This window comes from Drosophila miranda, chromosome 4 (assembly GCF_003369915.1).
Source record: "Drosophila miranda strain MSH22 chromosome 4, D.miranda_PacBio2.1, whole genome shotgun sequence".
NCBI classification, from domain to species: domain Eukaryota; kingdom Metazoa; phylum Arthropoda; class Insecta; order Diptera; family Drosophilidae; genus Drosophila; species Drosophila miranda.
This window is the reverse complement of record NC_046677.1, coordinates 6,496,748-6,562,931: the sequence shown is the minus strand read 5'-3', so window position 1 is coordinate 6,562,931 and position 66,184 is coordinate 6,496,748. Positions and strand designations below refer to the sequence as shown.

Sequence of the window (66,184 nt, the reverse complement as noted above, 5' to 3'; positions counted from 1 at the left end):
TGCTGTTACTATAAGCCTCAATGTTTTCTCTAAAGTTTGAAGTTTAGATCTTGGTGTCTTATGGACACAAGAAAAGTTAACGAACTTTGCGGCAATGAACAGTGATTCGGCCTCAGACTGTTTGTAGCTTTGCCAAGTCCTCCGAGACCTCCGCACAGCTCTTCAAGGATCTCTTTTTCTTCCGACAACCTCCATTTGGCAACTTCCCCTCGTCGGGCAAACATCGCTTGCGCCGGGAAAGGTTGGAGCGTTTATTAGTCTCGCAGTATCCATCGACCAATTCGTAACCTGGCTCACAATCATCGAACGCAAACCTTGACACTACTGCGACATCTCGGCACGCGTTACAAAACTTTATTTGCGGCGCCTTGCACCTTAGTTTCTTACGACCAAACACCAGGACCGCGAGGCAGGCCACCTGCAGCAGAACCAACCTTATGTTCATCGTGCGATTGAGTGGGGAATGATGGGTTCAAGTTCTGATCAACATTAACATGGTTCCCGCCTCATTGGCTATGGATAATACCGGGACATTTCAATTTGTTCCCCACAAACAATGCACTGTTACTGGTGGAAAAGCAAGGAATATGGAGATATATATGGTATGTTTCGTGCTGTGACTTTAAATGTGTTTCATTTCAGTTTAGTTCTTTGGGTTCTTAGTATAATTCTCCAGTTTTCCACTTGCCTTATGACACTCGACTTTTCGGACGCGTCTCCCACAGCGGAACAGAATGTTGGCCAGCGGCAGGCAATGAATCTTCAAAGACAGACCCCGCTCAACCCAAAAGGGTGACGGGGCGCGACAGACAAAGGCCAGGCAACTGTGTGGCAAAAGGACCAAGTGCCACATATATTTTCACTTATAGCTGGTTGAAAATTGGCTTGGCTGGGCCTAGGCCTCGCCTCTGCCTGGGCATAGTTCTCGATTCAGCAATGGAGGCCAGCGCAATTACTGAAGTGGATAATTCGAGTTTGACGCTGGCGAGGGCTCTTTAAAGAGTGTGACTGAATAAATATTTAAGCTAGTTTATCGAACGGAAAGAAACTTTCTTTGATTATTCAAGTGGCAAATATTTTGGTCCGTGTCAGAGGATAATTACATAAATACAGGCATATTAAATCTATTGCGATAGTCAGCCTTTGGACATGCATTCATCCATGCAAAGTAAATAATTAAAAAATTATTTTATTCATTTCACTTCACAGCAAAATAGCAGCAATTAATTTACAACATTTTTTGTATACAATTGCCTGCATTCCATACTCAAAAAGGACCTTCATAAATATTACTAAAGAGCGTCTAAGACACAATTTTAATTAAAAATGTATTCACAAAGTGACACAATTATTTGGGCCATAAAACTTAGCAACAAAACAAAAAGGACACCCCTGAAAGCCCTACAGAAAGCCTGTCTTAATCCCCTATAGAGGAATTATTAATTCACAGAATAATTACAAATTCTTTTGGCTTTCTTCGTGGGGCTGTCCTTTTTATTTCCTGAAGAAAAAAATGCAAAACAAATTTTTGGAAATTGTATAGCAGTGGCTTTATTCACGACCCTGCAAAACGAACTATACTATTCATTTAATATTTGCTTAAAGTAGATGGTTTTATTCTTAATATTATCACCAGACATTTTCTGTGAAAACTTCATGAATATCAACTAGAACTAATACATTGACTCCGAAATTGATTCGAACCGTAAGCAGTGGATCCATACGCATAGAATCTAGCATTTTTGGCCACAAGTTCAGGGTCTTTTCCAGGGCTTGCCCCAATCAACAGTCCTTTCGAAGGACTGAAAGCTTTTTCGGTCGGTGCCGACCTGAAGGAAGAAACGCCCATTAAGACCCGAGTAGAGCAGCCACAGAGTACAATATATCCGCATATATCGACTAAGTATACGTATATATTCTCAGACGAGAGGGCCTGCATGCTTCTTTTGGCCCTTTAGCACACGGCGATTGTGGGGCATGGCATAGCAAAGTTTGCTCCAGAAGAGTGGATCGCCCCACTTGAGATAGGTGTTGAGCTTCAGGTAGGCCCTCAGCTCGCTGTCAATGCCGTTCATGTTCTCCAGTTCCCTGTAGAGGATGATGATGATGCGCTTGCGCTTGTCCTGCAGTGTGGCCTGATAGGCAATGCGGAACTCCATGCGGGCCCACACCGAGTCGATGAAGTGCTGCGACAGGATGATGATCACCCTCTTGGAGTCGTCGACGGTGCGCACGATCTGCTCCGGAATGCAGTCACCCACCAGCCAGTCGCGATCGTGCAGACATATGCGGAAGGGATGCGGGCCACACTCAAGCTTGGGCAGGAGTTTGCTGATCAGCTCCTCGTCCTTGTGCGAGTACGAAATGAACGCGTCGTAGGTCTTGTCCTTGTCCAGCTCCTCTTCAGAGACCCACCACAGGCACAGGTTGTTGTTGTACAGCCAGATCTTCAGTTCCATCTGGAACATAAGGTAGAACACGCTGATCAGGCAGACCACAATCACCAGGCCGCCCACAATGCAGCTGATGAGCAGGACATACGACGGGCACAGGTCGAAGGCCTCCATTTGCTGGAGAGCCTTGTTCTGACGACTGCACTGCAGCTCAGCAATGTCGTCCACCCGCTGGGGACTGGTCCTGATAAAGAACAGCAGCGGCAGGGCATCGCAGTCGCAGATTAGGGGATTACCCGACAGCGAAATGGTCATTGAATTGTTCTCCTCCTGCAGAAACGTGATGAACTCCTCGCTGACCACACTTATTTGGTTTCGGCGCACATCCAAGCTGCTCAGGTTGACGGGAAGCTGCGCCCCCGAGCCCAGACTGGTAATCAGATTGTCGGCCAGCAGAAGGGCACTGACATTGGCATAGCCAGTGTGCTGGCTGACCGTCGCGGGCAGCTGGGTCAGGCTGTTGTTTCCCACCTTCACCACCGTGCTGACGAGCGTTGTGTGGGGCAGCGCGGGCAGCTCCTCCAGGCTGGCTCCTCTGCAGTCGACGATCAGCTTGCACGAGTTCCTCTGCACCCAGCAGATGCAGCGCTGGTCGCACTGCCAGTCCTCCGACTTGTACTGGCACGTCTCGTCGTTGGTGCAGATTATGGCCTCGTAGCTCATCATCAGAGTGGCCCCGTAGAACTGGGTGTTCGACATGTCGATGAAGTTCAGGCTTCGCACTTCTTGAAACACGGTCGGCGCCAGGGCAGTCAGGGAGTTCTTGTTCAAGCTTAATATATTCAGCGAAGTGAGTGGGGTAAATATCGTGCTGGGGGTGGAGGAGATTACGGAAGGATTAGTACTTCTATCTACCAAACACTTTGCCTGGATCTGTGCGTGCTGCTCTCTCTAGGCATATATAGCTTTCCTGTTTCCTGCTTCTAACTCTTTGAGTGATCGAATTTATGACCTATACTTATGACACATACTATTCGTGTGCGTAGCTCTATGTCTACTCATGGCAGCCACAAGTACAATCTAAATATTTTTCTACAGCCACAACTTTCTAAAGTACCGAAAAAAGTTTTTAAATAAAATACTTAACGTAGCATCGATGGAACTCTGATAACACCCTCTGACTGTCTTGGGAGACACGGAATACTCGTTGAGCTATCGCTCCGCCGTAGCTGATAAGAGATAGCAGCAGCCCCAGCCGGAGCCCGAGCGATAGGGCGCCGCTGCCGAGACCCTGTTGTTTGATTAATTGCTCTGTCTTGAGTTGAACCCTATCGGCGAGAGGGCCATCTTTTAATCAGCATAGCACAGCACGCGCAGGCGACAAATGAGGCAAAACAAGAGAGCAGAGTAGAGCACACACCTTGATAAGTTGGTGAGTCTATTTTTGGATAGATCCAGAATGGTTAGGTTGCCCAGGCCGTAGAAGACCTGCTCGGACAGCCTGTTCAGCCCGTTGCAGGATAGATCTAGTGTTTTCAGGTTCCCCTGATCTCGGAACATTCCGCCGGGCAGCCTTTCGAGGTCCTCGTTGCCGTTGATTCTGATCAGGCGCAACATTTCGCTGCCCTTGAACATGCTCTTGTTGACATGCCCAGTGGCCTGGGACAAGCGCACCTCCACCAGTTGCTTCATGGAGCTGAAGAGATGCGGCTGCAGCTCGTCGTTGCGATCCCGTTGCGGACCCGTCAGCTGCAGACTGAGGTTCCGCAGCTGCTGGAGCTCTCGCATCAGAGGCTGCTCGAACTGCACCACGCTGGGACTCTCGATGATCAGCTTCTCCAGGCTGCCCGTGACCGAGGAGAGCAGTTTGCCCGGCAAAACCTGCACATTCACGGAGAGCTCCAGTTCTGTGAGACTGTCGAAGGCCTGGAATATTGACTCCTGCAGCTGCTTGACATCACTGACAAACTTTAGCTTCTTCAGCCCGGGAACTGAGCCGAAATACCATGTTGAGATGTTCGCCGGAGGGGCTGTGCTATCATGCTGATCGGTCACGTCGAAGACGTCTTTGGTCACCACCGTCTCCGAGGTGCGGTCCCGGAAGCGCATGGTCTCCACTGACTCCACTCCCAGGCCGTCGAGCAGGTCGTCGACAAAGGTCGCGGGCCAGAAGTTGTACGCGTCGAACTCGATCTTGACCAGCTCGGTTATGTTGAAGCGCGGCAGCCAGGTCAGCCCGTCGACGGCGTAGTAGCTGACGTAGATGGAGGGCCCCAGCTCGGACATCTCCAGCAGCAGGGCGTACTCGTCGGGGCAGTGGAAGCGCACCACATTCGCCTCCGCCGCACAGCTACAGGGCGGGTCCACCTGCTGGCAGAACGTCGGCAGCGGTATGATTTGGCCAACAGTCACTCTCACCGAAACGGCCCAGAAGAGCCACACGACCATCACATTGCCGAACATGTCTTGAGCACTTTGCACCACTGTTTATTGGCATTTATTATAGATAATTATTGCGGTGTATTATTCTTGTTATGCGACGCGACAAGGCGACGAGGCGACGGAGCGACGGAGCGACGGAGCGATGGGTGAACACGGCCACGATTCGGCTATGACTAAATCACAGCTGTTTGGGCACCAGTCAGCCCAGGTGATAACAGGCCAATTGGCTTGGTCCGAAGTTGTTCTCTTTTTTTTTACCCCTTATCACACCGTTTCGTATCGGAGTCGAGAAGGAAGCCGCCATATGAAACCGCAGCCAATGCCAGTGCAAACATCAAACTAGGGATGGCAGTTGCCTCAAGTTTCTGCGTGATTTATATCTTAACAATGGAACACTCAGAACTTGGCTTTGAATCAGAAACGAGTCGTACTGGGGTCTCGCCGAGCCTCGTAAACAAAATTAAACATTTAGTTCCGACTTTATTACAATGAAATCAAATGGAAAGGCACAACAAATTTCCCATCTCTAATCGAATGTTCACAGATTTATTGCACACCTTAACTGCTTAAGCAGCAAATCGATGATTTATTTGAATATAACCATCCTAATTTGACAATAATCCCGGTCTCAGAGACACATCACTTTCCCGATAACGGGCACGGAACTCATTAAAAATTTGTCTAGCCCAAATTGTCATAAAGGTAATGGTCGTTTTGTGTTTTTCGGCAAACTTATAGAGTCATAGCTGTTCGTTTCTCTTTTTGTGAGTTCGTAGAGAATTTTATCAAAGAAAGCGGTGACTTTCAAGTACTTGCCCAGCTATAAATGGCTCGCATGAGTCAATGGCCAAATGCCATTGACAGAACTGTACGAAAAAAGTGTGGCAGACTTTGGGGGAGTCGGCAGAAGTCCCCTGCGGCCCCAGCAAACATTCAGAGTGAAACAGGCGACACCGTACAGAGCAGTAAGTGCATTGCAATGAAAGACATTTTAATTTTCTTTAAAGTATTGTGGTATTTAAATGTTGGTCGGGCAGTATTCTCTACTCTCCATTTAAAATTAAATTATTTTTACTCAAATTTCAATTTGCAATTCTCTTAAGCGCCAAAACTCTTTAAACTTTGAAATAAACAAATTGTAGATATTATTGTGGGAAATTTCATAGATATTCAATGAAGGGGCAAACAATAGTTAGGGCTGAGCCGCACCTCCAACAGTCACGCATTGGCCTCCCCTCCGATCGCACACCTACAGTGGGACCTCTGGTGGACAGCTGTGCGGCCACCCACGCCTCAGTCTCAGGCACCAGACGCGCCACGCATACTTGAAAATAAATAAGCCCTTGTCAATCACTCGAACGGGAGGCGGGGCTCCTGTGTCGGCCGTGAGGCCGCCAAGGACATTCGGTTACTGTGGACTCTGGCTCATTGTCGGGCCGTCAAAGCTGCCACGTCAAAGTTGCTCATAATTTACGGCACGTTGGCGGCTCAAACTCAATTAAACAAACAGTTTTGCACTTCGTTCTGGGCCATTGGGCGAAACTTTTGAGCAATGCAGCATCGCCACGTGTGTCCTCACCCAAAGTGACCTTTTGGGGCTGGCTGGCTAAATGTGAAAAGGCAAACACAATTACACGCCCAATTACACAGATGCGAAGCTGCAAAGGACCAAGGCCCCCTCATCATCAGTAGATATAAACGCACACGCACTGTCGCTGGCATTACGCCTAGGCACGGGGCCCTACACCTTTTGTGCATATACATATACCACCCCTCTCCACCCTCGGAGCCCCCAAGCATCAGAGGCAGAAATGCCAAAAGTGGTTCTCCTGATGAACTGGAACGTCCAAATGGTTTTTAGGACTTGCTTAGGAGCTTTTTACTGAATTGGACCACAAAAAATATCTAAAAATGGAGTACATTTTCAGCTTGGAATTAAACGTTTTCATTTGTACGGACTTGTAGGCATTTACTATTGAAATTATAATCCCCAGCTAGAACTAGTTCCCTGAACCGATACTTCCCCGAAATGCACTCATATTGAATTCGTTTTATCTCGTCGTGGCCACTGGCCACGAGCTGTGGACATGCGGGCTATCTATGCATGTGCATCTGTGGAGCTGGCCATCATCCAAACACCAATCTGGATGCTGCTAAATGCCAGCGGGGAAACAATAGAGCGTCCGACCTTTGACTTTTGACTTGCGGCCTCCCGGTCAGCGAAACACTGGACAGACCCCGTTCTGCAAATTGCACTGAATTGCACAGACGGGTTGATGGAAACATCAATCAGAAAGAGCTGGGTTCAAGCAGCTGTTAAAAGGTCATTTCCCATAAGCGTCAACACTAAATTAACGCAAAACACAGACCGACACTCATAGAAGCAGGATTCGGAATTGTCTGTCAACTGTCAGCTAATGCGATTGTGCCCCAACCCATTTGACATTCGGCCAATTGCATGCCAGCCGAAGAGGAAATGCATTTTGAGTAGCACATTGAAAATTAAATCAAAATATATATATAGAGAAATGACAACGGATAAGCTTTGTGGATAAACATCAGCAGCCACCAGCCACGAGCATCCCAGATGTGTCCTCCGTGCCGTTGCAGTTGTCCAACGCAACCGCAAATACATTTTGCTCTATCCTGCCAAAGCAATTTTTGGCCGAGTGGCTTTCGGCGCTGCCTCTGCTGTCTCTGTCTCTGTCTCAGACCAAATCAAATCTACTCCGACAAAAATCGAGAGAATGCCATGGAATAAAAATAGTGAACAAGATCAAGTTTAAGCAACAAATCAATAAACTTTTGTGTTTTGTTAGCAGATTGCCAGCTGAGGGGCACCCCACCCCCACTTGGCTCCTCATCGAAATGTGCAACGTTGCGTATACGAAATCTGGGCAAATTTGTGAAGGAACAAGTACAATTTGTTTTCCTACTAGGGTTTTAGAGCACAGCATGGAAAGGCACACAGCACTACACGAAATGCACTTAAGTCGGGCTTCTGGGTGAGCGGTCGCAAGGAAATAGGAAATAGAAAATGGAAAATGCAAAAGGGAATCGCTTAAAGTGGAAACGAATTCTCGGTACTTTGTCGAAAATTTGTCAAGATTCACAGAGCTTCCAGTCTGCCAAATATTCCCATGGCATAAACACGACTTTGCGTAGAAGAATTTTCTTTTTCTCTGCCATGGGGGAGCACTTAATATTCCATTGTGTTATCCTTTAATATGCATGCTCGTTCGAACGTATGTAGGTGGCCCTCTTGGTCCTCTTGTAATCGTCCAAGCACAGGCCACTTTGGAAAATTAACATTTAAATTCATTTTGCATTCCATTTAAAACTCGTTTTCAGCTTTAACGTAATTATTATGTGACATATATTGTATTTCAAACTGCACTGCAAACCAATTTTTAAGGCTAAGCCAGCCTTGGCTATCATCGGTGACATCTCATTTCTCATTGTGTCCCAGGCCTGTATATTGAGCATACGCCATGCCACGTCTCCCTCTGCCTCTGCCACAATGCCCCACATGATGCCCGTCCTTTTGGGGCCACCCACTGCTTTCCTCCCTACCCGCCCGTGCTTGCGCCACATTAAATGGCAAAATTGTCAAAATGCCGCAACAAATGGCGACCGTGGCACGTCCGGTTATTGTTGCTGTTGTTGCTTCTTGTTTTTCCCGACATTTTCTTTATTTTTTGAAGGCTGATGGCTCTTTGTTGTAGGTGTTTGCTCCCGGGCACTGGGGAAATGGAGGGATTTGGTGGCACAGTGCTTCTGGAGAATGGTTGGAGATGGAGGTGGAGCCGGAGCCGGAGCAACTGCATCCATGTGTGTAGCCGTCGTCCGATTGTCGTTCCAGTTTCTTGCCTTGGGTGCTGTTGTTCCCATTGCAAACCCATTGTCGTGTGCAACAGCAGAAAATGTCGTCAACATTTCTTGCGGCCAGCCACATGTGCTGTCCTTTGTCTCAGTCCTCTATTTCCCGCTTCTATCTTTTGGTCGAGCTCTGGCGAGGATTGCACTTTGTAATTCGTGCGCTACATTAAACGATTCTGTGGCTTTTGGACAAATTTCAGACCGATTGCAATCGCTGTGGTAATTTGGGGCCTGCAATTATCGTATTTAGTTTAACCCATGCCTCGACTTATAGCAAGCCTATCCTAATGATTCTCTCTTCAGCAACTCTAAGGGAATTATATTCGGTGGCCTGTATACCTGTACCCCAAGGACATCCGTATGGATACACACATGTGAATGAAAGTTCGTCGAAATTAAACAGCAGCTGAAGCAATGTCTCTTTCCCCTTCCGGCTCTGTCCCTCACTGGAATCCGACTTCGCTTTTTCCGTATATTATTCGGATGCAGCAGCGCAAGTGTTCGAATGCAACGGGGCATGAAGCAACTACGACAAAATAGAGAAAAATCCAACTACAACAGCAGCAGCAGCAGCAGGAAGTAGGGGCAGCAACAAATTCGACAGCAAACAGCGCGAAAAGAAAAGCTGAACAAAAAACGCGAACGAAAGAGAAAAACTACGAAATGCCAGGGCAACAAAGTTGCAAGTTGAGTTCAGCAAACAGCGCGCAGCATGCTGGCTCTATACTATATACCAGTTCGTGTGCATGTATGTATATGTATCTAAATCCTAGTACTAGTATCTGCAGCGGCAGCTGCAACTGCAACTGTGTAGAGGCTGTCCTCCTCTACCTGTGGCGCACTGAAGGATGGATCCAGAGAGGCAGAGGGAAACTTTTTCAAGTGCTGTTGAGTCGGTCCTCTCTATCTCCCTCTCTCTCTATCTCTTTCTCGTTCTTGCTCTGCCGATTCTCTTAGGATTTTCCTCTTTTTGGGGCCAAGTTTAAACAACTGCAAGGGACAAGCTGTCGTCCAGCGGATGTGTAGGGTAAACTTTTTACTTAAAATTCGACAGGCAAAAAATAATAATAATAATATTGTGCTTAAGCATCGGACCTCCGTCTCCTTCAGCCGAGTGCAGCGAGTCCGCCAAGTTCGAGACGGAAACTCTTGCCAGATGCCGGGGACAATGGTCAATGGCAGCAAATTAATGCTTTTCGGGCGAACTTTACACACAGCGACAGTACTTGTACAGATAGTTATGGGGCGTGTGGGGGGGGGATAACTATCTTTGGCGCTTATAGTTAGAGATACAATCCTTCTGATTCTGAAAAGACTACTCGTATCTGCTCAGCATACATGTGTCTAGAGATATGTTCTCTGTTTGGCCACATTCCAGTCCGGGAGATCTGCATCCGCCCCACTGTGCAGCATTCGCATGGAGTTGCCTTGGCTAGATTACTTTTTGCAGGTTGCCCAAAACAACTGCAGCGCATAAATTTTTCAAGAGCACACGAACCTTTCAGTCATCTGCATCTTGCCACTTTTATTTGCATAAGCCCCGCTAGTTGCACGAAATACGGTGCGTGCCCCGACCTGCCTTTCACTCATTTTGCATTCCACATTTGGCGTGCGCTCAAGTGAAAGGTAAACATACAATAAATTATAAGCGCCCACACAGAGTCCCACTCACACTCGCTGCATGCCACATGCCACGTGCCACGCGGCCTCTGTGCAGGTTGCTGTTGCCACTGCGGTGCTAGTGGAAATTAATGAGACGTGAGGAAAAGGTGAGCTCCGCACAAATGCTTCAAGTTACGCAGTTTAGCAGCTGCATCATTCGATTCAGCGAGCTGCAACATTGCAACATTATCATTGCGAAAATTTCACATTCGACTGGGCCACGGATGGGGGCCCAGGGAATTGCCTATCTGGGTGAGTTTTACTGCAGGTAGACAATTTTGGGAATTCGCAGGAGCACGAGAGAAAAGGAAAGCAAAGAAAAGTGATTTCAGCAACTTGGAAAAGTCTTTTCTGTTCGCTTTGGATGGGGATTTCAACTAATGACTTCGTGTGGGGATTTATCATCATTCGAATAACCCCATCACATATTCTCCTTGAGCTTTAAGGACCTCTTTTGTGTATAGGTATATACTGCATACCCGTATTCTCGTATGTGCATATACATATATCCAGAAGATTCGCCCAATTATTACCGGCTTAACACACATTCCCATCATTTTCTCATTTCATTTAATTTCCTTGCGGCAGGCGAACTTTTTCGCCAATAAATAAAAGCAAAAACTTTGCACAACTCTTCCAATATGGCAAAAGATACCAACCAAAAGCTAATCAACGTCAGCTTAATCATTCTCACAATAATCATCATCAGCAGCAGCAGCAGCAGCAGACACCAGCAGCAGCAACTCCAAATGCAATTAGCTGCGACAACGTGAAACTTTGCAGCTTATATTTGCCCCACCACTCCCCGCAACCCAGTCCCCACCCCACTGAACCGCTCACACACTCGACTGCCTAATTAGGAACTTTTTCGCATAGACAGAGGCGGGTAGAAGTCGCTCCGTACTTTGTTATATAATGGCGAGAAGTGCCGGCGGAATGAATACTTTCAGCAGCCATCAGCTGTATCTCGTGTGTCATGTCATCACGGCAGGAAGCAGCCCAACAGATCGACGGCCCAACAGCCCAACAGCCCAACAGCAACATGAACCTCCTCTGGATGAACCAGTTCTGTCGAGAGTGCGGAAACTGCAGCCTCGATTATGTCATTCGAGTGTCGTCCCATAACCACAGAGGCGTGCCCCACACTCTCCCCCAGATGCCACACCACGCTCCATATTTGTTATATCGCCATAATGCATGTCTTATCTGTGGCATCGACAACATCGGCCGCAGCGACATGCAACAGTTATGTGCGTGTGTTTTTGTAAATGTTTGCTCGTTTACTAAGTGGCAGAGTAAGTAGGGTTGTGTTCAAATATTTTCAAATTTTACATCTTCATTAACCAAGCCAACAGGAAGGGCGCACACAACTTGGTAATCAGCAGGACTTGCGCCTGCCATGAGAGGCACTTTGGGGAAAGGTTTCCGGACGTGTACTCGCACCAACATAAGATTTCTTTTCATCCGAATATTTGCAATTCAGAGAATCCTTAATGTAATCACCACGATCCCTCTCACTTTTGCCATAATTGGTTCTACATTTTGGGGTTTAATTCTGTTTGTTATTTTGAAATTAATTTGAAATATATATTATAAATATATACTATTATATTATGGTAAGGGCATGATGCTAATATTTATTTATTGAGATTTAATTGGAGTTGAAAGGGTTCTCAAAAGAAGTTCATTCTCGATCCCTTTTTCTGCAATTTTCTATGTGGTCTATGGTTGTACGGAATAAAGTCTTATGTGAAAACGTAAAAAGCAACACGAAAATATTGTCAATTAATTAAAAGTTCCTGCTGCTCATGCCACTGCCTGGTAGACTATAGTATTAGATAATAATATTAAATGAGAGATGAGCGATTGAAATAGATAGTCTCATGAATGGGGAAAATATACTGATTAAGATCCTTGAGATTATGGTTTTAAATATTAAAGCTTACATATCAATTGTCTACAAAATTAAAGTAATCCAAGAAATAATAGGGAGTAATTCTAAGAATTCTAGGGGCCAATTTTTTTAAATTTCGGAAGAAGTGAATCCATCGTCCTTGCCATTTGCATAAGATGAATAAAGAATATTATCACCACTTTTTGTTAAGCTTTTGTGAAAATCTACTATTCCATTTTGGTGACTTTATCGTAAATCGCATTCAAGCTGAATCCTTTCGATCCATTGTGCAATCAATATTGACTGGCAAAAGCAAGTGGCTCTCAAATTTTGGCCAAATTAATACGATTTTATTGCCGCCATTGTCTAGTGCCGCTGCAGGGTGTGACGCCATCCAACTGGAGGCCATTTGGAGCCCCTTTCTGCGCTGGCAGCGCCTGAGGACATAAATTTGTGTATGTACTCGGAGTAGTTGCGTATACGCAATGCCATTAAATTAAGCCTGACATCGTTATTATGACTACAAACAAATATCAATTAAATTTGAATAAAAATGCAATACACATAAATCCAGTTCGGTGGGAGAGAGTGTTTATGGGTGCATGGATACAAGCCAACCCAGCCAGCACCCAGCGGATATAAAGATGCATGGAGTGCCAAATGATGCGCAACCACTTATGGCTTCTGCCTGCAGCCGCCTTTCGCCGCTCGTCCCGCACTTACTGGCACGCATCCTGGCATCCTGTCACGCATTATAAGTTTATTATGTGCTTTTTGGCCCTCGCTGCACTTGGTTTTGCCTCCGAACCAGACCGGAGCCTCTCGCTCTGGTTATCCATCTGGCAGTGGCCCTCGCTCTGGTTCTCCCTGGGACTCCCTGGGACTCCCGGTTGCGTAATTTCCCATTCGCTTTTATGCTGGAACGAATGTGCATAATTTGTCGGCATAAATCTTCGACGAGCACTGGACGAGTTGGGGTCTCATTTCGGTTCGTTGCGGCTAGGCGATTGGCTGCCATGGCCGTTAATTTGTGGCCTAATTGAGCGAGTCGCAGGCGGAATCCGTTCGGCCACGTATCGAAGTAGTGGCCGAGTACTTGTGGTGATAATACAAAATATATATGTATTAATTTGTCGAGCCAAAATAATGAAAGTGTACCAAGTCATCAGATCGCAGTTTCTGAATTTTAAAAAAATATTTTGCGTTACACTGCAAATTCCAAGTATGAGGATGTGATCTACTCATCCAGTCCTACTGCCCAATTTCTTTCCCGTGCAAAAGACTGTCGCACAATGTAATTCAAAAACCGGAGAACCACCTAAGAATACTTATATCCATTTACAGTTCTAAAAACAACCAGCGAACGTCAGTAGTGAATAAAACAGGAAGTGGATCGCAAATTTAGTACAAATTAATTTATAAATATTAACCGGGCTGAAGCGATGTAAAACATAAACTGCAGAAATCGCGTCAGCCAACAGCAAACATTTATTGGTATTTTTACTTTCTCAAAACATTACAAAATAGTTGTCTTCTAAGGTAATTTCATAGATACATATGTACTGTATAGAATACAGTATTTAATTAAAGTGAAGCCATAACTATAGCTAGTGTGAAGCTATTTCTTCATCAAATATGGCATTCGTGTCACGTTTTTTATTTCTAAACAGAATTTGATCAAAATTGTAAGACTATATTTTATGCAATCTTTCTCAAATTTATATCATTTAAATGCAAATTCTTCACATTCTTGGACCAAGGCCAGGTGGCATTCAGCAACTCACATGATTTCCAAATTGGTCTTGGCGGAGAAATCCCCCAGAGCAAGCCCGTGTCTAGATCCTGTCAGAGCCAGAAGTGGAGTCTGGCCTTCAAATGTCAACCCAAACTAAAGCACCGTGTGCAACAGTTCAAGCAAGAGCAAAAGCAGGTGGCTCCGGCTAAAAGGGTGAAAGCCAAAACAAAACTTTGTGTTTTGGCTAATTCCGGGGGCAAGCACGCATGCACTTGCCGCCCCGCCCCGCCCATGGACTGCCAGTCGGATCAGAGCGGGGCCGGAATCGGGGGGCGTGGACACGAGCCGGGGAGCACAACATTTCGTAATTGAAGCGCAAGTTTTTGATGCCATGATAAGTTCAAATGCAGCCTCGTCCTCCCTCAACGCTTTGCATGACTGCCGCACAATGCCATACATGAGGCGATTAGGAAGGGTTGGATGGATGGCTGGGTGGATGGTTGGGTTGTGGGGTGATTGGGTGGCTGGTCGGCTGGGTGGGCGCTGTAAGACGCCAACGCGTCCTTGAGCGTACTTTGCTGCCACTTGCCTTCTATTTGTAATTTTAACGAGCTTGCTTTCGCTTTCGCTCTTGCCTTTGCCTTTGCCTTTGCTTTTGTTTCTGTCTCTGTTTCTGATGATGTTTCTGCTGCTGTTTTGCCTAGTACCGAGTGCCGAGCACTTGTGCAACAATATTTGCAGCAAGCTGCTCAAAGGCCCTGCCACTATATTCTCCTGCTATTTGTGTTCACTTTTTTAGTCATCCATTTTCCTTTCAAATGTTTCTTAGGGGCGAGCGTGTCTCAAAAGAAAATGAGTTTTCTTTGCCATTTCCCGACTGTCGCGCTGTGCATTTGGGAAAGATTTGATACATGCAAGCCATATATCCCTCCTTCCATGCCACCCTCGGCAATTTCCGGCGGAAGCGCGAACAAACTTTTGCAGGTATTTAAGTGGCCTCTCCTTTGCCGAGCTGCGAGACAAGAACTCGTCTTGCCCTATCCAACCCACTCTAGAAGTCGACTCCTCGGCTCCTCGGCCTTTCGCCATTCTTCAATGTGCACACTTCCGTTTCCGGTCTAGGGCATCGACAAAAAAAAAACTGCAACCCCCACAACTGCTTGAGTCGAGCTAGCTCTGAGTTCTGAACTTCAATTAATTTACATTGAATTGAGGTTTTTAAGAACCTTGTCTTCTCTCTCACTTCGTCAGCTCGGACCTGGTGCTACGATGGTGCCGTCGTATTGCATAATCGCCTATTGGAATCCACCACAAGATATTAAAGATAGTCTCAGATAATAACTAAAACAACATTCTGTCCGTAAACATCCGATTGAAAATGTTAAACCCGTGCGTTAATCTTATTCTATGTATATGTTCAGTTCATAGTTTTCTTTGTTAATTCAAGGTTTTTACTCTTTTTCTTGAACTGTTTTTGAGAATATAGGTCGCCAAGGTCGACTTTGTGGTAAATCAAAGATACTTGGAGTTCTTAAGAAAACGTAGCCAGAAGGACCAGCTCCTCTGTAAAAGTACCTACATATACAGTGTATGTACAGTGCCTTTGCCTGCTCCTACTGTACGTATGTCCTACGATTCGAGTATATGCCAAAACATACTTAAGCAGAGACCGCTATAGTGATTTGCATATGTCTCTCCGCTGTGGGGCCCTGGCATGAAATACGAGTTCGTATTTACTTCAACAGCAAATTGCTTTTAGTGGCTCTGGCTCGGACTTGGACGCGCCTAACAAATTATGTAAGCGTTCCCGCTGTCGCTGCTGTACGGTATGGGGAGCGTGGTGGTGGTCTGTGATTTATTAACATCTAACGTCTGGGTCTGGGACCTACCAAAAAGAAAAGAGAAGAGCCAACCGCAAGTCACCTGCCAGCACAAAAGCCAATTTTAATTAAGGGAAACATTTCAAGTGATGTGAAAATGAAAGTGCAGGAAGAGTGCAATGAAAAAAAAAGGAGCACAAACTAGGCGAATGGAAAATGTGTCATGGAAATGCGGAAAATGCCCTTTGCCGTGAGAAAAGTGAAAGCAGAAAAGTCCACGCCCCCTCCGACACGGTCAAATGGCGAGCTCTGAAGGCAGACCCCTGACGAATGCAATGGGGGCGAGTGGGGTGTAGGGTAGGGTGTAGGTGTAGAAGAACCCCTTACCTGTCCTCAACTTTAAGGCCAAAATGAAATTTGCATGCATATTTTTGGTCGGCTAAGCGGAAACAGCAACAGAAATTATATTGGTTGTGATTCTACAAACCGCTAACGCCTCCAAAGCACCGACAACTTTTTATGGAATGCATGGGTCAAATACAGTCAATCAATACAGATAATACTACTCACTGAGTTGATAGCTTGAGATCACACCGTAGCTGTAAAAGCGTTTCTTATCATGACTGTGCTATCAGTTTCAGGAATGAAACAGATGCACATACGCATGCACATTTTTAATTGGTATTTTTACATGAGCATCGAACCCAGTTCACTCAGTTTGCTTTCGAATCGACTGTGCGAGAGTCAAGTGAAACATGAGGAGCTCGGCTTTCTTGGTCATCGTCTATGGGCTTTTGTTGCAAGGAGAATCCTCCCTCGCCAGTGGAGACCAAGAAATACATGTCACGCGGGAAGTTAGCCTCGGGGATCAGTGCAATGGATATTGTTTCTCAGTGTTAAAGCCCTTCCTGGATTATTTCACCCAACTGAAAGAAGCAACCAATGCCAACAATGAAATGAGAGACAAAATAAACTCATTGGAGGTCACCATCAGCAATTTGCAGAGCCAGCTCCTAAAAAACAATATCGAAAAAATCAAGGACAAAGACAACCAAATCAAGGACAAAGACAACCAAATCAAGGGCCTCAGAGAGCAGATGGATCTGGTTTCTGGAGTGCTGGCCGAAAAGAACGATCAGCTATCGAAAATCAACCAAACGGCGGAGAACATTCCCGAAACGTGTGGCAGTGGCACCCCAAATGGCATTTTCCAGATAAAGGTCAGGGGAATAGAGCCGTTCCAAGTGCCCTGCGTATCGGATTCCTCTGGATGGGCTCTCATCCAGAGAAGAGTGAACAGCAACGAGAACTTCAATCGGAGCTGGGCAGACTACAAAATGGGTTTCGGAGACCTCCGGGAGAACTTCTTTCTGGGACTGGAAAAAATCCATCGAATGACCCTGCTCCAGCCTCACGAGCTGTACATCCAACTCAAAGATGTTAAGGGAAGTACCAGATATGCTCGCTACGACGATTTCAAAATAGGAAGCGAAGCGGAAGCCTACGAACTGAAATCGCTGGGAAAATATTCAGGAACAGCCGGAGATTCCTTAACTCAACGTGAACTGAACATGAAGTTTTCCACTTTGGACCGGGATAATGACGCTAACGAGGAAAGCAATTGCGCGAAAAAGTTTGGAGGTGGTTGGTGGTTTTCTGCTTGCGCACAAAGGTACTCACTTTATTACGAATTAAACGCTATTAATTATTCTAAACTTATAATGTGATTTTTTTATCAATACAGTCATCTCAATGGAAACTATTATAAAGATGGTACAAGTGAAGTGCATGACGGCATTGTTTGGGGTACTTGGAAAGACTATGATTTCTCGATCTCGCTTACATTTTCTCAAATGATGATAAGGCCAAAAACGCTATAGAATGTACATATATTCTTAAATGATCTATTCGTAATGAAAGCAGTTCAATAAATGGTAAAAGATGTTTATAGGTTAATATATATATATATATATATATATATATATGTATATATAAATAAATCTACCAATCCTTACGTTCTGACTCACTTTACTACCTTTTAAATATTTAATGCTATGCTTAAACTGAACATAAACAATATATATCCCTGAAATCTGTCTATATCCCACCAGGGGGCGCCACGTTGGACGAGGAAGAGAGAGAGAGACAGATAGAGAGAGAGAGAGAGAGAGAGAGAGAGAGAGAGAACAAGCGCGAAACAAGAAAGTCAGCCAGGGGAAAAGGTTTTCCTAATTCTGGCTATTGATCCCACCGCAATGTGATTCTGCTGGATATCGTTACTTTCTATTGATCTCTATGATTCTGCGTTTTATATTTTCTCGTATCTTCCACCTTTTGGATGGCACATGGATTCTCTGAGGGTTGCTAACAAAGGAATTGAATATACATAAGTACCCCTGCACACTTTACTGAGGTAAATCCTTTTTCCGTTTTTGTTAGGTCCCCCCAACGGGTGATCCTCAGAAGCCAGCTCTCCATGCTTCATATTAAACCATATTCCATTGGGACGAGTAGGATGTATTTTAGCGTCAAAGTATAAAACCGTTTACTTCCCACAAACTATTTGTAGACACGCACACACACAGCATTTGTACATTTTTCAATTTCTCAGAGAATTTTCAAGAGTACCGATGGAACAAGAGGATAACAGACCCGAGTGGGGGAAATCCGTTAGTAAGGGTAAGTCGTATGTCACAATTGCATACATATTGCATTTCATTCTCACATCCATGGGGCAGTCTGCCTGTTGCCCCAACGTGTCGTGCTGTCGTTGATGGGATTCTTCAGCCTCATCTGCACCTTCACCTGTCGCGTTTCCTTGTCCCATGCCATCACTATATTGGCGATATCCAATCGCACCAGGAATGCTACCAATGATCTGCCAGAAGGCGTTTGCCCAAAGGAAGAGGTGACGGAAGGTGGTGCGGTGTATAAGGGACTATACGAGTGGGATGAGACGCAGAAGGGCATCATCCTAGGAAGCTTCTACTTCGGCTACATCATCTCTCATTTGCCAGGAGGCATTTTGGCCGATTTGTACAGTGCCAAATGGGTGGTGGCCTTCTGCGTGGGGGTGACGGGCATTTGTGAACTCCTCAGCCCCACTGCCATTAACTTCGGGGCGTATTATTTGATTACCCTTCGTGTGCTGATGGGTATTGCCCAAGGTCCAATCTTTCCCGGACTGAATGGTCTTCTATCCTCCTGGGTGCCGAAGAAGGAGCGGAGCACACTGGGAACCCTGTGCTTCAGCGGCAGTACGATGGGCATCATATTGAGCAATGCCTGCTCTGGCCTCCTCCTGCAGTACTTTTACTGGTCTGTCATGTTCTATGTATTCGGCACATTATCTGTGATTTGGTTTATTGTGTTTGTAAGTATAGACCGTATTTAAATGTTCGAATAAGTTGTTTATTTTGTTGTTTTGTTGTTTTGTTGTTTTGTTGTTTTCCCATAGGCTATCATCTGCACTAATTCCCCGTACGCTCATCCCTTCATTAAGCCCAAGGAGCGGCAGTATCTGGCCGAAACAGTTGGAAACGTCAACAAGAACAAGCCTGCAATACCCTGGAAGCCGATGCTGATCAGCATCTCCATGCTCAGCCTGATCATTAGTCAGATGGGCCACGATTGGGGATACTACGTGATGGTTACCAATCTGCCCCTCTACATGGCCGACGTAATACAGTTTAGCATACGCTCCAACGGCCTGGCCACCGCCCTTCCCTACATCGCCATGTGGATAGCTTCCTTGGTCAGTGGCCTTGTTGCCGACTGGCTCATTCGCACGGAAAAGCTGAAACTGGTCACCGAGCGGAAACTGTTCACACTTCTGTGTAGGTCCCACTCCACTCCACTGCACTCTACACGGATCGTCCTACTTATCATCGCTACCCTCCGCAGCCGCCTTCTTCCCCGGCCTCTTCATGGTAGCTGCCTCATATGGTGGTTGCAACAAGGCGCTCGTGGTTGCCTTGTTCACAATCTCCATGTTGACCATGGGCCTCTACTACGCTGGTCAGAAGCTGTCCGCCCTGGATGTGAGCCCCAGCTATTCCAGTACCATAACGGCTATCATCAATGGGCTCGGTTCCCTGACGGGACTCTTCGCCCCTCCCATAATCGGGCTCCTAACTCCAGATGTATGTATACGAAGCTCACAAAACCTGGTTTCTTTACGAAACCAATTTCCCCCCTCTACGCTTTCCAGAAAAACCTTAATCAATGGCGTATAGTATTTTGGGCCTCTTACGTGATATTGACTCTGTCGTCCATCGCCTTCTGGTTCATGGGTAGTGCTGACGTTCAGCCCTATGATCCCATGTACAACAAAACAGAGAAGCCTGCAGAAAACAAGAATAAATAATCAAATCTCCCAAAAAGCAACACACAGCGATGACAGAGGCACCTTCAAAATCCTCAATATCTATAAAATTCTGTTTCAATTAATAATGATACAAATTTTGATTGACATTCGATCCGTTTACTGACACAACGCCAACTATCAAAGTCTACCAAGGTCTGTGGAGTTCAGTCTATGGACGATTAGACGAGTGAAGATCCTAGCCTTGGAATCAAAACCCTTTAAAAACTGTTTGCCAATGAAATTCGGTACTAAAGAAAACGCTTTGAAATAAATAATTTGTGTTTAAGGCATTTAAAATTTGAGGGCACTGTGTTTTTATGGCATTTATTTAATAGTTACGCACTAAAAATGGCATCGATTTTTGGGCAGAAAACCGTTTATTTCGTGGCTCCGACACGAACGGGAAAAGTGAAAGCAAATCGATTTTCACCCAGCCGGGGCGGCCCTTCAAGGTGTGTCGCATTCCTGGGGGGGGAGAGGTGAGCGTGACCAGGCGAATTACTTAATTAACGCACTTCACTGACAAAGCCAAACCTCGTCCTTGTCTCTGTCTCTGTCTACGACTGCGTCTTCGCATACCATACCATCGTCCATACAGTCGTGTTTGGTGGGTAATCTGCAGTGGCAGACCTCGACCTTGTTACCCACATTGGGTTTGGCATTTCGTTGACAAACTTGACCTCCTGACCTCTCTGAAGTGGCCGGAACCAGTTTAAAATGTCTGGAAAAAAATCAATAGAATTCGTGATATCCTAATCACAGGGCTGTCGGCAACAGAATCTCCCAAGGATGCCGAGGCCTTTGCTTTTGGTGGCCCAAATTGAGAGGCCTCCATTAGTGTGATCAAATATGCAGACATTGCCAATTAGATGAATTTTTTATGTGCCCAACAAATAAGCCATAAAGAGTGTCAACATGTCCCACACAGACACACACACACACAGCCATACACACGGCCCCACGAGATAAACACTCACGTATGGTTTTGACAGGAAAATAGGAAACAAGGAGAGAAAAAAAAAAAAAAGTTTTCCTTCCCATAATCTTGATCTACTTTTCATGTACCATGCAACGAGCTCTTTGGTTTATTATTTATTGGCTTTTCGATAAGCCAAATTGCCGAGTGAGCGTCGCGTCTGTTTTCTGTTTTTTTTTTTTCTTACATTCTTTATTACTTTATAATGCCCCCTCAGTGCGCCGAGTGGTTCGCATGAATCTTGTGATTATAGTTTGGGCTCTGATTTGTTTGTGGCTCCTCCGAGTGCCATAAAACAATTACCTGGACTTGTTTAAAATTTTAAATTGGATATTCCATTGACAAAAGCTCGGCGGGAAGGGGCAAACGGGACACAAGCAAAACCAACAAACAAGCCCAGACACAATCACAGGACTGTTGACTGTCGACCGTCTATGATTTTCAGTTGGAAACATTTTGTTGGCCCAGCCCTGGGACGACTGTCGCATGTCAGTCAACAAATTTCACAAAATTTACGTTGCCATTCAATATTGTTGTTTGTCAAACATTTTCGGTCGAGTGGCGCGCAGGGCGTATGCCCCACACACTCGTACTGTGCATTACGCATACGCCCAGTGCCACGAGTTTAATATTTTTTGGTCTTTTTATGAAATATGCAAATATTTCTAGCATTACAATGGAGCATACGTGTGTGAAGTATTAATTACTATAATACTAATATAAGTTTTAGACATTTGTAATCCTCCAGACTGGGTATTCCAAGGAATTTTGGAACAGTCCCTGGGCCAATCAATGATGATAATTGGAGCCCCATTCTGGACTATTACAAATGCCTTCACTACGCGCTATCCAAACCGTTGGCTAATATGATTATGGTGAAAACAATTAAATAGAAATCAATACGAGTATTCCTTTTGTATATTCTACAGTACTCACATTAAGTCAGAAATTGTTCCATAAACTGCGCCATTCGCCGTGCCCGTCCACAAGAGGCCGCTTTCAATTTGTCGCTTTCATTGCGGTAGAATTGCGGTAATTATCATGGTGTTACCGGTTGCGTTTGTTGTTGTTTGTTTTGCTGAAAGCTTTTCACTTGCCTGGCTCTGACACACGCAAATTGAAAACTGATTTTTCAATGGATATGAGAAAACAATTCACTTTGCACACACGCACACCACCTCTAGAGCCTTTATTTATCTATTTTTATTGGCTCAAATTCGAAAATATAGCTCCTTCTATTGCATATACGTTTCTATGTATCCATCGGGATTATTCTACTGACACCAATCGATTCGCAGCTGAAAGTAGACAAAGGAAAATACCGCATTAGCTGGGGTATATCTTATAATATTGTATACGTTGAATACGCATCTTATTCTAGTCACATACACGTACCCTTTATCTAATTTCCCAAAAAGCAATTCCCCGACCTTGTCTGCCAAAGGCATTTATACCCATTATCCCTCATCTAATTTGTTGTAAATGCACGCGTAAGCGCCGCTAACCCAAAAGCAACGCCCACCAAGCGATTTGATTGCACAATGGCTAGACGTAGCCATAGCCGTACAACAGCAACAATTTGACAGGATCCACACACTATGCTCGTATACTATACATACAGACGCTGTTTCTGTGTGGGGTTAGACAAATATATAAAGGGTAATAAAGGGTTTAGTTACGCAGACAAGGGCAAAGCACATCCATAGATATGCTGTGCGACTGTGCGACTGTGTGTAAATTGAATGAAAAAAGGCTTCGTGTTGCACAGTGGCACAAGCGTTGCAATTCCTACTTTATGGAATGCAAGAGATCATTCCTCAGCTCAAGATTTCCTTAGAAGTTCCTGTTCAACAACTCCTTCAAAATCGTATCTATGGATATCCATTATCCATCTAAATAAGATTCGGACACTGTGCTTTATGGGGACTCTTTTTTCAACACTTTCCCTTATTTTCTGTTCGGTTGTGTGGAAACAGCTGTGGCATCGCCTGACAGCCGTACGCCATAGAACTTGAGGTCTTGAGTTTGGGTTTCCCCATTTATTTTTATTTTTTTCTGTGTGTTTTCGGGCATTTAATGCACGTTTTTCACATACTGAATGAATTTTGGATTTTTTTTGTGGGCTAGTCTCACGACATATGTGAGTCGGTGGAGTGGCTTGCATAAGAGCGCTATCCGCCGCGAAAAAAAGGCTTTAAAGTCGCATAAAAGCCCGGAGCTGAAGGAGCCACGCGAAATGCATATTAACCTCAGCCATAAAGTCCGATGATAAAAAGAAAAGTTCCAAGCTGACAATACCCCGGAAGAAACAGCCATTCCTTTGCATTTACGAGCAGACCAGCATGTGGGGGCGTTCTCTATGGGAGAGCATAAAATCCAGTAATTTATATTTATACTTTTTTATATGCGTATTCTTGGAGCTAATTTGAGGTTATTGTTTTGTCGAAACTTGAGTATTTTCCTACCTACATAACAAAGATGTGGCTCAATTAATTTGCCATACAACTCTCTCACAATTCGAATCCCAATTCGAATCCCAATGCTTTTGCTGTCCTCTTCTTTGGCCAAACACAATGAATTATTCGCCACACCGTTCAGGGGCTCGTCAGAATTTAAATGCACCTTCAATTATTCATGGGAAATCTTTGAACACTTGCGACTATTTGGATAAATTAATTTCTTGGCCGTAAACGCATTTGCATGCCACATAAATTATGCCCTGCGGCCATATGTATTTTTCTTCTTTTTTTACAAACCTGTGGCCAGACCAACAACAACCAGAGCCAGAGCCTCGCCCACACATGTCCAAAATGTAGGTCAGCAATGTGAATTGAAAATCACAATAAAAGTTAGTTTAGTTTCTGGGACCCCAGGCTTAGATACCCTTGCAGATCTATAGTTCCTTTATTTTAGACTTGTTTGGCGAGCTATCAAATCCTATAGCTAGGTGTATCGATCAAAGAGTCATCGGTATCTGTACGAAATGTATATAGTGAAGCCGCTCTGATAGTTCCGACTCTATAGGATCTGCGGGGCACTCAAAGGGACTAAATCCGCATACCTCCTGCAAGGGTATCTTTAAACACGCTCACACATTTCAGCGTGTGTGTACTTCTAGCTTTGTCGCAGTGTAAAATCAATTTTCATGAAATGTGCCACGCGTCGTATGAGTAATCAGCGGGAGACAGGGACAGGACAACAAACAAAGCTCGAGCCAGAGCGTATGCGTAATGCGTGCATAGACGGCGCTAACATATTGCGCCATAAATCAATTTCGCACTAATTTCAATAAATCGAACTGCTTCACAGAAGAAAACAAAACAGAACAGAAAATGATATAATTCGATAAACAGCAGACAGACTAATAACTAATAACTACTAACTAGTGCTAAAGTGGTGGCCTGGTCTCAATTATTTGCATGTTGACCTTGCTCACTAGATTAGCCCCAAAGTGGTTGAATTGCATAAATAATGGGTATCCCTGTGGGTTGTTTATTAAATGGCAATGCAGTAAGGAAAGTACCATCTCGTTTGCCTGTGGGCATCTTCTGATCTCTCGAGGGATCTACAAAAGCGCGTTTTTTTATCTGAAACTTGCTTCTTATTAAGTAAAATATAACGAATACATAAAAAGTAGACGCTCGGAAATTAGAAATCTCTGAAATTAGAATCTTCCAGGTATTAGAACCGACCGTTTTTTTGCACTAAAGTCTCCAAAATTAGAACCAGTAGTTTTAATTTCAGAGCGTATTTTGTTGTTTACTTTTGCTGCGATTTCGTTGGTTCTTATTTGTTACAAAGTCAAAACAGTTCAGTTCAGAAGAGCCAGTGTATAAGTAGAAAGTTGATAAAATCGAACTTTCTTCGTTTGGTTGGTTGGTTTTTCAATCAATTTCTCATAACCATGCTATTGAAAGCGCAAAAAATTTACTAAAACGGTGCAAAAAAGACATATGTACACAAATAAACATATTTCCAATCTCCTGGCCCTTCGTAATGATATAGTGATGTATAATTTGAAGAAGCCCAAAAAACAAGATGATATGAGACGAAACTGAAGCATTGAAATTTGTATCATGTACAATCAAAATAATTTTCTGTATTGCTTAAAAACAAATTAGAGTCTTTCGAGAATTTCCGAGCGTCTACTGTATACATACATATATCTGTATACATATATATAAAACGAACCACCCAAAAGTATACATCATATAACATTTTACCTGCTTTTTATGTTAGGGCGAGATTCAAATGTAGCATTATATTGTAATTGTTTCGTGTAGTATTTTGTTGGTTTTCTGCTTGCAGTTCTTGGTAGAGTTGATGTAGAATTGTTCTTAGATCATCATGACTATAACGATGAAGTAGCAACAGCACATAAGAATCTTGAAGCTTGACAGTTTGGGTGCCTTGACTTTACTTGACTTTTGCCTCTTTCTGTTCAGCTCGGACTGCAGTTGCAGTTTGGATTTAAAGTTCTCGTAGTGTAGGTCGGATGTATGGATGACGTTATTCTCTCCACCCTCGACCTCAACGACTGCGACTTTGTCTTGGGCGTCGCGGTGGTGGTGGTGGCGGTGGTGGGTGCCGTTACTGTCGCAGATTTTGATGTTGTCGCAGTTTTGTATGCACATTTTCCACGGTTGACCTTTCCGCTGGTACTTTTCCACTTTTCTTTTGCGGAATTTATTTGATTGCACTTTCACAGATTCACAATCGCGTATCCTCGTGTGCGCGAATTTTCCCCATGCAGTTTATAGTTTGTTATCAAAGTCAGCGGATTTCATGGCCGCACAAATTCGGGTTTTTCCTTCATCAGGGTAATTTCCGAATTTCCAAAAAATATGCGAAAAAAAAACAACAAAGAGAAAACTTTAGTTAAAGTTTGCCCGAAATGAGCAAACATTTGCTGGCCAGCAATTTGAGAGGTTAATAAACATAAAAGCAAAGCCCCAGCGAGGACTGAAAGGGAATGGAAATGGTTGGTCAATGGGGAAGAACAGAGGTAGGGGGCGGATGGTGATGGGGGAGCGGAAGGATCCTCCTAACGCACAAAAGAACAGATTCCTAATTATCCTACTTTGGCGAGTTGTCAATGTTTTGGCTGTTGCGACCAATCAAAAATAAGCTGAAAGGAAAATGATTGGTAAGAAGAAACCCACATCCCAGGATGTGCCTCATTTAAGTATATCTGCTTTACAGTTCATTTTGTTGGCCATGAAATTCCGTTTAACCCAAAACAACAGACCTAATCCCGATTCGTGTTTTAGAGGGCTGTGGCATTGTAGGTTTGTTATGGCCAACGCCGAAGACACGCCTGGGAGGGCGAAGCCAACGCGTTTAATTCAATCTCACTGTGAAATATTACGGAAAAGCCACGTGGGCCTGTCAGAGTGGCAGCCCGCCGACCTGGCCCACCTTGCGGAAAGGACGAATAAATTTGCAAAACTTTGGCTAACTTTCACTTTTCACTTCATTTGACGCGAATTTTGGCGCTCCTTTCAAGCGGTGGTGCCCCCGCCTGTTGTCTCTGCGGCCGTGGGGCCGTTCTGTCGTGCTGTCGCGGTGTCGTGGTGTCGTGTTGCCGTGTTGTGTGGCACACACGACGGATTCGCTGCCGTTTTGTATACTAATGGGCAACGGCGGTGGCAGGATGCCAAGCAGCTGCGTCCTCAGGTCCTGTGGGAAGACCGCTCTCTCTCTCTCTCTCTCTCTCTCTCTCTCTCTCTGATTCTCTGGATCTGTCGCTCTTTCTCTTCGTTCGAGTGCGCGCGCAGTGTCCTCGGGAGAGCTCCCTCCCCCATCCCTATTCCCGTCCCTGGCTTGTTTATACCAACAACTGTAGGAGCCAGCAGCAGGAAGACTTTGTACAGCACAAGTCGTTGATTGTTGTTGGTTCGCTGTTTTCGGTATGTGCCTCTTGTTGCAACTGCAACTGCAACTGCCTATTGCACATCGCTTGAACTTCTCAAGTAGAGGACCTCTATGAATTTAGAAACGATTTCACTTCATGCTGAGACATTCAGGCGTTGGCCAGACCAAAAGTCCCTGCCCCAAACCCAGACCACACCAGACCCATATGTGATTGCGCCTCATCCTCTTTATAGCGTGGCCAACACGCCCACGAAATGACTTTGAAACAAATTCATGTTGGCCTTTGGCACGGCTCCGGCTCTGGCATTGGCCACTCGCATTAAAGCCAGAAGTTATAGCCTTCTTTGGCAAACAGAAATAAATTATTCCAAATAATATATGTTTATACTTGTATGTACATACATATGTACATATGTACTCCATGTATCCATGTATTGCCCATCAAGTTGACTAATTTGATGCTTTCAGCTTAGTGTCTGTCAATGGGTCTGTAATGGAGGCCAAACAAATGGCCAGAATGTGGGTGAAAACTTGGGAGATTAATACGCAATCGATTTAAATCATTTCGAGAATATTGAATGGTGAACAACTATCCAGAATATGCACAAACCAGGGGAATTTTGGGAGCAGCTTGGTTTATTTAGTGCAGCTTGAAGCTGATATTACTATAGTCGACTATTCGAATATAGCTTTCTTACTTGTGGGTCTTATGTAAGCTGTGGCCTTGTGATTCGGTCTCCTTTCACGCCAAATGCAAATTTAATCCTCACTATTGCCTCCGTCTACGCGCTTTTCTATTATTCGATGGCGGCAAGAGATGGGGACAACTCTTGAAGGATCTCTTCTTTTTTCGACAATGTCCATCTTTGGTCATTCGCTCGTCGCGCAAACAAGGTGTCCCTTCTGTCCTACCGACTGGCTTCATAGTCTGGCAGAACCCATCAATCATATGGTAGCCGGGCCTGCAATCCTTCAGCGCAGTCTCTGATATTATATTAGGATCTTGACATGCGTTGCAGTACTCAATTTTGTTTGGCGGGCAATCCAGTGCTTGGCCCAACACCAAGAAAGCGAGGACGACAAGGTGCAGCAGCAGCACTTTCATCTTCGGGCGATTGAGTACGCGGCGAAGAATTCAGTTGGCTTTTATACGTTTATTTCGGATAACTATTTCACGCACCATTGGCCACGGGCACAAATGAGAAATTCCCATTGGTTCCGGCAAAACGAGGTACGTAATACTTGTAAAATAGCTTGCAGTCACGGTTTAATGCAAAAAGAAACGTGCCTTAGTTTGTCAAAATAATAAAATAACATTTCATCGATCGCTCGGCCCTCTATTGGCTTCTTACTCCCTCAGATGTGGCTCTTATGCATAACCCAGGCTATGCAGATCTTGGTGATATTTTAAACCCTAAACCAAAGTTTTGCCGGACACATTTCTACCATGGTAAACATTAACATGGGCATTCTTGGGCTTATAAAGGGGCTGACGAGAACCATAAATTTGCAAAACCACCTGTCGCCGTACTTTTCTCTTAATTTTAATCAGTTTAAGTCATAATTATAGGCCAGCATTTTTTTCTACTGCCTTTATCTTCTTCCTCCACGTGCTTTTCGATGGCAATTACCGTTCGTCATGATGTATCCAGGTCTGCACTGCTTCGCAAATCCAACTATTTGCATACGAGTTTTTGGATCTAATGGATCTAATGTTTGAGCCAGCACCAGCAAAGCAAGGACGACCTCATATTTGAGCGATTGAAGGCCTGGGCTGATGATTTTTATACATTGACAACACCTCGTTCACGGTTCATTTAAATGGGTTCCGGCAATGCCACGGACAAACAGTCCGGTATTGCCATAACGAAACAAAAACTGTGACGGACAAATTAAATGGCGAAAACACACACACATTTTTGAATATATTTATAAATACTTATATACATACGTATGTTATTCAACCCATCGTAGCTGGCTAATTGGAGCTAATTAGAGTTCTGTCTAATCGTATACTAATTATGGAATTGAAGAAAAAACTTGTCGCAGTACTTTTGGATACTGTCTTTTCAGTTTAAGTCCATACGATACAAACAGATTGTGATTACGTATCGAAAAGTTAATCTGAGTTACACTTAGATTTAAATATTTATGCCATTCTATTTGCCCCGAGAGTCGAGATATTAAAACCAAAGAGCTTTCCCTTACATGTGGACATTAATATGAAAATAATACTAAAGTAAATATATTTCAAATTTAAAGTAAATATTTTCGTCTTTAAATTACTTTTACTTCCTACAAATGTAATATATTGATTTTTGAGTACTTTATATTTAGTTTAAATATTTATATATTTATATACATCAAAGTTAATTCTATTTATTTTTACTATTTTTGCACTTAAAACCCGTTTATGTATTTAGTTCAAATATGGGTTGGTTTCTTTTGACTATGGCATTTTTCCCTCAGTGTATACAGAGCCTTGGATCTGCATGAACTGCAATGCAGAAACAGCAGCAGCTTGAAGCACCTTCGTAAAGCCATGTACTCCTGCTCATTAGTCTGTCAGATTCTACTGGCATCTGGCATATCCACCAATATCAGAAAGTAACATAGGGGGGTCTACCCCGATGCTCGACTCCTGGTACTCTTGTAAGATCTCTCAATTTCGTTATTTTTCGCTTAGCGAAATTCCCCGCATCTCTAATACTTCTTATATATTTTTTATTGAAGATAGTTTTCATCTACTTGTAAGACTGGTAGATTTGTCGATTTATTTTTGGGCCTTTACGAGAGCCATTCTTTTATGTGTTTTGCATATCAGCTCAACACTTAGCACTCCCAGAGCACTCGACCCCGACTCCGACTCCGCCTCCGCCTTAAGAGTCTATGGAGAGAGTCGGGGGAGGGGGGACCCGAGTTGTGTATTCAACGAAATTATCATCTCGCTGTGCACGCCTCGTCCTCGTACGTGCCGCCGCCTGGAAAGGACGAGCTGATGTCTGTCCTTGGGCCATGGATGGAGAGCTTCACATTTTCAGACCCATCCACCCCCGACCCGGACCCGGACCCGGGCTCCCATGGTCAAGCTGCTTATCTCATGCAAAACACTGGTTGCTTTAGCGACGAAAAAGCCAAATGAAAAGACTCGCCAAAACAGGAACTGGGGCAAAAAATTGCAAAAGTGAAATGTCGAAATCTTTTCCAGCCAAACGAAAGAACGGAAAAAAACGCCTCAAAATTATACACAAGTTTTGGTGTTGCGGAGTTGCAACTGTGCCTCAACAAGTTCCTTGTTGGGCCTTTTGGCCAGACTTAAAGCCAGCAAGCCTTTGGGTGGAGGCCATAAACCATCCAGGAACTGGAATTGGCAATACCTTGGTACATGCATAAAAGGCCAGAGTGGAGCCACAGTGGAGGGCAAAGGCAGTTAAAAGCCAGTTTTATATTCATTAGAACAAGTCTAGCAGGAGGAGCAACAGCAACATCAACATCAACAATTTACGACTCCGGACCGGGTGGGGTCCGACTTCTTTTATAATCACCACACAGAGCACACCTCTCTCCCTCTCGCTGTCACTATGTCTCTCTGTTCTCCTATTCAAGCGCACCCACACACACACAGCCTTATACATATACATGGATACACGCACGCAAAAACTCTGTCAAAATGGCCGATGGCCAAACTCTAAAAAACTTCCTACTTCTGTTGCTACTCTAGCTTCAGACTGTTCTGCGTGGGCTGTGAATCCTAGAATCGCTATCAAAGACCATCGTGCTATTTATACCAGCCTTAATCGGAGGCATTAAATGTTTCTCAAGTGTTTAAAAAGCATTTTCCAGATATTTAATCATATTTTCTTAATTGAAATATTCATTAACACAATTAAAATTAGTTTTTGCAACAAGTTTTCAGAAAATTGTTTGGCTTTCATTTCTGTTGTGAAAGTTTATAATTTTTAAGTTTTATTAACCTCGCACAGTCGTGCGTTCAAGATAGACAGATTAAAGTGAAATCATAAATAAGTAATGCCACTGAATGTCAGGAGATGTGGGTAAAGGGATCTGCCCTACCATGCTATGTACATGCTCGTATGAACCCTTCTCTTGGCGTTGTATCTCAACAGTTTTAATGGTGCAAGTGGCAGCAGCAGGCCATGTTAGCTAGCCCCAACAGAGGTTGTGTAAGAGTGAAGCTAACGGCAAAATTATTGAAGGACGAGTCCGCGCCCCCATACACACCGTAGACACACCTAAAGCGGAGCCCCGACTCGACCTAGACAAGAGCAAGCAGTACAGAACACTGCAGTGCAAAAAGCGAAAGTAATGGGCAGGGCGGAAAACTTTTTCTCTCGCTTAACTAACTCAACGAAAACCCAGATGAAGCCCAACTCTGCTCAGCTCATTCTGAAGGACTTTCTGGTTCGCAGAGTTCTTTTTTTTTTAGTTATTTTTTGTTTGTTTTTTCGGCTCCTGCAATTGCCTATTTGTTTTTCGCTAAAAATTAAACGGCAACGAAAAGTTTGTGGGTTGGTAAATTGCTTTACACGCCACTTGAACACGCAGGCAACGAATGACGGCCGCCGATCGAGTTTAATTAAATTAAAAATACTAGACAATACCAGAGGGCCCAAGCTCAGGCCGAAACCGAAAGGAAAACTTCCAAGCACCTCAAGAACTTCCTTACTGAACATCCAGCATGGCCTAAACAAAGAGTTGAGCACAGGCTAAGACAAGATATTGAAAAGGTATAGTACCCCCATAAGAGATTTACCAAAGTTTGTCCAAATGTAATTGTTAGAAAGACGCAACTAGTTCTTCAAATGTCTGTGGCTTTTTCACCTAGAATTTCCTTATTGAAACAGAGCCCGATACCCCAGTATCCTTCACAGACAGTAGTCCGAAATAGGTGATACAGAGCCCATCAATTATATTCAGTAAAACATTTCAATACGAACGTTATCGGGGACCAAACCCTGCAATTACTCAGCCCAGAGGCCATATCGCATGGCGGCTAGTTCGGTGAGAAGCGAAAATAAGAGAAAACTGAAATTGTTAAATTGTTAAATTCGGGCACTTCGGTGGCTCGAGTCTCTAGTGGGGAATTCGATCAGGCCGTTGCTGGCCGTTTGCCATTCAAGTGGCACGCATAAACGAAGCTGCCTGATAAGAGATACATTTTTTTTACATACTTTCGGTTAAAGTTACTGCGACGACAGCCACAAGAACAACAAGATGACGACGAAGGAGACGAGGAGGATATTGCTATTTGCACTTGACACGCACTTCGGGATTTAATTTAATATAATTGAATTTAGTTTAATTTATTTAACACATTAACATTTATTTGATTAGAACACACAGAAACATCCAAGCTCGTTAGATTATATATTTTTGCACGGTGAATTATCTATATTCTATATATTTTAACTATATTTATGGGGGATTTGTTGAAGCTACTGTTGCTGTTTCTTCAGTATTTGGTTTGATATTTTTGTGCTGTGAGTGTGTTAACGAAATGAGGAAAGATTGTCTACTGAGTGTGCAGAGCTGGTCCGAGTCGCGTCGAGCCAGAGGACCAGAGAGTGGCGTGGCTTTCGGCGTGCCACCGATTGTGTGCGTATGTGTGATGTGCGTCTCGGGTTTCCTTTTTCCTTGGGAAAGTGCGCGCGCAAAATGGCTTCGGCATCGGCAAAGGCCCCACAACAGCTGTGCTGCTCCAGCTGCTGCCGAGAGACGGAATGTGCGCTGCCGCCGAGAGCGCAGGCCCAGTGAAAGAGCGGGTCAGTGCCAAAGTGAAAGTAGTTTTGTTGATTAACATCCTTCAGAGTTTACCCACATTAGAAAGGTCGCCAATTTCACTGATAATAGCTTTTCTCGCTGCTGGCAATGCTGTCATAAGCTAGTGGGAGAGCCACGGCAGGCACAGAGCAAGAGAGCGAGAGAGAGAGAGCAAAAGAGGCAGGTAAAGCGAGAGAAAGCAGACAGGAAGTGACTTTGGTAAGTGGCATTTCCCCAAACAAATTCAAGAGGCCACAAGTCCATTGGCTAGAAAATAAACCAAACGCAACTAAAATATGCAAAGATTGAGCTTCGAATTAAATCGAATTGAAAATAATGTACAATACCTAGGTATTCCGGCAGATCTGCATTGTTCTGTAGCGGGCTAAAAGTTAGAATAAATATTTATTTGAATATTTGTCGATGGTCTTGTAGGCCTTTGAGTCTCATCATTATCTAGGAATATTTAAGATGAATAAATGCCTATAAGGCTTACTACTTTCATAATTTCATATATTTTACCGCTGTAGCTGATCCAAAGTTCCAAAGCCCAGACATCGTAACAGCTTTCGAATTCCTGGCTTTTGATTCCACTAAATTCTGTCTGCATTAAATACAAACCAGTGCCGGAAACACTTTAAATGAGTATCTATGCTCACGAAGGGAATGCAACTAGTGGATTTTCTTGTCAGCTTCGGTAGTGGGTATCCTACAGTCGGCATATAAACTATATTATTGTATAGTGCACCTTAGAGCTATTGTTATAACTGAGACTGTAACCCACACCCAAGACGTGACGATAGATCGCGAGCGATAGATATCTGAGAAGTTCAGTTTTTTGGAATCGAAAAGATTTTGGCTTCATTTACATGTCGGTTGCTACGCTGAACACGAAGCCCATTCTACAGAGAAAATTCAAAAGATAAAAAGTAGAAAAAATCGTATATAACCAGGTGCACTCGAACACTAGCTTCATTCAGCGAAATCTGTTGAGATGTGGAACAAACCAAACCTGGGAATCTTTCTCCTCTGTCTGATGGCCAGCGGGGGGAACGCGTTGCCCGCCGACGTAGCCAGATACAATAAATTGGGGTATGTTCTTTTCAATTCAACAATAATTGCAGCCCAAAACTCAATATACCAACAGACAAAGCCCAACAAAACCAGCCAGCCTGAACTGCAGTGCGGCCCCTACGACCAATCAGTTGGGTCTGGATACTGAGAGCACCCCGTCGCCACCGGAATTCGAGTACGCCCTGCTCGGTCAGGATCCTAAGGATCAGCATTGGTATCGCGTCAGTCTTACGCCCACGAAGAACCAGACGGGGTATCGCGCCCAGTTCGCCACCCGGAAGCAGCCGCCCTTCGACGACCAAGAGGCACACAAGCATGACAGGACCATTGGCGAACTGCTGGATTGGCTGGACCATTCCGAGGAACGAAAACTCCTGCAAGTGTACCGGGACGTGTTGGACGACGAGCAGAGGGAAACAAATCAAAAGCTAGATAATGAAGTCCGAAGTGAAACCGACTTCAGGCCCACAAAGAGCAACCATCAGCTGCACCTGGTGGGAGAGGAGACGTCAACCCCGGCTCTAAGTCCGAATGAAAGTGAGCCGAAGGCAGTCCAGAACTTTGTATACTTTATAAAGGGACTGGAATGATTCCGAAGATATGTTACTCGAAAGAAAAGAATTCACTTAAAGTCTATACAATCCGACACTGAATTATTTTAAACTTATTCGAAACCCTATTATGTTTTTAAAATAAATTTTATAAATCTGCATATAGAACCAAAAAATATTAGTAAAGTTCCTTTAAATTTCCCACGCATAGCTTTCACCACAGAACAGCAGCTTTCCACCACAGGCTCTCTTATACATGGGCTCTCACATTGAGAAAGGCAGAGACCACCGCCAAACCCTTGTGCGATTGCAGAACATGGCCAAAACGAGGCCTCGTCGAAGAGTTAACTGACACTTGCTGCTCCACTTGGAAGACCATGGCCCATTTCGGGACTTTGAAGCGTGGAAATAAAAGCAGAGAAACGAAACACTCCGAACATGACACGAATCGGATGGTCTTTGGTCGATGTTGAATGGTACGTTATACTCCAGTGGTACCGATAGATTTGGTTGCCCTGTTTTTCGATTCAGAGCCGCTTGGTACTGCGAGGTGTAGCCCTTATCCTAGTAGCAACAGTAGGGCAGATTATTCACTCGAATATAGTTCCAGCCTCCGCTGGAGGCAGTTGCCTGGGACGACAGCGGCAGCCCAGTGGTTGCTCTAGAATTTCAAACATTCTATTAGCAGATACACAAATCCAAATCTGTTTCTACACCAAACGAAATTTTAAAAGCTGCTATTCTTGCCATCAGCTGTTTATCATTCTCTTTTGGGAATTGTTCATTAATTTCATTTCGCAAATTTAGCATTCGAAAAGTATTGAAAGATTGTTTACTCGACAAGCTTGGTGGCCCATAAAAAAGTGGAGGAAATATTTCTAATTGTCGCTTTTTGTTGGCGGTGCAAAATGTAGACTCTGGCAGAGTGGAAGGGGTCATTGGGTATTGCGGTTGACTCGGCATTTTCCGCGAGCTACAGCCAGTTAAGTGAAGTTATCCAGTATATAAAGCAGTCGGGGCCAGCCGAAGAACATCGCAGTCCGCTTCCAGCCAGTCTAAGAAGTCAAACACAGTCGAAAGTCTAATCGAAATGAAGTTCGTCGCTATTATCGCCACCATTTGCCTGCTGGCCACATCCGTTGCCGCCGAGAAGAGGCAGACCGTGGGCTCAGCCTACGGCGGTGGATATGAGAAGCCGGCAGCAGCTCCATCCTACTCGGCCCCTGCAGCTCCATCCTACTCTGCCCCCGCAGCTCCGGCGTACGCGGCCGCACCCGCTGCTCCTGCCTACGCGGCCCCCGCTCCGGTTTCCATTCCGGCCCCACCTTGCCCGAAGAACTACCTGTTCAGCTGCCAGCCCAACCTGGCTCCAGTCCCATGCAGTGCTCCGGCGCCCAGCTACGGATCCGCCGGCGCCTACTCGCAGTACGCCCCTGTCTACGCACCCCAACCCCTCCAGTGGTGAGGGGCGGAGATTATGAGCATCCAAAAGTAGAAAATGACAACAATAAAAAAATATTTATTATGCAACATAAACTTTTGATTCATTTATATAACCGGCGCGCCGCGGCGCTCAAAGAGTAAAAGGATAAGCATAAGGATATTGGATGCCCACAGATTATACCCCAGAACCACCTACACTCTTTGGGTACTGGTGTAAAAATCACATTTCTTTTTGAATCAGCTCTTTGCCGTTCCAAATGTATTACAACAAACACAATAATTTATAATATTTGCGTTGACGGCAGAGGCGAAGGATCAATAGGAGCCCAAAACAGAGCCAAATACACAGAATATACGGATAGAGGGGAGCTTTTTCTTCATCTTCTGTTCTTAGAAGAATCACAATGTCCCGATAATTTAGATTTTCACGACAGTGTCTACACTCCATGTCCACAAAGTCATCCTCAATTGCCCATGGCCAACCATGCGCCGGCTTCAACGAAAACCCGAGCATCTGTATCAGCAAGCAGAGCTCCAAGTAGTACAATATGCGGTGCATAAAACAAATGTAGAATTATCTTTGCCTCTATCCCGAAACGACTGAAGGCATACCCCACAAGTCTGTTCTCTTTATAGGCCAGTCCCACGGCTCGTATCACATCGCCACTACCGCACTCCTCCGTCTGGTCAAGCAAATTCTGGGTGTTGTAATGCAATCCGATCGAAGTCAGAAGCAAACACACATTTACAGAAGCAGTTTCGATGAATAATCTTTGTTTATATAGGTTGCTTACACTCGAAACTCTGGTTCCCTGAGCTTCTGGTCTGGGAACCTAATTATGGTGTAAATTCAAAGCAGCTGTGGGTCCTAACGTTTCCGAAACCATCGTATATTATTGATCAGCAGCAATAGCATAGTCGATATTAGCATACCGTGGAGAAGAGAGAGTGAGAGAGGTATGGATATCGTCTAATACTATCTTCATTCATCGATATTCTGCAAGGAAATGTTTAATTTCTTGATAAATTAATCGCTTCCGAAGACTGAATGCCTGAAAACTGTGGCTAAGAAATCCGAATAATATGAACATACGATGTGTCAATGAACTGCCTGATAAAATCGTTGGTAAATAACATATAAATTATTATAAGTAACGACAAGATAACGCAAGATGTACGTATTGACGTCAATAGAACTCAATTGAAAAAATATAGAAAACTATACAATAAAGTCAAAATATTCGATTGATGGAAAAGAAAATTAAAAAGTATCTAATACGATATACGATATATCCAAACGCTGAAAATCAGACCATTTATAAGGCACTTTGCACGGAGATGATAATTATTTTAAAAGTTATTCAAAATATGTTTATTCACTATAAGTTTTTCTTTAATTGCATCTTTCTAGTTACCACATCAGTGATTAATAAGTATTTGTATAAAAGAAACAAAAAAATGGCCTACGTAATTAATTTGCTGCCTGAAGCAGCCGAAGCACTTGGAAACAGCCTACTAAAGGTCTATTACTACATAATATATATGAATTGAAATGATAATGGCAAATGTCGCAAAACGTGAAGAGTTCGAAGGGTATTAAATTCGTTTTACTCTGATAAATAACGTGTGGAAATCTAATCGAAGATATCTCTTGCAGGGCTTGTGCACGAATGCTGTTATCTATCCCTCAATAATCTTCAGGTTCGACAACATCGTCCAAGAACCGGGCAGCCTGTAACTGTTTGCGGATGGCTCCCACCTGAGTGAGGATTTTGGGCGATGAGTTGGAAACGGAGAACTTTTGCACGGCAGGAACCTGAGGAATACAAATAAGAATTTTCTTTTCTTTTCCTTCCCGAGCCATTCGATAGCTCAAATTTCATTAAACATACCTCCCAGCGCTTTTTGAGACTGTCGATGCCCCGCTGTCCATTCACGGGCAATGTGGCGCCCGTCTCTTTGCGCGTCATTTTGGGCATTTCACGCAGCAGCGGCATCGATAGATTATGCCCAGGGGCCTCTCTCAGGACCACATCGCGTCTGGCGAAAGATTGGGGCATCGTTTGAGTTCCACGATGACGGGATTCACTCTTGCTGCGGTGCAACTGCAACTGCTCCTGCTCCTTCTTGATGAGCTTCTTTTGCTGCTTGGAAGCCAGATCTCCGTAGTTTTGGAGATAGCGCGATAAGCGCTTGTCCGTTTGTCTCCGAACCCTCTCCATGGCCTGCTCGTCAGCGCTGTCAATCTCAAGGCTAGCGTTAGCACTCCCCGAAAACGTCGGCAGCTCCTCCACAAAGGATGGCTTGACAGGCGTCGACTTGTAGTCGGAATGGAACACGGAGTTACGTGCAATGTTGATGGAGTAGGGAGGCGATGCGTCGGATTGCATCAGGTTGCTGGCCGTTGACTCCTTAGCTGCTGGAACTGCATAATTCAGATCCAGTACTCGAAAGGCGTTGTCCGAATGTGGTTGCCGGTCAGCATCCGTCTCATTGATATGTGTCCGTTCCGTGTTGCGGCCGCAGGCAACCTCCTCGAGGCAAAACGAACACAAGTTGCGGCGACAGTTCATGCAGACATTCCGCTCTCGCTGGCACGCTCGACACACATCGCTCTTGGCCAGGCACTGGCTGCACATGGCGTATAAGCGCTCGCACTTGTGGCAGACCAGGGCATAGCTGCTCTCGCAGTTGTGAAGGGGGTCGCCGTCTGGATCACGCGGCGATTCCTCTTCCTCCTCTCCAATTTGATCCTGGGGCTGCTTTTCGTTGCCGTTTTCCGTCTGCTTCAGTTTCACTGCCAGCTTTCGCTGGCACCGCAGACAGCAGCTCTCGTAGCTCTTCAGGGGCTCATCGCACAGCGGGCATATCTTCTCGCACAGATGGAAGCACTCTCGTTCGATCTTGGCCATTTGCGGCAGCTCAAAGTCCAGCTCAACGGCCGGCGGCAGCGGCTGGCCACGTCTGTACTCGTGGTGTGCAGAGTTACTAAAGTATTTATACACCTTGTTGGCGGTGGCTTCGGTGCTAATATTATTTGCGCTGTTGTGGATGTTTTTACTCCGATGCGATCTCGGTGTTTCGGCCAGGTTGTTGCTCTCCTTGACCAGCAGCAGCTGTGCGTCCTGCTCCAGCTTGGCCAGCAACTGGTCGCGCATCAAGCGGTTATGTTCCGAGTCAATGCGAGCCTGACAGCACAATAAACGGAAATAAATATAGAGCGGATTGGTCGAGTCGAAAGTAAAGTGCAGTAAACTGCCATTAGGTGCGATAATATTGCTCGGCTAACTCAAATCAATTACAATTCATTTTACCTGTCGAACGGCTTATGTATTCTCAGGCCTCAGATCGTAAATCTAATGGTAGTGCCAATCAGAGGCTATTAAATTTAATCGGATATTCGGAAACGCCATCAAAATCTAGCTGTATAAATACACTCAAGGCTCCATATTACGTTGCGTTCACCCCAACCCAAAGGTGTATTAATAGTTTTTGGTTCAATAAATAAATGGCAGCCATAACTAGAGAATGTTTGGGCCACTCCAATCCCGTGTTCCGCTATCTACTAGTATCCTATAGCCCCACTTTGCAAGGAAGGCACAACTAACTACACCATTAAACAAATAAAACTAATATCAAATCAGGTTTTACCTTTTCATTTCGCACGCGCTCCTTTTCCAATTGCTCTTCTAGCTTAATGGTTTTTAGTTGGGTCTCCAGTCGTCTGTTAAGGACAAAAAGGAGTAAACATTTCGGATACAGATTTCGGTTTCACCAAGAGGAAATACTCCATAAAAACCCACCTGGTGAGTGCCTCCTCCTGTCGACGCTCCTTCTCCCTGAGCAACTCTATGGAGCGGCGCTTCTCCTCAATCTGTAGCATAAGATCGCGTTGATAATCCTTTTTGCGGGCCGTCTCCAGCTCGGCACTACGCAGATTACGCTCCATAATCCCGTCGCCCGTCACAATATTCGACAGCTCCACATGGCCCAGGTCCTGCAGCAGCTTGTTACGTGTGGTGGTCGAGCGGACTTTGGGCGGCACATAGTTCGGGTTACTATTTACAATTAACTCTAAATCAGTCTTGTCCGTGGTGCTGTGATTCGAGGTGCTTGTGCTGGATTGGCTGGATCGCGCCAGTGTGGAGGCCAAAGCTGGAGCTGGCGCTGGCGCTGGTGACGGTTGCGATGGCTTCCTCACTTGTCCCGGTCGCTGATGCTTTGTGACCGGCGGATGAAGCATCTGCAAGGGTTCAAACATTAGGCGCCAGCTCGTAAATTTCACACTGATTACCATAACAAGGCATTCCGCACATAATCGGAATATTTTTACGGCAATCTCTCACCTGGTGCTTGAGAAAGTTCTGCTGGTTCTCGCGCTGTCGCTCACGCAAATAAGTTTGCCGTTTCTGATTTTCATTGTTAAAGCCGGGGAAATACGAATAAAATGTGTCCGTAACCCATTGCTCCATATCATCCTGCACGGAAAAGAGAAAACTAATGTGAGTGGGCGGCCTTTACACGACTCTATATATATATGTATGTATGTATGTATATATTTATTATATAGCTCTTGTCGCGCGATTTCTTTTTCTAATTTTCTACGTTTCCTTCGGCGACACTAACCACCAGCAAGAAGCTTGTGTACATTTTCGTATGGCCGCTAGGGCCAGCAAAGCCAGCAAATTATTCTAGCTCCGTGTTCCCTCTGCTTTTGGGGTCAGCAGCACTTTCAGCAGGAGCAAGAGCAGGAGCAGGGTCCGGAGCTGCTCTAGCGAACACTCCACAAAGCCTACTGCCATTTTGCACATAATTTTTATGCCGTCGACGTCGCAAATCGCGTGCACCGATGGCATCAACAAAATTATATACAATCCAGAGACCAGACCCAGACCAATCAATGGCCAGGGATTCGAATGGAGAAATCCCCAGTAAAACCGAAGAGAGGTGTGAAAGTAAATAAAGTCTTGATCAATAACTCTTCTACCCTTCAGATGATTGTGTCAACAGTTTGCCAAGAGATAAATAATATTACTAAACCACTACATTGGTATTATTCAAATAATTTATTAGTAAGATTGAAGCAGACCTAAAGCACTTTTAAAAAGTGTGACAGGTGAGCCCCATATTCCTCATTGGAAACGTTAAGGAAGAATCATCAGAAACCAGACGAAGGGTTCGTTCGTAGCACGACTGGAGGCGCTCTCTGAGAGTGTCTCAGCCAATGGCACTTTATCAACCAGGCCCAGCTGTTTCAGCCTGCTCTGGCTCTTCTGGGCTCCACTTCTGCTTATTGGCTGCATGCAGTACGCTTCACTCTCTATTAGCCCGGATGATGGCCACTTAATTAAAGCTCCCCTTAACGTTTTCATCATTTCAATGGCGGAGAGAAGAGCTAAGCATAATTAAGAGCCATTTGCAAATGAGAGGCTTACTCAGAGTGGGACATTCAGTGCCGCAACTAAGGAAGAAACATACATAATATAAGCCTATAATTTAGGTCAAGGAAACTATCAAAATGAAGACTTCAAATCCGACGGGTGGAACGGGGTGGCCCGTCTAGAGCTAGTTTGGGTCACGCAGTTCATCTCAGGCGGGGGCCAAGAGGTGGCAAGTCTGGGGCAGGCAATCTGGAGGAGGCGCTACAGTGGGGTGCATAGGCACATTGAGAGACTCACTCGATTCCACATTATATTTCACATGTAATCAAGAAACGGCTACTTCAGCGAAAAGTACTATCGGTTTGAGACTCTCATTAGGACCTTTCCCACATTGACGTACTCCACTGCAGTCCCTTGTACTTCCATGGTCTGTTTACTACGCCCATTCATTGGGTCCGGTTGCGTGCCGGTTGGAAATTGGGTTAACTAAGTGCCAGCTTCTGCCAGTGGGTGTACGAAAAGTGCGAAAACTAATGAACCTCAACTGGAATGGAATCATCTGTCGCCACGCAGTAGTGAAAGAGCGTAAGTTCAAGGACGGACGATGGAATTTAAATTGACTTTCATCCCTATTCGAAGAGTGCATGCCTTTTTTTTAAAGGTTTTTCAGTCGTAATGGAGTGACCTCAGGCTATCCTACACTCGAAGGGTGGCTTAATTAAACCCTGTCTGTTGACAACCTTGTCCAGGTCATGACTTTCGTTCACAGTACATACACCCCTGTGTATGTATGTAGGTCGATATTAGAGGTGGGAATCTCAGTTCAACCGCATTTATGTATATCAGAAGTTTGTTCAACTGGTTCTGTCCCTAAGCTTAAATTAGTCAGTGTGATAACATCACAAACGACTAGATCTGTGTGGGTGACGGCCCAAAGGGCCAATCGGATGAAACTGTTTGTGGCTTTGGATCAGAGATATAATAGAACTGATAGAACTTGCAAGCACGTGGCAGTGGCATTAAATATACAATAAAGTATGCATACACGAAGCAGAAATAATTATTCAGTGCAGCCAATGCATTCGTTTGAGCTCCTCTCTGAGCCGAACCTTTGTTCCACCTCCAATATCCATTATCATTACCAATTAATGAGAGGCGCCATAAGGCGGCGCTGACAGTTGGGCGTGTCCTGTCCTACACATGTGTCCTCTACGAGGAAGTGAGTCGGCAGAACAAAAAGCCACTTCGGGCCACCTGGGCACTTTGTCAACAATATTGCATGACTAGGCGCTCCTAATTTTTAATCAAATTTTAAATCACTCGCTAAAAGAAAAATAAGAAAGAACAACAGAAAGAAGAGAGGGTACAGAGTGTTCTGGTGGGAACAACAAAGGGAATATCGAGCAGAGAATTACATTAAGGCAAGGCCCTAATCCCTTTGGATATCCGATAACTTGGGATACAATCCCATCTTTCTTGCAATGCTAAACAAAACTCTTGTTCATGTTAGATATTTCGGGTTATTTCAGGGGACCACTGACACGTTTATAGCCGTCATGCGATTTCATATTTTTACGTTTTAGTTTTCCGAGCCGTTAGTAAGCATATATTTAGAAAACGTTAAATTTTTCATTGTTTGTTTTGCGTCACTTTGATTTTTGGGTTAACTCGCGGCATGGCCAAATTAAGTCAATTAGAGGGCCCACTCATTCGGTTCCGTTCGATGGTTTTGATTTGCCGGTAATCAGGGGCAAGCGGCAGGCCCCTCACCACGTGTATGTATACCTCATTTATATATACAAATATAATGTATGGAGAGCAATTTCAAGTTCAGGCCAAACAGAAGCAAACGCAACAAACGAGCTTCAAATTACAACTGAGAGCGGTGCCAGCAAATTCATTAAACGAATGGCTCGTCCACAGCAGAGCCAAAATGGTAACTGGAGCACGGAAGGGGCGAGCTAACAGCGCTAGCAGAACCAACAACAATGGGGCATGCAACATTGATAGCGGAAGGAAACGGGGCCACGCCGAAAACGCAACAAAGCACGGAAAAGTCCAAAGAACTAAATGCTGAATAATTAAAATGCCCAACTAATTTCGCTATACTCACATGCCCAGGGCCTGGAGGCAGGCGTCCAGACAGTCCCCTCAACTTAGAGGGTAGGATGCGGACCTGGACAGGCAACGATTTGCCAGCCAGCTCGTCAATCCCCCAATAAATAATGCATATGGAAATTGAAAAGTGAATGTGTGGAAAGGTGGAAAGCTGGCGGCAAACAACAAGTCTACAAAAACGCTAAATCTATCAACAGACTGACAGCAAAGTGTACAACGTTTTATACAACAACGCTAGTTAATTTGTTTTGAAAACGAAAAGATATTTTATGACTTAAGCGTTAACTTATTTAAATTGGTAATTACTTAATCATTTCATACATATGCGAGGAAAAGTAAAACTTGGCTTAGTCAATGAAAATATCCAATCTTATTAACTACAGCCTTGAATCAAGAATTACAAATTCAAATAATCTTAAGCCGTTTTAGCCGTATGCCTTTACAGTAAGCAGACTGACATGGTCTTAAAAGACTCACCAAGGTGAACACAGAACAAAAGATAGAACACTATAAAATCTTGTATGCAACTGATACTCGAATGAGGATTACGAAAGATATCTGGCAGAGCTTCGGTTTTCACATTTCTTCCAGCAGCTCAACGAGGCGTAAAGAAACGAATTTCGCACATTTATGGCAATGTGCGCCAGATAATTGGCGATGAGCCACTGAAGCGCAACACACATTCTGGAGCACGTCGTGCTCGTCAATTTCCCAATTGTGGCCTCCCCACTCACCGTTCGTCGGATTGGCAAGCGATTCTCACTTAGCGGTCGCCCGCTTTCCAAATTGCGTCGCGACGACACATCTGGCGATTTGTATTGACGGGCGCTTCCAACGAGCAGCTGACGCTGGTTTGCGAATTCCTTAGTCGATTTGGATGGGCTGGCATTCCCCTCGGACACCCCATCAGGCCCACCCAGGCGGCTCAAGTCCAAGTGAAGTTGTTCGCTTAAGTTTTGGTTGCCGGTTGCTAGGGAAGACGTTTCCGACAGGAGTTCATTGGACTCCTTGGCCCTGCGCTGACATTGCACTGGCATGTAGTCGCTCTTTTGCATTAGCAGCGCGGCGGGGCATTTTTGTGCCGTGGAAAGACGCTCTCGGTCCTTCTCCAGTTGCTTGCGCTCCAAGGAAAGAAACTGTTGCAGATCCATGTCTGAAAGAAACGTACTTTAATTCTCTAACCAATTCTGTTTACAACACAAACACACCATATTGAAATTGACCAGACCTGTGGCATTTAAAAACTTTTAAATGCGCACTAAAATTTAAATGTAAACACGATTTGCAGTGTGACCGCGGACTTATGAATAAAATATACCTTTTTCTTTAATATATCTTTTAAAATACCGTGTATATACGGTTTTAACAAATCACTTTGTCCTTCATCCCTCGTTGCAGTAATTTACTAACGCGTCGAGTGCTCAAACACAGTAACTTGGCGCCAAACTTAAATTTAAATTTCCAAAGCCCACAATTCACATCAATATCAATCAGATCAGTGCCTTGTCGTTGTGAAGCAACTACAATTTATATATTTTTTGTAAAGTACAACAGCAAGAATTGTAAAAGGACCAACCATGATGGGAATATTAGGAAATCAGTTCATATTTTCGCGGGAGCGCAAGCGTTTTGGACGCCAGTGCTTGTTTTCGGATCGCAACGAGCTGCTGCTGGCCGTTCACCCAAGTGGACGTCACCGGATGCAGTACGTTCTGCGAAACCCACGAGATAATAACTCACAAAGGAGCAAGCAGATGGCCTTGAGCACTGTGGTAACAGAGAACGTGACGTTGGACCAGCACGGCATGTACCACTACGAAGGCGGATGGAATGTGAAGGAGGTGAATATAATGGACGAGGAGTCCACGATGCGATACCGCAAGAAGGTGGAGCGTGACGACGCCTGGGGCGTCGAGGTGGCCCATTTGTTGCGTGATTGTATGACGATGAGCTCACAGAACAACGCCATAAACATATATAAAGAATTCTTCGCTGATCTGGACGAGGACCTGGGCAGTGGCATTAGAATGAAGATAACGACCAGAGCTAATAACATGTTCCACGACTTGTGGTTTCCTCAAAGACACCTGTCAATGTGCGACTGGATGCCCAACAATCCCAAGCAGTTCTTGACCACATTTAACAACCGTCCATCAAATCCGAGCAATCAAGCAACAGAATTTCCTGAATGGGGTAACGAGAACGCTTTATATCTCTGGGATATCAACGATCCGATTCGACCAGTTGCCTACTATGACACCAACGAGATTGTTGCACTGGCCAAGTTGTGCCCCAAGGACGAGAACTTCATGGTCGGAGGCCTGCATTCGGGCAAGGTGTGCCTCTGGAATACCTCAGAGCTCGGCCAGGCGAAGGCCATGTGTCCGCTGGAGGCGGCACACAGGGAGGTTACCTCGGCGCTGTGTTGGGTGCACTCCAAGTCCAACACGGAGTTCTACTCGGGCTCGCTGGATGGCTCTATCAAATACTGGGATACGCGAGACATGAAGATGTCCCTACAAGATCTGCTGCTCGAGCCATACCCCAAGGACATCCAGAAGCGGGCGGATTCGCACGGGGTCACTGTCTTGGAGTTTGAGTACACCATACCAGTGCGCTATGTCATGGGCAGCGACATGGGGTGCGTTTTTTTGGGCAACCGCAAGGGCGCGACTCCGTCGGAGACAATCCACAGTCACTTCCAGCTCTTTGCCGGCCCAATTCGCAGCATCGTGCGCAATCCGTTCTTCGTGAAGAACTTTCTGCTCGTGGCCGACTGGCGATGGCGCATCTGGTCCGAGGAGATCAAGAACTGTCCCAGCACCCTATACTTCTACAAGCGAAATCAGCTGACCTGCGGGGCCTGGAGTACGGGCCGTTGCTCGCTGTTCGTTATCGGCGACGAGAGCGGAACTCTGGACTTTTGGGACCTGCTGATGAGCCATCGCATACCCATTGCGACGGTTAAGTTTAAGCAGAGCATTACACACGTGTCGTTCCACCCACATGGACACCTGCTTACCGTAAGCCTGGCTGGCGGGGACGTAGTGATTCTCCTAATCGAGGATGGCATGAGGACAGCCACCGCAAAGGAAAAGGCTCTCATGGCGGCGGTTAATTATGCTACAATTATCATATACTCAAACGATTTTTATTCTCACTTTCTTTCCACAGCTTTTCGAGCGGGAGATCTCACGCGGCAAGCTCCTGGAACAGCGCGAGGAGGAAATAAAACTGAAGAAACGTACCTCCAAGCTGTCGGAGGTAGAAGATCTTCGGTCTAGCGAGAAACCTCCCCAGCACGTTATAAAATATGATCATAAAAGTCCCGAGCAATTCGTCAAATACATCGAAGAGGATGGAGAGCTTCGGAAAGCCATAATAGAATTTACCGAATCAATAGACTACGTCGCTTATAAGCGCTCCAAAAGAGTTTCCCACATTGAACGCACTATCTTTGAGCTAGAACCGGAGTCGGAGGACCCCGTCCCAAAATCTGCATAACTTATTTTTTGATCTTGTTGCATCCTTTTGTTGTATACTAGGGCATACTCAGTATACTTTTGTATCTTTATACCTTCCTAATTAAATGATTCAAGAGTTATCAGAGTATTTTTCTAGGATTGCGAGATTATAATGGATTAGAAGTGATAATGATAACATTAGTCACAATTGGACCGCACAATATGGAAGTCTATGGAAGAACCTGCCAGGTAACTTTTTCCTCGATCCGGAGTAAATCCATGACCCTGGGCCAGCCTCAAGACTTTATGGCTCCAAACACGAGTAAGCAGGGAAAAGAATGACCAGTTAGCTTAAAACTCAAGTCGACTATTCTATTTATTGGTGCTTGATTATCTCCACGCTTTTCTTCAAGACTTCTCCGATCTTTTGGCACAATAGTACTCGTAAATACGATCAGCCTGAAGGCCTTGTTGATCTGCCTATAACCATTAATATAAGCATTTAAATTCAATTAAATTGCGTTAAACATAGCTACGCTACGCTCATTTTGACAATTTCAAAATAGGGACTGAGATGTTAGACAATGACTAATAAAACAAACAAAATAATATTTAAATAATATAAAGATTCAAGATGTCGCTGATACGAGCATGCGTTGGCAATTGCATGTATTTACTTTACGTACGGAGGGTGAAGGGCATCGCAATGAATTTTTACACTTATTATAAGTGTATAAATATTAAGCTTAAGCACAATCTGGACATACATAGTCCATACATATATGTGCATATAAGATCATAAGTATACGAGCACACACACATCATATGTATTTATATGATTTGCTAACTTGTTATCTCGAAAACAATATGCCAGAGAGATATATATGCATATTATATACTATACATGTACATATACACCTACTTATTTCACAATTTAATTGATATGAAAGCCAAGTGTTTCATTTTGCATTTAGTCTGATTTAAGTCTTTCAACGGAAAAGTCATTGAATTAATGGTGATCGGAATTGTGGTCGGGCTCTCTTCTTCCTCCAGGATGATGGAGACATCACTCTTTATACTGAAAATAGTTACTAGCATGCCGTAAGACTTCAGTGCATTGAGAAATTAGAATTGAAACAATCTAATTAGTTGTTCTAATTGTTCTGTTTCTAGTACTTAATGTGAGCTGACCACGGAAGAGGAGGAAGAGCGTTGTGGCGCCATTTGCTGTCCGATGGTTAAGCCATTACGCCGGTACGATGCCATATGCAAGGGGAAGGATTCAACGATCAACGAACTCAAGGACCAAATCCGAGAGAAAGATGTTTACATCGAAGCTCGGAGGCAATGGAAATACAGACAATAGATGATAATCTAGTGTCTACTATGAAGAAAAGCAAGCAACTTCTGGCTTCATCGATCCTAAATAAGGATAAGAAAATGAATTATGTACTTGGGAAGAGTCTAAGCCCAATGACACAAAAGTTCCAATCGATGGGTAGACACAATTCTATAACCAAGCTAATGGAAGATCAAATTACAGATCTTGAGTAAAATAAAAAAAGAGTAAAAGTGTGAAGTCCATTCGCGAACTGGAAATGGAAATCAAAGAAAAATCGTATCAGTTATAAAGAAGTGCTCTATAAACGGTAAATCAGACGTTATCAATCATATGGATGATCAATTGAAGAGAATACATTCAATCTATAATGCTAACAGTTGTCTCCAATTTGCAAACTTCACAATATAAGGTTGCACGGAATAAACCCACTCCTTGTGCCCCGCCAATCAAGTGCCTTTGGATCTGGCTGGACTGTAATCCTGAAACGAGTCAACGGCAATGAGAGCCGACTACAAATTAACGTTTCGAAACGGAATCCTCCGGGAGAACTTCTTCATCGTATATTTGTATATAGACCCCATAATGTATATATATATTCTTGATCAGCAATTTTAATGGATTAAGTAATCATCATATGGTAAACAAACAACATTATTGAGGCATATATAAATCATTAACTAATTTTTTCTTCAAATCTCCCTCCTGTAAAATTTAACCTCTTCAATAAGGATGATCATATGATTGAAGCCTTCTGACCTCCCATTTATTGTGCGCACCTTCGTTTATAATTGATCAATTTTTTTCTTTAATTTCCATTTCAAGTTCGCGAATGAACTTTGACAGTTTTATTTTGTGATTTAAGATTGGAAATCCGATATTCAATCAGCTGTGTTGTCAATTGAATTTTATTTGTTATTAGGCTCAGTACCTTTCCAACTAGATCATCAATTTTCTTATCCTTCTTTACGATCGATGAAGACAGAAGTTGGTCGCTTTTCTTTATAGTAGACACCAGATTATCAACTATTGTCTGTATTTCCATTGACCTGTCGAGTTCAAGCTGGCTTTCCAATTGGGCGATGCAAACATCTTTCTCTCTGCTTTGGTCATTGAGTTCGTTGATCGTTGAATCCTTCCCCTGGCATAGGGCAGCGTACCGGAGAAACGGCTTCACAATCGGATAGCATATGGCACCACACCGCTCATCGTCCTCCTCCCGGGTCATCTCACATTACTAGAAACGGAATGAAATATTACAGCATGCTCGTAACTATTTTCCGTAGACAGAGTGATGTCTCCTTCCCCCTGGGGGAAGAAGTGGGCCAGAGTCCAACATATTGGCATAACTTTTCATACAATGAATTTTCACGTTGAAAGACTTAAATCACACTAAACGCAAACTGTCAGACATTAAGTCTTCTTATTAAAGAAAATGTAAAATATAATATATATACATAATATATTCTAACAATATATATATATATAATCTGGCAATTAAATGCTGTCTTTTTGATCCGAATTTTCTTAATAAAAAAATGCATTGTAATATAAAAGTAAAAAGAGTTTTTCATAATCACTTTGTTTCATTTATGTTGCCAAAAAGTGGCCAAAACGCCACAAAGGCAGCACAGGATAGGTTCTTCACTTCCTCGAATGATCAAGAAATGGTGTAACTGTTCCGAAGAAGAGGTAGAACAGCCATGTAGGACTTAGGCAGGCAGAAAATGGCTTTAAATTTGTAATTTAATTTCTCTTGTCTATTGCTCGCTTACTAATGCGAACGTTAAGATATATACATTTGTATATACTATATATATAATCCTCAAATTTTCCGATCTATAAGATCGGACCATGCCCATATAATTTGTAGTTTTTGAAGCATTTCTATTGATATCAATCAAAATATTGAGCAGCGTTTTAAGAAAAAAATAAGCCTAACCTACAAAATCGCAATTAATGAAATATACATAGTTAATCAACTTACATATGAATGCATTATCCCAGCCCGGGTACGCACTATAATAACGTATCACCAACGTATCAGCCATCGCTAACGTCACAGTCCAAAAAACCATGTGAAGATTTTAGATTTAGGCTGTTTACATCATCCCATCCCAGTGTCGTATCTAATTTTCAAATATTGGAGATTCGTGCAGTGATCGACACACAACTGTGATACAAGTTCTCAACAGTTGTTGTTGTGGTCGCCTCTTTTACGTTCCGTGAGCGATTCATAAATATGTTTGGACCGATAACTTGCCTAATCTCTAAACATATCTTCAATACAGCGTCTCTTTGCGTTATGTTAGATTTTCAACCATTAAGTATGTATGTTTGTATATATGGATTGGTAATTTATATGTATACAGAAATGCTTTGGTTTCCACACTCAATATACTCTGGGACTAGCCAATAAGTGCTTTCTTGAGGAATCTATTGATCTCGCTGAAAAGGGAGCAACTCCAGCCACAGGTCGATAAGTAGATACGCGGTAACACTGATTTTAGACACCTTGTCTAGCTGAAACACCCTGCATATTTTTATAGTATTTTCTAGTATTTTCCAGTAATCCAATGCAGAAGAGAACTCAAAATGAGCGAATCTTGCTGGAAATTGATTTATCAATCGGGTAAAACTAAGAGTTCGGAGATGAAGGTCATAGCTCGCAGTAATATTCAACCGAATATTAAAAACTACGAATATGATTGAATTTTTATACAAATAATTCGTCAGTATATTTGCGGTATATTTTGAAATATATAACGTATCGGTATATTTCTGAGGTATATTTTATCGATAACTCCGGTCCACTTCCGTTTTCTTTTCTTTTCGTGTATTCGCCCAGCAAGATGAAGTAAGTGGCAAAAATAATTTTGGAAAATCATGGGCATCCAGGAACCGAAGCCGACAATAAATACACTATCAGAAAGTAAACAGTGCTAACTTATGTTTACTGATGAGATTTTTCAAGTAGTATTCCCAGCTAATAATGAATAATGTAATCTCCTTTCAGAATTGGCTTGTGTGCATTCAGCGGGTACAAAATCTACCCCGGCCATGGCAAGACCATGGTCAAGATTGATGGCAAGGTAAGTAAACAAATCAGATGCCACCCAATAATGAGGGTATTAACAACCGTTTGGCTTCTTTTAGAGCTTCACCTTCCTGGACAAGAAGTGCGAGCGCTCTTACCTGATGAAGCGCAACCCTCGCAAGGTTACCTGGACTGTGCTCTACCGCCGCAAGCACCGCAAGGGCATTGAGGAGGAGGCCTCCAAGAAGCGCACCCGCCGCACACAGAAATTCCAGCGCGCTATTGTCGGCGCTTCCCTGGCCGAGATCATGGCCAAGCGCAACATGAAGCCGGAGGTTCGCAAGGCCCAGCGCGATCAGGCCATCAAGGTCGCCAAGGAACAGAAGCGCGCCGTCAAGGCAGCCAAGAAGGCGTCAGCCCCAGCTCCCGCCAAGAAGTCTGCTCCCAAGACGAAGGCCGCCAAGGTCACGCAGAAGTCTGCTCCCCGCGTCGGTGGCAAGCGGTAAACAAGCCCACGCAGAGACGGTAGTGAAGTGCTAATTTTCTAACAAGATTTAAGGAAACGAAGAAGTGAAAACAAATTAAACGCTGCAAATGCAAATTTGCAGTTAACAAAAAAAAAATACCAACGCGTTTTTTGTTGTTTGAAACAAATGCATTTACCTGCAGCCGCAACGATTTTTCCACAGCGGAGTTATTTGAAAACGATTCCCAATATTGTGCAAGGCGTAAACTAAACAATTGTGTGGCATCCACTTTATTATGTGACCAAAACGAAGAAGACAAAGTTGTCCCGAAATTCCCGATCACCTTAAATAAACTCGGTGCTATACTTTTTGCGGCCAATGAAGCTGGTCAGGCGTCCGATAGCATCGCCGTGGGCAATGATATAGGTGAGCGTTGGCTCATACAGCTCGGTGACTAGCTGCTCCCCGCACTGCTCGTCCTGCATGGTCTCCACGTGGACTTTTTGCGTCTGGAGCTCCATCAAGTGAAGGCACCCCAAATCGGTGAGCAGCTCGAGCAGGAACATGACATCGACTGGCACGAGGTACGGAAAGCGCAGAAACAAACTGTGGACGGTGCATCCAATGCGGGAAATGCACTCGCTGAGGACGGCGCCCAGCCAGCGGTCCAGAACACGACGGTTGAGCGATGCATTCAGTCGAATCCACGGCTGCGGTCGCATCACAATTGCATCGTGAGAGGCTTCATTTCGCACAGCGTTCACAAATGGTTCTTTTTTAATGGATCTCTTGGGTCGCTTTGCCACAGATTCCTCGCCAGCTTCGTCGCTTTCCGAGTCACTGCTATTTTGCTCTGCCAGCTTAATCTTTTTGGATGGATGTGCCTGCTCTGTCTCCCGCTCCTGCTGCGCCTCCTCCTTGCGCTTCTGGCCAATGACAGCCTGCAGAGTCGCGGGTGCAGCCGACACCTGAGTCTGCACCCTTTCCCGCTCCAGCCGCTTGATGTGGAACGTGTGCACTACCCAGTTCCGTATGTGCCGCTTGTGCACGTACATATAACTGGCCACGCCCACACGCTTGATCAGATCGTGGTCGGCGAGGGCATGCAGGGCCTCCAGTAGGAAATCGCCCAAGGGGAAACTCGTTCGCAGCTCCATCGCAGGAACCCCTAGTGGCAGTCGCTCAATGTAGTTGAGTATGTCTTCGATGTGTCGGATGGCATTGGCATCGTAGCGTCTTTTCTTTAATGTTGGTAGCAGCGTCGCAAATGTGTTCTCGGTGTAGCGCCAATATGTGGCCCTGCAAGGTAGGGAAACAATCGGTTAGAAAGCGGCTTCATGCCCCAGATTTGGCCCTACTTACTTCAGCACCTTTGCCAGCACAGCGGTGCGCATGTTATCCGCATCCTGTTTGGCCTGCTGATGATCCTCTTGCTGAACAGCATGCATTCCAATGGCCGGCAGATGGACTACAAATACGTCTTGTACCCTGGCCCGTTCTTCCTTGTTCATGGCCGGTTCGAACTCTTGCGAGCGTTCTGCCTCCCATATGTGCGCCTCGTAGTCGATCAGTTCCAAGCAAAGGGCCCGCCAATCGGTGAGCTTGTGGAGGGTTTTCTCCGCCAGCAGTTTGCCTAGATCCTTGCACTCTAGCGGCTGCTGGATCTGCCGCCAATAGGCCTCCAGCTGCTGGGTCAGTGCCAGAATGTTCGACACGCTCACTGTGAGGGTTGTGTCGGCCGAATTGACTTCCAGCTGGAACTGGGACTGGGGCAGGGCATCGGCTACCAGCTGCTTCAGCAGGGGACGCTGCTCATGGACAATCCGCTCCACAGCATTGAGATAGTTCCCACTACGCATGATGCAATTGGAAAAGGGACAGTGAAGCTGTTCCAGGCGCGCGCTGACGAGGGTTATCGACTCGCCCAATGCGTCCAGGCCACAAAAGAAGTGCATTACTCGCAGGGGCAACTTTGAGAGCTGAATATATGGACACGCCTGGATGCGATAGCTCAGATTGGCGGGGTGGAAGCGAACCCGCGATGCCTGACGACTACTGCACTCGCTCTCCAACCGCTTTGAGTACTCCGTCTGCGGGGCGTTGTCCAAAATGCAGCTATAGTGATCCAGAATGCGATCGGTCGAAGAACCGTTCGGCCTGGACATGCTTGTGGTGTCGACGGTCAGAATGTTGGCGGGCAAGTGCAGCGACAGCCGCAACTTTCCCTTGGCCAGCCATTCGCCCAAGAGCAGCAGCTGCGCGAAATGGGGCGAGGGCAGGTGTTGCTCCTTCTCCAAATTAAGCTTCTGCTCAAACAAGAAGTAGCTGTCGAAGACGGTGTGGGCCAGCTTCACATAGGTCAACCGGTACTTGTACTTAGAGCTCAGCACATGGGCTGGGCCAGATATCTGGCGATTGGAGACGGCCTGAATGTTGCGTCGCTTGACTGCCACCAACAGGGAGTCCGCGCGGGCCTTGCTGAAGGCGGCATTCAGTACTTCCTCGGAGAAGTGCTTGTATATCTCGAAGGTCTGCAAATTGAACAGCGTCTTGTCCTTGGCACAGCAGACTTGGCTGTGCAGCACACCATGGGCAATGGCCGCCTGTAGCTCCGTTTCCGTACTGGGATTGCAGTACAGCACCTGCTGATCGTCATTCAAGCGGGTGGACTCCCTCAGCTGGCTCCGATATTCGTCGACAGTGTCGGGCAGAATAAACTGGTTCCGTACACTGCCATGCTACAAAAAAAAGAGGTACCATTCAGGATAAAGGCTATGAGATGTTGCGATTTGACAATTGGAATGGCACTCACCGAGTTCGAGATCATCTGATGTAGCTTGCTTAGGACGAGCACAAAGTGGACCAGCAGGGCCTCATTTTGTTCAGTTTTGGTGGGATACTCGCGCTTCAGGCTGCTCATGAACCGATCGTTGTAGATCGAATTGAATTGCGGCTGCGTTTGCATCAAGTATATCCAGCTCGGCACATCAGGGGCATCGCGCTTCATGCGCATCAGGAACTGCAATCTGCGCACACAGGCCTGCGTGGTCTTGTTGCAGATACCAAGGTAGCGACGGATTACGTCGCGGCAAACGAGGCCCACATTGTTGAGGGCAAACGATAGCACCGGAGCGTCAAAGAACAGATACACAGCCCGTCCCATCTTGAGCACGCGATCCTCCTCGGGCAGCCAGTGGACGCGCAGTGTGCGCATATTCCTCATGGCATCCCGATCAATATCATCCCGTGGACCACATTTCCTTCGCGGAATCTTGACGCTACTGGCCGTCCCACCCGCAGTTCTGCGAATGGGCATCTTGGGCGTCACCTTTATGCGGGTCAACGCTCCCAGCTTCCGCGTGTTGCCGGAATAGGTTTTCAGAGCCCCAGCGCCCGCACCCTTGCCCTGCTTCGTCTGCACCCACGACCAGTTACGGAACTGATGGGCAAAGAGGAGCGAGCTCAGGCCAGCGGCGCCCAGCTGGTCTCCGGGCACTGTGCCGTTGTCCAGCTCCAGGGCCTGGTCAAAGTGTTCTGGCCCAAAAAAGGACAACGGCTTGAGGCGAGCCGCCGTTTTCTTGCTGTCGGCCAACTCCTTGCGGAATCCCAGCTTTGTGTAGACGCAGATGTGCTGGAGCTTGGCCCAGTACTGGGCTATTTGGTCGCGATTCTGGAACTCAAATCTCAGCTCCATGTAAGTGCGGTCAGCGCTGACCTTCTTGTAGTTGTGCTCGCTACTGGCGGTCGTGTCGAGGAGGCGAGCACGCTTGTTCAGATACACCCAGCGCTGGACTGAGTCGCGGCCCAACTGCAGGTCACTGACCTGAATCAGTCCCATGTGGTTGAGGAGGCAGAGGGTGCGGGCATATAGCTTCTGCAGACGCGATCGGGATACTATGTTCTCCAGATTGAGTTGGGAAAGCAGGTAGTGCTGGCGTATGGGATGCTTCAGCTGCAGCCTCAGTCTTTCCGCGCTATCCTCGCGCTCAATGCGACAGATGCGGAGTAGCAGCGAGAGCGGCATACGGTCCATCGCATCCATAAAGTATACCCACCCCGAGGGTTTGTCCACATAGCACGGAAGCGGGGGTATAAAGGTGCGCCAGCTTATCTCCGTGTTGTAGGGCAGTACGACAGTCTGGTCAGCGTGCCACTCTTCCAAAAACTGACGCGTCTCGAGAGCGGGCTCCACCTTCTGCCACTGCTCGACTAGGTCCGCCGTCATGGGCAATGGTTTCTGCTCTCTGGGCATCTCGTAGATCACGTAGTACAGAAACTCGTGCAGCGTTCTGGCCAACAGCAGCTTCGGAGCCGGCGTTTTGGCTGCCTGTGCCTTCTGCCGGTCAGCGCTAAGCTTCTTGCTGGGAATCAACTGTTTACGCTCCTTGGCCGGCAGCTGCGACGGTCGCTGCAGGCGCTCTTCGGTCATTAGGTGGAAATTACTCTTGAGTCGTAGGATCTCCCTTTTCAGCAGCTCATGATCGGAGTCGATTTTGGGATGTGTCACCAAGCGGTAGAAACGTATCCGCTGCTCGTACCGCAGCGTCAGCTCGTACACATTCACAATCTCAGCATCGATCATGGACCTCAAGAGACGAAAGAGTGATCGTCGGCACAGCGTGTCCTTGTATCCGGCCTTACGCTCTTCCCTCTTGATGCTGCTCGACACATTCATCAGCTGCACGATGCAATTCTCATTAATCATTTTCACGATCTGCTCCTTGCGGCGCAAGTGACGCTGCGTTTGCCTGTCCAGTTTGACGTCCTTCAGGTTGAAGCTAAATGGATTAATATTGGCCACAATCTCGGTCATATCTCGAATCGCCACGTCCGAGCTTGCAGGAATATTCTGCACAGAATAATGTTGAAAATATAATTATTTGAATTCGATATCTAAATCGATAATAATATTTTTTAAATGCACAACTAATCATAGTTCTCATTGATGGTTGAGTTGAGAGTGTCCAATGACACTATTCGCAACGGAACTATTCTAGAAAAAATTAAATACGCTTCCATTATCGTGCATCTATCGCGACACCAATGACTGCACCATCAAGAAGGTTGTTACAAACGGATTCCAGGCTGGAACGAAGCCCTCCTCCCGCCCAACCGACCGGGTGGCGGGTGATATTCTGATTATAGACTTATATTCGAGGAAAATTTTGTGCACCAAAATCCCAACAAAAACTATTAATTATATTGGAAGGTTTATTAAAAGCATTCGATTAGGGTAGGAGGGCAATCTCTAAAGGCCTTCATTACCATAGTGAAAAAATACAGAAAACTACAACTTGGGGTCTAACAGCACACCGATGATCTTGGTAACCAGGGTAATTCTCTCAAGAGAACCTCCGTTTTGAGTGTAAAGAGCCGACAAAGGGCTGGAAGGATGAAATGTCATTACTTTACATTTCGGGGCTGAAATTTATTGAGATCGGATTGCAGGCGAGATTGAAGTGAAATATCCTTATACTGGACACAGAGCTTGAGCATACTTGAGTACTCGAGAGTATTTTATTACCGAAGGAAGGTCATTAATGAAGAGTAAAAAGTAAGGTGCTCCAGAATTAACCTTGACTGGTGAGGAAAGGGAGTTTTTGAAGAAGACTCATTGAGACCTGGAACAAAGGTAGCTAAAAATGCATCTCAGGAGGATCCATCTCGGAAACCCTAAAAGGGTCATGAGTATCTCCTCAACAAAATGCACAACAGACTTACCGGCTCATCCTTGCACTGAAGCTGGAGTAAAGTCTGCTGCAGTTCGATCTTTTTCATTTCGACATCAGGGGCTTGTGCGCTGGCCACATACCGTATGATGCGCATCCTCCCCAGCTGCTCGGAGTAGTCCTTGATCTGGCCGAGCTTCATCAGGTGCTTGAGGAAGCCGCGTACCGCCAACATACTGATTCCCGCATATAGGCACAGTTCATTGGCGGTGAGTCCGCGCTTTCCGAATCGTGCAATGGCTCGATGGCATTCGCATTCGGGCGGCATGTCCACAAAGCTGTGGCGATGATCGAAAAACTCGGGCTCCAGCTTGTCCTCCCTGGCTTCTTGATCATTCTCGTAGAGCTCCTCAAACGCCAGGTCGGGGTTCCTAAGCTGCAGCACAACCTGTTTGCGCTTCGATGGCTTTGGTTCCTTGGTCGATTTTGAACTGGAGCTGGAGATTGGAGATTCTGGGGCGACGCGCGTCACATGATTTGTCTCGAAGAACTTTCGAATGCTGTGGGTCAAGAGGAGCTTCTTCACCTGCTTTCGACTAAGGTGTCCCAGTCGATCGGGTATCTCGGCCAGTGGTATATGATGACTGCTGCTTTGTGTGATATCCAGATATAGTTTGTCAATGCTCTTTTGTGTGGGGCTCTTGAAAATGCGGAAGAATCGGGGCAGCATTAGCACCGACGAGTTGGTAAAGCGACCATTGTGACGCTCATTGTAGGCTTGGCCGGCAATCAGCTGGAGGGCCATCAGCTTGTTCCTAAAAAAGGAGATTCTCCGGTCAATTATGGAATGAAATTTTGTATTGCTTATTGTTATTTAAAGTTTAACAATGTTCAGCTAAACTGTATGGGGAAAATGTATTCTTGTTACGGCAGAGGCTACGGAAAGATTCATGGGGAGAGTAGTTCTAAAGACAGGGTTGAAGATTAAAAGGAAGTAATGCCGAGACGGGCCGGAAGGGACAGCCATACTAATTAGACTAATGCGGGCAGTGGATTCAACCTCACCATTGCAGATCCTACGGTCTTTAAGAGAACTTAACATCATCAGCATTCATTACTACTCGGCAATAGGCGAAGAGTTGGGGAAGATCATTAATAAACAAATTTAGGTTTAGGTGGTTTTAAAGTCCCCGAGAATCGAGGTGTTTTTAGCATAGGCCAGCAGTTCCTGTGGCGTCCTTTTGGAGGCATCTTCCAGTGATGCCAGCACTGGGGCGCCCAGGTATCTCCTCCTTGCCCTTGAGAGAGCCGGACAGTAGCAGATGAGATGTTCCAGGGTTTCGATAGCCCCAGGTTCATCACATTTCCTACAACTGTCTCTGTTGGTGATGCCTAGCTTAGCTGCATGTGCAGCAGCCAGACAGTGACCTGTAAGTATTCCCACTAGCAATCTACAGTCTTTTCGTGGTAGGTGCAGTAGGTAGTGGCTAAAGAATACTATAGAATGCGTCAATTTCCTGAAAGTCATCGAGGAATCACCAATCGAACTGCGAAAGTGCAATATTTAAGAAGATAGGCTGCATTTTAAAGCAAAAGTTAGGCGAGGACCTAAAAGGGTAAAGGTATTCAGGCAACGATAGGGGAGATCCTATACTGACCAGATTGCTCGATACAAGAGTAGTAAAAACTAGGTATAGAAGCTGGAAATGGATAGAATGGTTTCCTCACTTGATGTAGAACACGACGCTAGCGTCCTTGCAGTAGTTGATCAGCCCCCAGGGACCCACTGTCGTTAGTCCATTATAGCGAGAGCGTCCTATTGCCTCCCAGCACACGTATTGCTGCACGGGCATTTCCTTTGGCGTCAACAAATTGATCGGTGTTAGGGCCATGTTCCGCTGCCCTTGTGAGGCTACAGCCACGAGTCTCTGGTCCCAGTGCTCCGTCGCCTGGGCGGCTGTCAATGAGCGGAGCTGGGCCGCCTCGACAGGCTTGCGGGTCTTGTAGTCTTCACAATTGCCCATTACGTTGTCCTCTTCCACGGGGGCATAGCGGTATAACAGGTAAGGACACTGCTCTTCCACCATGGCTTCGCCGATCTCTGGATCCTGATCGTTGGATCGATCGTAGGGGGGCATAAACGGTCGCGGCGAGGGCAGTTCATAGAATTCCAATTTATCGGGGCAAGAGCGCAACAGCAGGGCCCACACCTGATCTCGCAAATTGTCGGGCAGCGGGGAGGGGGAAAACTCCAGTCGCACCGCCAGTAAGCGCCACAGGTCTATGGATTGTAAGTAAATTGCAGACCAAACCAAAGAAAGCCTAAATGGGAATGCCTTACCTGGCAATGTGACGCCCTCGAGGCCTTCGAGAGCAATTTCATCGAAGATCGCATTGATCCAAGATCCCTCCGATGTGGCGTACATACTAGACGCTAGTTAGTTCAGGAACCGTAGAGCAGTATAGTATAGAACCCTCAGCCCTGCCCTCATAATTGTATCCAATTAATGAATCAATTTTCTACTTGACTGGCTTGTTTTAAATACTTGACTTTGATTGTTTTTGTCTCAATTTTGGCTCCTCAACAACATAGCGTCTCATATGATGAAGAACCGACCTTAGCCCACTTAAGCCCCCTCTATTTAAATAGTGCAACTACTTGAGGTAAATGGCTAAAAATAACGATTGTAAGTTTTTCTTGTAAGTCCATGCCTCTTTCCTCTGAGCTTCAATGAAACCACTATCTCTTTCAAATTAACTGCGCTAAAATTATTAAATTTTAATTATTTTCGGTGGAATATTAAAATACCCCCTTGGCTTATAATAGGTTAATCGTTCTCCGCCAAGGATTGGAAACATTCCTCGATTTTGATATTCCGTGGAATATTACTAGCTATCTAGATCTCTCAGCCCTGCCCACAAAATTTTATCCAATTAATAAATCTATTTTCTACTTGACTGGCTTATTATAAATACTTGCTTTTATTGGATTTCTATATGCCTTTGAAAATAAAATTTAATAGATTGATGAAATTGACAAAATATACCATTATATACCGATATACCGTAAATATACCATCGTTTCAATTTTGACCCCTGACCTCGCGTTGCCAGTCACATGAAAAATTGTTATTAAATACTTTCGCCACGCTGGCAACTCTGGCACAAAGTAAACAGCTGGTTCCTGCATCGTAAATAGACGCTTGTTTCATTTATTTTTTTGTAAATTGATATATATTCCACAAACCTTGGCAAGAAAATGTCTTCCGCCGTGTACCTAGAGAACTATCTCGATGGTAAGGGCATTATTTTCGGAATGGTGCTTGTGTGTAACTTCCTTTATTCCCCTTCCAACATCCAGGATTGGAGAGTCTGCCGACAGAATTGGAGCGAAACTTTAAGCTGATGCGCAAACTGGACGATCGCGCCCAAACGGCTATGAAAAGCATTGACAGCCATGCCAAGGACTTTATGCGCAAGCTAGCCGAGAGCGGGGCCCTGGGCGAGGAGGAGCGGAAAGAGCGCTTGGAAGATATCAAGGCGCTCTTTGGCAAGGCCAAGGAATACAGCGACGACAAGGTACAGCTGGCCATACAGACTTACGAGCTGGTGGACAAACAGATCAGGCGTCTGGACAATGATTTGGCACGATTCGAGGGGGAGATCCAAGAGAAGGCCTCGTCCACGCGCGCTAAATCCGAGGAAGCGGTGGCCAAAAGTGAGTGTAGCCCCTTGGATTGCACATATGGCTAAACCGTCCGTTCTTTTCGTTGCAGAGGGTCGAAAGAAAGCAAAGGACAGCAAGGTGACTGGGAAAAAGAAAAAGTCCGCCTCCTCGGATGAGGAAACTGGGCGTGGCGGCAGCACCCAAATCAATGCCAATGTCAGCCTCAACTCCAGCAGCAATGCTGGAGGCCAAGGTACCAAAAAGAAAAAGTCAAAGGTAAATCAAGAAAAAGAAACACGCAAGGGGGGCGCACAAAAGGTAAATCATCATCATCAACATTTCGTCTATGAATCTTTTAGAATTATAGTTTGATTACCCCTCCGTTTAGTTCAGTTTCGGTTACACGTAGTTTCGTTGCCCTGTAATCTCAAAGATTCCACGTATTCATTTCCATTGGCATAGCTATCCTCCTAATTCATAATTTCTATCAGTTGCATTACTCATTTTTCCCCTCTCTGCACGTGTCGACCATTTAAAATCGCCTTCTCACTGCGGTACTCTTCGATTCTCTTCGATCCCACAGAAAGTCGTCGAAGCGGATGACTCGGAGAAGGACTCCTGCCATACGGCCGCCACGCATCCCAGCGATGTCATGGACATGCCGGTGGACCCCAATGAACCAACGTACTGCCTTTGCCATCAGGTCTCCTATGGCGAGATGATTGGCTGCGATAACCCCGATGTGAGTATAACCCCCGCATCCATCCATTTGCAAGCCTTAATTTCATTCCACTCTTTGCAGTGTCCCATCGAATGGTTCCACTTTGCCTGCGTCGGTCTCACCACGAAGCCAAAGGGCAAGTGGTTCTGCCCCAAGTGTACGCAGGACCGAAAAAAGAAATAGATCAATTCGCTTTTAGGATCATACTTAGTCGCTAGCTAGTTTAAGTACACGTACAATTTTAAATAAAGTTCTACCTGCCAATGTCGAACATCAAACTGAGATAAACATCACCAACAGATTTGTTGTTTATCCGTGAATTTCCTGCAGTTCGCTCGAATACATTCTGATGGTGTACTTGGAGTTACCTCTGGATCTCGCTTGCATTTCATCCAAAGAACGCCAAATTAATCCCACATTAGTTTAAAACAAAAGCAGGAATTCCATTAACTGCATTACTATACTTGAGGCTCAGTAATATAATGAAGACTTTAACTGCTGCAGATCCATAAGAATAAGGCTAAAAGGATTCAAATATACTTCTTCTTTGGAAACAAGTAACATAGACAATTCAAGACATTCCAGGAAGTATTGCATCCAACTAAACAACTAAATTGAAACTCATTAGGAAAGGGCTAGCTCTGAAGAAAGTTAATGGCTGGTGATAGCTGGTGCGCTCCTTTTAAGGACATGAACACTCAACGTTTACTGCTATGCTACTAAGCTAATTTGAAATACACTTTATACAGTGTGAAATAACAGGAGTCTGCACTCAGAATCCAGTTACTGTAGCTCTTATAGTATCTGATATTTAGGTTATATTGACTCTGTGTTTGATGATTTAAAATCTTGAAATACTTTATGGCCGCTGTGGGCACAATTTTATCGAGTCTAGTCAATGTCAATATGCACGCAAAGTATGTTCTTCCTGTACTATTCTCTTGAACTCTCCTTTGGAGCATTCGCTTGAGCGTCTCGAGTCTAGCCTCAATGGGTATTTCTTTTGTTTGTGCATTCGCGGGTGTGGTTGGAAACGCTTTCTTCTGGCCATACAATTTATATGCTGCTCTTGAATTGACTTGATTCAGGGTTCAGCCTAATAGACTAATACTTTCTGTATTTTTGTTACATTTTTGTTTATTTTTAATTTTCGAGATCTTCAAAACGCTTCAATGGTTAAAACTTAGAGACAACACTGTTCAGCATATGCAAGTAATTTAACTGCCGAAGAAATAAAAAAAAAAAAGAAACAACGCATAACAACGTCTGTTTACTGGGATTAAACGTGCCGTGCGTCTGGTGTTTACTTTTTGGTCATTATCTTCAGATACTCGAGCGCATTTTGGGCGGCATGCCGTTGTGCCTCCCTAGCCGTGGGCCCAGTGCCATGGCAGACGCCAACCGGCAGCGTGGACAGCTGCACCAAGCACTGAAATTGGCCGGTGAAGGTCTTTTCCTCGATGTCCACGTAGGTGACCTCGAACTGGTTCTCGGCTGCAATGTCGGTCAGAAGCTTGAGATGGTCGACCGTGGTGTTCTTCAGACAAGTCTTCTGAAATAAAATACATTAACAGATTATAGAATATACATATATGCATTCAAGAATCGAGGAGTGGGCAAGCCGTGCTGCTGGCCATCGATTCGCGATTGAAATTACCTGTAGTTTAAGCAGTTTTTTGCCCGTCGCATTTTTCAGGGTCTTGTGGAACTGTGACACTTTGTTACTGTGCTGCGTGGTCAGCGTCGGCACAGTGATATCTTTCAAATCACCATAATAATTATCATTAATGCGGGACTGTAAATAAGAGCGCAGCGTTTTCTGTTTACATTTTGAACTCTTTACATTTGCATACACGAACAAAACACACACCCAGGTGAGTTCAAATATATCACTTGTTAAATAATTAACTAATAAATTCATATGACAATAAATCATTACATCCGCCCACTAAGGCACTTGGGAACGATAGTAACCAATGGTAAATGTTAGACTAATTAAATGATTGAAGTTATTTTGAGGTTCAAAACGAAAGAAAAGAAAATACAAAAAATACAACTAAGAAAAATTGTGTATAAGTAAAGGAAAATGCCACTGATCTACATTAAATTTAATTGAAATTTTATAGGTAGATATATATATGTATAAAATTCAACATAAGTTTAGTAATTCAAGAGATGCTCATGTTTTAAATGGAAAATATATAAAGAAACTTCTAGATTTACGTCAATTCAAATTCGGGACTGACAGCGTGGCAAGCTAAGCTATGTTTACTCACATCGCCCTCCAACTCGTTGCAGACGTCTGCAACCTTTGCTGCATCGATGGGCGTGTCCTGTAGACGACTCCACATTTTGTCGGCGGCCGAACGCTTGGCGATCTTCTTGCTCTTCCCTTTGCCAATCTCACGGTGCTGCAGTATGGTACACGCTATGGTAAAGAGCCTCTCATGGGGCAGTCCCATTTCGGTTTCAGTCGCATACGTTGGCGGCGGCCATCGGCGCTGCATACACAACTCCTGCAGCAAGCCAATGGGATTGCCCACAATATTGTCGCCAGCGCTGTAACAAAAACCAAATGTTTATTCTGCCGGCATCAGCGGTGTCGCGGAGACTACACTTACTCGCCAACTGCTGCATTGCAATCCCCACCACTCCCAGCCGCCGTGGGGTCAGCCGCAGATGTGGCAGTGGCACTGCTAGCAGCCTTCGGCAGCTGGGCGCACATCAGTTTGTCAATCAGAGCACGAGCCGCGGCATGCTTGGCCTCCTTTTTCGAGCGTCCAGCCCCCATGGCCGTGAAGGGTGTGTCCTTGTCCTTGAAAGAGACGCGAAAGCGAAACGTTGGCTCGTGGATGGCCCCCTCGATTTGGACCAGCTCGTAGCCGGGTGTGATGCCCCGGCGACTGAGGATCTCTTGGAGTATGCTAACGGGCGTCTTCATGGCCAGCCCATTGGCATCGGTTTCGCTGACAAAGGCGATTGCCCCGTCGGTCGACGATGCCGCATCTACTTCGCTCAACTGCTGCTGTGGCTGTTGCGGCTTCTCCTTCTTGACTTTGCTCGGACGTTGTGTTCTGGTGGAGGTCCCGTCGACGTTGCCATTGGTCAAGCCCCCAGCTGCCATGGCTGCAGCCGAGCCACCCGGAGTATAATACTGACGCCGGGGAGCAAAGCCAGTCAGTGCTGGCTGCGCCGGTAGTGGTTGCTGCTGCTGCTGTGGATGCTGCTCATGTGGCAGCTGCGGCGAATGCTGCTGCGGCGGCCGCTGCATCTGGTGCACCTGATTCTGGTTCTGTTGGAAAGTCATGTTCTGCAGCTGCTGTACCAGACCGCGGCCATGGTAGTTTGACTGCTCCATATTTTCGAAAATAAATTCCAAACGTATATGACTGCGAAAAATAGTATTGTTGAAAAATCAATATTTACGGGCGTGCTCGGGCGAGAATCGGAGCTGCCAACCATCGTTTCGCTAGAGACTGGCCTCTGCGGGATTTCATTACTTACGGCTGATGACAGATTTTTGCAAAGACAGATACACCAAAATCAAGTCGTAACGCGAGTCGAGTTGTACGCTGTCGGCCAGTTGGGGTATTCCTGAAACTGCTTTTGTTTTGATGCAGTTGTTTCAATACGAAGAAAGTTCAGTCCTTTGCGCAAATAACTGGCAATCAAATTAAATAATAGTCAGGCAGCCAAAACGTTTCATTTTAAGGTCCAGTTTTCACATATTTTTTCTATCGATATGTTTATCGTTTTTGGAAATTGACCTGGCTGCTTTGTAAAAATACAAAATACAGGCAAAAATGCCTTTTATTTTTTCAATTGCTTGTTTTAAAGCAAAACGACGGCAGAAATTACGTGATTTAAGAAGATCCAGCCATCTTTGATGCAACACTTTTGTATTTAACATGTCTGACGAGCTGTGAGTAACAGCATTCAAATTGAAAATTAAATTGCTAATGGTCAAGATTTCAGATTTGTGAAGACTTTTCGGATCGACAAGTAAACTTTCAAAATGATTTGGAGAAATATGATTTATGCTTTCCCCTAGATACAAAAAATAAAAAAGCGGTAATTTTAAAATACAAAATTAATTTGCTGCACTTCCATTTTAAAGTCCGAATTAAATGGGGCGGGAAACAGCTGTGCTCATCTAGATTTTCTGTTAAGCGCATGTTACAAGCACAGTCTGAGCTGCGCAAACATTTATTTCTTGACAACGTTCCGACAACTGTTATTGCCCTGGCCAATTTTTGCGAGCCAAATTTAAGGTTGGGTTAAAATAAAACTATTTATAAAGAAAGCCCAAGTTAAGCTACCCTGATATGGGTGTCAAGTTTATGTTAATGTGTGTCACCTGATCAATAAGTCATCTACTTTTTTCCTTTTGCAATTGAGGTTCGTTTTGCTGTATAAAAAGCCGTTTACTTT

At 45.0% G+C, this 66,184-nt stretch overlaps 12 protein-coding genes and 1 long non-coding RNA gene across 21 annotated transcripts; 8 read left to right on the top strand and 5 right to left on the bottom strand.

The window, feature by feature from the left end:
- Nucleotides 1-1,535: 1,535 nt before the first annotated feature.
- On the bottom strand, nucleotides 1,536-5,011 carry LOC108163436 (protein toll). The gene is made up of 2 exons (XM_017298721.2): nucleotides 3,814-5,011; nucleotides 1,536-3,264 (listed from the first exon to the last, which is right to left on the bottom strand). The coding sequence occupies exons 1-2, from the start codon at nucleotides 4,854-4,856 to the stop codon at nucleotides 1,920-1,922; spliced, it is 2,388 nt and encodes a 795-aa protein (XP_017154210.1). The 5' UTR covers nucleotides 4,857-5,011; the 3' UTR covers nucleotides 1,536-1,919.
- An 11,525-nt stretch (nucleotides 5,012-16,536) lies between these two features.
- On the top strand, nucleotides 16,537-17,788 carry LOC108163440 (fibrinogen-like protein 1). The gene is made up of 2 exons (XM_017298724.2): nucleotides 16,537-17,497; nucleotides 17,570-17,788. The coding sequence occupies exons 1-2, from the start codon at nucleotides 16,581-16,583 to the stop codon at nucleotides 17,703-17,705; spliced, it is 1,053 nt and encodes a 350-aa protein (XP_017154213.2). The 5' UTR covers nucleotides 16,537-16,580; the 3' UTR covers nucleotides 17,706-17,788.
- A 219-nt stretch (nucleotides 17,789-18,007) lies between these two features.
- Nucleotides 18,008-20,493, top strand: LOC108163437 (sialin-like). The gene is made up of 5 exons (XM_017298722.2): nucleotides 18,008-18,504; nucleotides 18,564-19,198; nucleotides 19,283-19,661; nucleotides 19,729-19,967; nucleotides 20,036-20,493. The coding sequence occupies exons 1-5, from the start codon at nucleotides 18,456-18,458 to the stop codon at nucleotides 20,189-20,191; spliced, it is 1,458 nt and encodes a 485-aa protein (XP_017154211.1). The 5' UTR covers nucleotides 18,008-18,455; the 3' UTR covers nucleotides 20,192-20,493.
- A 1,747-nt stretch (nucleotides 20,494-22,240) lies between these two features.
- Nucleotides 22,241-32,643, bottom strand: LOC108163442. 2 transcript variants are annotated; one of them, XM_033392980.1, is made up of 3 exons: nucleotides 32,234-32,643; nucleotides 25,391-25,977; nucleotides 22,241-22,465 (listed from the first exon to the last, which is right to left on the bottom strand). In XM_033392980.1, exon 2 carries the CDS (start codon nucleotides 25,799-25,801, stop codon nucleotides 25,505-25,507), a length of 297 nt encoding a protein of 98 aa, XP_033248871.1. In that variant the 5' UTR covers nucleotides 25,802-25,977; nucleotides 32,234-32,643; the 3' UTR covers nucleotides 22,241-22,465; nucleotides 25,391-25,504. The 2 variants fall into 2 exon arrangements, with proteins under 2 accessions (XP_033248871.1, XP_033248872.1); XM_033392981.1 differs by lacking the exon at nucleotides 22,241-22,465 and adding an exon at nucleotides 24,628-24,754.
- Nucleotides 28,337-28,953, top strand: LOC108163443. Its single transcript, XR_001775676.2, has 2 exons — nucleotides 28,337-28,491; nucleotides 28,612-28,953. It is a non-coding gene; the product is annotated as an uncharacterized LOC108163443 (long non-coding RNA).
- Nucleotides 32,644-33,792: 1,149 nt separating the features above from the next.
- On the top strand, nucleotides 33,793-34,635 carry LOC108161601. Its single transcript, XM_017295889.2, has 2 exons — nucleotides 33,793-33,914; nucleotides 33,970-34,635. Exons 1-2 carry the CDS (start codon nucleotides 33,817-33,819, stop codon nucleotides 34,484-34,486), a joined length of 615 nt encoding a protein of 204 aa, XP_017151378.1. The 5' UTR covers nucleotides 33,793-33,816; the 3' UTR covers nucleotides 34,487-34,635.
- An 839-nt stretch (nucleotides 34,636-35,474) lies between these two features.
- LOC108161475 (vitelline membrane protein Vm34Ca) lies at nucleotides 35,475-35,983 on the top strand. Its single transcript, XM_017295743.2, has one exon. The coding sequence runs from the start codon at nucleotides 35,538-35,540 to the stop codon at nucleotides 35,910-35,912; it is 375 nt and encodes a 124-aa protein (XP_017151232.1). The 5' UTR covers nucleotides 35,475-35,537; the 3' UTR covers nucleotides 35,913-35,983.
- Nucleotides 35,984-37,261: 1,278 nt separating this feature from the next.
- LOC108163585 lies at nucleotides 37,262-50,610 on the bottom strand. Of its 4 annotated transcripts, XM_017298958.2 has the most exons (7): nucleotides 44,598-44,702; nucleotides 44,124-44,542; nucleotides 40,237-40,368; nucleotides 39,694-40,133; nucleotides 39,542-39,614; nucleotides 37,783-39,078; nucleotides 37,578-37,706 (listed from the first exon to the last, which is right to left on the bottom strand). In XM_017298958.2, exons 2-7 carry the CDS (start codon nucleotides 44,538-44,540, stop codon nucleotides 37,578-37,580), a joined length of 2,487 nt encoding a protein of 828 aa, XP_017154447.1. In that variant the 5' UTR covers nucleotides 44,541-44,542; nucleotides 44,598-44,702. The 4 variants fall into 4 exon arrangements, with proteins under 4 accessions (XP_017154448.1, XP_017154447.1, XP_033248868.1 ...); XM_017298959.2 differs by lacking the exon at nucleotides 44,598-44,702 and having other exon boundaries at nucleotides 37,262-37,706; XM_033392977.1 differs by lacking the exons at nucleotides 44,124-44,542; nucleotides 44,598-44,702 and adding an exon at nucleotides 50,180-50,610.
- LOC108164258 (dynein intermediate chain 3, ciliary) lies at nucleotides 44,867-46,993 on the top strand. 2 transcript variants are annotated; one of them, XM_033392978.1, is made up of 2 exons: nucleotides 44,867-46,412; nucleotides 46,564-46,993. In XM_033392978.1, the coding sequence occupies exons 1-2, from the start codon at nucleotides 44,967-44,969 to the stop codon at nucleotides 46,891-46,893; spliced, it is 1,776 nt and encodes a 591-aa protein (XP_033248869.1). In that variant the 5' UTR covers nucleotides 44,867-44,966; the 3' UTR covers nucleotides 46,894-46,993. The 2 variants fall into 2 exon arrangements, with proteins under 2 accessions (XP_033248869.1, XP_017155387.1); XM_017299898.2 differs by having other exon boundaries at nucleotides 44,868-46,502.
- A 345-nt stretch (nucleotides 50,611-50,955) lies between the features above and the next one.
- On the top strand, nucleotides 50,956-51,833 carry LOC108162365 (60S ribosomal protein L24). The gene is made up of 3 exons (XM_017297074.2): nucleotides 50,956-51,049; nucleotides 51,209-51,284; nucleotides 51,349-51,833. The coding sequence occupies exons 1-3, from the start codon at nucleotides 51,045-51,047 to the stop codon at nucleotides 51,733-51,735; spliced, it is 468 nt and encodes a 155-aa protein (XP_017152563.1). The 5' UTR covers nucleotides 50,956-51,044; the 3' UTR covers nucleotides 51,736-51,833.
- A 113-nt stretch (nucleotides 51,834-51,946) lies between these two features.
- On the bottom strand, nucleotides 51,947-59,985 carry LOC108162362. Its single transcript, XM_017297068.1, has 6 exons — nucleotides 59,707-59,985; nucleotides 59,094-59,646; nucleotides 57,418-58,180; nucleotides 54,509-56,545; nucleotides 53,059-54,434; nucleotides 51,947-52,995 (listed from the first exon to the last, which is right to left on the bottom strand). Exons 1-6 carry the CDS (start codon nucleotides 59,789-59,791, stop codon nucleotides 52,041-52,043), a joined length of 5,769 nt encoding a protein of 1,922 aa, XP_017152557.1. The 5' UTR covers nucleotides 59,792-59,985; the 3' UTR covers nucleotides 51,947-52,040.
- A 537-nt stretch (nucleotides 59,986-60,522) lies between these two features.
- Nucleotides 60,523-62,073, top strand: LOC108162364 (inhibitor of growth protein 4). Of its 2 annotated transcripts, none has more exons than XM_017297073.2 (5): nucleotides 60,523-60,661; nucleotides 60,727-61,083; nucleotides 61,142-61,308; nucleotides 61,616-61,774; nucleotides 61,835-62,073. In XM_017297073.2, exons 1-5 carry the CDS (start codon nucleotides 60,625-60,627, stop codon nucleotides 61,934-61,936), a joined length of 822 nt encoding a protein of 273 aa, XP_017152562.1. In that variant the 5' UTR covers nucleotides 60,523-60,624; the 3' UTR covers nucleotides 61,937-62,073. The 2 variants fall into 2 exon arrangements, with proteins under 2 accessions (XP_017152562.1, XP_017152561.1); XM_017297072.2 differs by having other exon boundaries at nucleotides 61,142-61,350.
- Nucleotides 62,074-62,883: 810 nt separating this feature from the next.
- LOC108162363 (interferon-inducible double-stranded RNA-dependent protein kinase activator A homolog) lies at nucleotides 62,884-65,344 on the bottom strand. 3 transcript variants are annotated; one of them, XM_017297071.2, is made up of 5 exons: nucleotides 65,258-65,344; nucleotides 64,375-65,142; nucleotides 64,030-64,312; nucleotides 63,411-63,548; nucleotides 62,884-63,305 (listed from the first exon to the last, which is right to left on the bottom strand). In XM_017297071.2, exons 2-5 carry the CDS (start codon nucleotides 65,109-65,111, stop codon nucleotides 63,057-63,059), a joined length of 1,407 nt encoding a protein of 468 aa, XP_017152560.1. In that variant the 5' UTR covers nucleotides 65,112-65,142; nucleotides 65,258-65,344; the 3' UTR covers nucleotides 62,884-63,056. The 3 variants fall into 3 exon arrangements, with proteins under 3 accessions (XP_017152560.1, XP_017152558.1, XP_033248865.1); XM_017297069.2 differs by lacking the exon at nucleotides 65,258-65,344 and adding an exon at nucleotides 65,180-65,254 and having other exon boundaries at nucleotides 64,375-65,102; XM_033392974.1 differs by lacking the exon at nucleotides 65,258-65,344 and having other exon boundaries at nucleotides 62,884-63,302.
- Nucleotides 65,345-66,184: the final 840 nt, after the last annotated feature.

Bases quoted from the DNA above. Each gene is read 5' to 3' on its own strand.
- LOC108163436 (XM_017298721.2), bottom strand. From the start codon at position 4,856: ATGTTCGGCAATGTGATGGTCGTGTGGCTCTTCTGGGCCGTTTCGGTG. The intron at 3,265-3,813 runs GTGTGTGCTCTA...CTCCACCCCCAG, and splicing joins AGACTCACCAACTTATCAAG to CACGATATTTACCCCACTCA.
- LOC108163440 (XM_017298724.2), top strand. From the start codon at position 16,581: ATGAGGAGCTCGGCTTTCTTGGTCATCGTCTATGGGCTTTTGTTGCAA. The intron at 17,498-17,569 runs GTACTCACTTTA...TTATCAATACAG, and splicing joins TTTTCTGCTTGCGCACAAAG to TCATCTCAATGGAAACTATT.
- LOC108163437 (XM_017298722.2), top strand. From the start codon at position 18,456: ATGGAACAAGAGGATAACAGACCCGAGTGGGGGAAATCCGTTAGTAAG. The intron at 19,662-19,728 runs GTAGGTCCCACT...TACCCTCCGCAG, and splicing joins GAAACTGTTCACACTTCTGT to CCGCCTTCTTCCCCGGCCTC. The intron at 19,968-20,035 runs GTATGTATACGA...TACGCTTTCCAG, and splicing joins TCGGGCTCCTAACTCCAGAT to AAAAACCTTAATCAATGGCG.
- LOC108163442 (XM_033392980.1), bottom strand. From the start codon at position 25,801: ATGTGCATACAAAACTGCGACAACATCAAAATCTGCGACAGTAACGGC.
- LOC108161601 (XM_017295889.2), top strand. From the start codon at position 33,817: ATGTGGAACAAACCAAACCTGGGAATCTTTCTCCTCTGTCTGATGGCC. The intron at 33,915-33,969 runs GTATGTTCTTTT...ATATACCAACAG, and splicing joins GCCAGATACAATAAATTGGG to ACAAAGCCCAACAAAACCAG.
- LOC108161475 (XM_017295743.2), top strand. From the start codon at position 35,538: ATGAAGTTCGTCGCTATTATCGCCACCATTTGCCTGCTGGCCACATCC.
- LOC108163585 (XM_017298958.2), bottom strand. From the start codon at position 44,540: ATGGATCTGCAACAGTTTCTTTCCTTGGAGCGCAAGCAACTGGAGAAG. The intron at 40,134-40,236 runs GTGAGAGATTGC...GAACCCTTGCAG, and splicing joins AGAACTTTCTCAAGCACCAG to ATGCTTCATCCGCCGGTCAC. The intron at 37,707-37,782 runs GTATGTTTAATG...TGTATTCCTCAG, and splicing joins GTCTCAAAAAGCGCTGGGAG to GTTCCTGCCGTGCAAAAGTT.
- LOC108164258 (XM_017299898.2), top strand. From the start codon at position 44,967: ATGATGGGAATATTAGGAAATCAGTTCATATTTTCGCGGGAGCGCAAG. The intron at 46,503-46,563 runs GTTAATTATGCT...TTCTTTCCACAG, and splicing joins AAAAGGCTCTCATGGCGGCG to CTTTTCGAGCGGGAGATCTC.
- LOC108162365 (XM_017297074.2), top strand. The intron at 51,285-51,348 runs GTAAGTAAACAA...GGCTTCTTTTAG, and splicing joins TGGTCAAGATTGATGGCAAG to AGCTTCACCTTCCTGGACAA.
- LOC108162362 (XM_017297068.1), bottom strand. From the start codon at position 59,791: ATGTACGCCACATCGGAGGGATCTTGGATCAATGCGATCTTCGATGAA. The intron at 59,647-59,706 runs GTAAGGCATTCC...TACAATCCATAG, and splicing joins CGAGGGCGTCACATTGCCAG to ACCTGTGGCGCTTACTGGCG. The intron at 56,546-57,417 runs GTAAGTCTGTTG...TATTCTGTGCAG, and splicing joins TTCAGTGCAAGGATGAGCCG to AATATTCCTGCAAGCTCGGA.
- LOC108162364 (XM_017297072.2), top strand. From the start codon at position 60,625: ATGTCTTCCGCCGTGTACCTAGAGAACTATCTCGATG. The intron at 60,662-60,726 runs GTAAGGGCATTA...TCCAACATCCAG, and splicing joins CCTAGAGAACTATCTCGATG to GATTGGAGAGTCTGCCGACA. The intron at 61,084-61,141 runs GTGAGTGTAGCC...TTTTCGTTGCAG, and splicing joins CGAGGAAGCGGTGGCCAAAA to AGGGTCGAAAGAAAGCAAAG.
- LOC108162363 (XM_017297069.2), bottom strand. From the start codon at position 65,215: ATGGTTGGCAGCTCCGATTCTCGCCCGAGCACGCCC. The intron at 63,549-64,029 runs GTGAGTAAACAT...TCTTATTTACAG, and splicing joins GCAACGAGTTGGAGGGCGAT to TCCCGCATTAATGATAATTA. The intron at 63,306-63,410 runs GTAATTTCAATC...ATTTTATTTCAG, and splicing joins AAAAACTGCTTAAACTACAG to AAGACTTGTCTGAAGAACAC.